Source organism: Thalia democratica, chromosome 5, assembly GCF_965202585.1.
Source record: "Thalia democratica chromosome 5, ktThaDemo2.hap1.1, whole genome shotgun sequence".
Classification (NCBI taxonomy): domain Eukaryota; kingdom Metazoa; phylum Chordata; class Thaliacea; order Salpida; family Salpidae; genus Thalia; species Thalia democratica.
The window spans coordinates 76,553,009-76,625,097 of record NC_139169.1 but is presented as its reverse complement, the minus strand read 5'-3'; the positions used below and the strand labels follow the sequence as shown (position 1 = coordinate 76,625,097).

Below are 72,089 nucleotides of genomic sequence, written 5' to 3'. Positions count from 1 at the left end.
GATAAAAGGAAAAAAAAAGTTAATAAGAATGTGAATATACAACAAATTTAATTAAATTATTTTATTTTAATTTAGTTAGTTCTCTAAAATAAAAAAAAAAACTTTAGATAGCTTTTAAGATAAGGAAAATAATTGACATTAAAGTTTTATGTTTTTTGAAAAATTAATAAATTTTCCTATAACAATAACTTTATGCTCATTAAAAATGTTGCATCAGTTTGAAGTTGGTATGTGTACTCCTTTTACAATTCACTATTCACAAACGATTTTCAACCAAGCAGAATAAAAAACTAATGAAGAACAGTCTTCCCCTAGCTAGAAAAAACCCTAGCTTTCTCAAGAAATCATGGTCTTTTTGTTTATGGCTAATTTCAAGAAAAAGTAAATTTATAAGAAAAATTTTAACAGTAGGAAACTAAATTATCTAAATAAAATTACATTAACTTAATTAGGTTAACAGTTTTAAAATAAATGTATGATAGTTTTAATTTACATATTACAAATATGTTTTTTAAGCATCTACTTTTTAATGAACTTTCATGTTCTTTATTTTCGTTTTTTATCTTTTTTAAGTATTACTTCTAAACCGTTGGTGCACTCAAATTTTAAAAATAAGTGATTAAAGTGCAAATTACACTGTTCGTTATTTTGTAAAATATTTGAAGTTTTATTGTGAGTTTTTCACAGTTTTTTTTTAGTTAGTCTTAATCTTAAGCCTTTAAGTTGTAAACTTTATAAAGTTTAATCATTAATTTCTTTATAATTCTACTGCATGTTCTTTTTTTTATGTTTTATTTCGCTTTTCATTATATTCATTAAACACGAGAAAATTTGCATAAAGAACTATTTAGTATTGTTTTGTGTTACTGAAAAATAATTTTTCAATTTTTTTTTTTAATATAAATGTGCATTTTGTATACAACTTTTTTGGGTAAAAAGTCCGTACTTAACTGGGTTTCTGTACCTAAAAAGCGCCAACTCAAGAGCTTAGTATAAATGGTCAAAAATTCTTTTGTCAAAACTATTCAAAGCAGTATAACATAAACAAAAATAACTAATGCTTAAACAATCAGTAGAGCTGGATAACATAGGGTATATGCTTTATATATATATTTTTTTAAAATCGAACTTTACAATATCAGGATAGTACCCAAACCATGGTCAAAGATTTTTCTAAATCTAGCGACTAAGAACGATACAAATTGTTACACTTACTATTTACGTCATTTACATAGTAAGGCCGGCATCTAGTTTATACCGTTTAAGTGTATAAGAAACACAAACTTTCAAACTGCTAGTTTAAGAGAAGCTTTATTTATACGGATTTAGTTTTTAAAGTTACAGCGAACTGTTGTTGTTGTACTAAATTAGTTTATTTCATTTCGTAATAAGCAGCTTTTAACGCATTTTGGCCCAAATAAAAAAAAATATATAAACTATTTCTCAAATCAGAACAATATTAGTAATGACAATACTTCAATTTATTTTTAAAAACTATAGTAAAAAAAAATTTTTAATTTGATTTGAGAAAAACCAAGTTTTTAGTAATAAAACTGATTTTTTCGTTAACTTTTTATACGTCTGGTTAAGGATAAAAGTATATATTAGAATTTTTTGGTAAGTTGGGTTACGTAAAAATTAATAGATGTTCTTGTACTGATGTTTTATCTTTTTACTTCATTTGCATAATGTTATGTATAGAAAAAAAAGTCAAAATCTTACAACTGAAGCCGTTAGTCGATACATAAAATAGTTGTCAAAAATGTCCATTGGCATTTAAAGCACCAAAATGCAGATTACAAACTTTTTAAAAATTCTAGCCTAAAATCCATAAACAATGAGATTTGCATACATGGCTTTGAAAAACGGTTTCTAAAACTTAACATAGAAAAGTATAACAAAAAATATATTTTTGCCTTATACTTGTTTATTGTTTTTAAACTGTTTATTATTGTAAGTTTATTGTCATGCGATGGACCCAGGCGTCAAAACCTAGGCCACTTATACAGAAAGACATACAACAAAAAGACAAAAATAAACCAAAATTGTACATTAAACATGAAAAACAAAAATTGAGTTTAACTAATTAAAGTTTAAAAATTAACATAAAAACACCAAAAATTATAACACAAAATTTATAATTCCGGTGCTTCCGAAAAAAGAACAACAATATCCTACTTCAACTTCACCCGAACAGATGGTTTCACTCCAAAACTGGTTTCACTTTCATTCGAACGACTGGCTTCACATTATTTGAACAACTGGTTCAGCTTTCATTTGAGTAACCGGCTTAACTTTTATCCATACAACTTGTTTCACTTTTATTCGTATAACTAGAACCGCTTTTATATAAACAACTTTTTTCTTTTTTCTTAGGAGAGCCTGCTTCATATTTACTTTCAAATCTTTAATACTCAGATAACTCAGCGTTTGTTGGACTTTCGTAGTAGCTGATAAATATTGAGAACACTGACTATAAACAAAACTGAAGAACCCAAGGCCTCTAGCACTTTAATAGCCAATAAACTATGTATTAAGGAACAGGTTTTGTTATACACAGAGGAAAGGCGCCGCCAATAAAATAAAGCTATAGGTTAAACCAAATTAGACAAATACAATCAGTGGTTAATGAAGAAATAAGAACAAAAAAAAAAAATCACTTATGAATTTTGCTAACAAAATATTTATTTAAATCAAACTTTTTTAACCTTAACCGAAAATGCTCAACTTTTTTACAAGAAACTAATTCGTTTGGAAGCTTGTTCCATAATTCAACTGAACGATAAAAAAAAGAATTATGCCAAACATTATTATTGAAACTATGTCTGCATGTAAATTTTCTGCTGTTACCTCTCAGTAAATAAGTACATTTATGAGGTTCAAAAATAGACTGTAAATTAATTGTAGTTTCACTATTAATCAGTTTGAAAAAAGTAATTAAGTCAAACTCAATCCTTCTATACTCTAAAGACTTAATACCAAGTTTTGAGAGTCTATCAAAATAAGATGTGTATGAGATGTTACAACGGTTGAAGATTATTCTTGTATATTTTCTTTGAATGGATTTAAGATGGTTAATATCTTTCTTCAGGTATGGAGACCAAATTGGTGTGTTGTATTCTAACTTAGGACGAATGTAAACGAGATAAATTTTTTTGAGAATGTTTATATCTGTAGATTTAAAACTCTTTAAAACTTGAAAAGAAATAGTTGATGCAATTTGATAAACGTAATTGATGTGGTGGTTCCATTTTAGGTTTTCAGCAATAAAAATTCCCAGATCTTTAAACACTTTAGTTGAAGGTAACCTTATGTTGTTTATTCTAAATTCAGAAGTGATACTAGATGTATTTTTTTGAATGTTTAGAACCTGACATTTACTAGGATTTAAAACTAGTTTTCTTTCTTTTAGCCAATGATAAATTTTATCCAAAGATTTTTGTAGAATTGTGTTAGAATGGCTAAAAATTTTTGTATCGTCTGCAAAGAGATTTATGTTGCTATCGACATCTACTTCTAAAGCTATATCATTGATATAAATTATAAATAAAAGTGGGCCAATAACCCCTCCTTGAGGCACTCCACTGAAAACAGGTAAAGACTCTGAAAAAGTGTTACCAATAACTACTTTTTGGGTTCTGTTTTCAAGGAACTCTTTGAACCAGCTAACTAAACTTTTATGAATTTTGTATTGAGTTAAAGTCTTTATTAGTTTAAAATGGGATACAGAGTCAAAAGCCTTTTGAATGTCTGTGTAAATAACTTTAGTTGACTTATTGCTTAGAAATGAAACCAGCCATGAGTGTAAGCAATTCAACAGTTGATAACTAGATGATCGATTGGGTAGAAAACCAAACTGTTTATGTGAAATTAGCTTATTTAAAAAAAGGTGATCAAGTATTTTTAGAGAAATTATATGTTCGAAAATTCTACAAAAACTGCTTGTTAAAGAAATGGGTCTGTAGTTTAAAGGGTTGTACTTACTACCTTTTTTGTGCACTGGTATGACATATGAGACTTTCCACTGGTTTGGTACAGAGGATGTAGCTAGTGAACAATTAAAAATTAGTGAAATTGGAAGAATTAGAGAATGAATAGTACGTTTAATAAAATATGAAGGAATGTTTTCAGGCGTTCTGATTATTTTATCTTTTAAATGATTAACAGACTTTATTATTTCATCATTGCTTATGAAGAAGTTTTTCATTTCCAGACACTTTTTACTAACAAGTGTAAAATTTTTGTCATCACAATCTTTAATAAACACCTTTTGAAAGGACCTGTTAAAAAAAGAGGCTTTATCAAGTTCTGATATTATTGGAATATTATTTTCATTAATTAATACAGGTAAAGAAGGTGTTAACTTGAGCTTTGATTTTACATAGCTGTAGAATTTTTTTGGATGTTTAATATTTTTAGATTGTTTTATTATAAGACATTTTAGAAAACTACAAGAAAATTTTTTATTACAAAATTGTTTTATCAATCCGTCAATCAAAAATGTTTACTTAAGGTTGATTTTTTTTTAATCTAGTTATCTAGATTCTAGTGAACACAAGTTATTCTCGAAAGGATTAACTACAGTTTTTTTTTTTAAAAACTAATTTCCATTTTTTCATTTAAGCTACTGTTTATTACCATCAAAAAACAAAATATTATTTAAAAAAGTCAATCAAAAAAACACTATCATTTAAAAAACATAACCAATTTGTTTATTTATTCACAACTTTTTACAGTTGTTTATAAAGTTTTTCTGTACTAGTAAAATCGTAAAATGATGTTTGATAAAATAAAATTTGAAATTTTTAATATAACACTTAAAGGAGTTTTTTTTTACAACTGTTTTAAAAACAATTTTTTTAAACCTTCATAGATTAAAACAGTCAAACTATTAAACTATTTTTCAACAAAGTAGAAAACAATAACTGTAACAGAAAACAAACGTTCATCAACAACCTAAGCTGACTTTTGTGATAACAGCTTAAGTTTCAAGACATTAACTGTCCTGGACAAGACGTTAAATGGTATCCAAGTGGTGTACGACTCGATAAACAAAAGGTTCTTCGTACACCAGGTCCCAGGACTAAATATTTTGAGTGCTTTTTTTTTGCGTTTAATAAACTATAATATAAAATTTTGTTTGTGTACTAGTCTGTCAAAAATTTCATGTAGTTTAAATTAAGTAAATGTTATCAAGAATTTTTTGTTGTTATTAAGCTAGCTTCTTTTTAATTTTAATCAAATGTTATTTTACTATTGTAATATAAACTTCAGTTCTAAAGCGTAAAAAAAGTATTAGTATAAGAACTTTAAACAAAACCATTTCTTTTTTATTTTGTTGACGGTGTAAAATAGTACAACAAAACTTTTCGTATATAGTAAGATCGAAAATTTAAGTTTCCTCAAAAATTTAAATTGTTGATATTATTAAAATCGTAATAGGCATAGAACAGTTACTAAAGTACTTTTAATTTATATAATTAAACCTTTCTAGTAAAAACTTTTGCTTATATAAAGTCAAAAATAAAATTCAACGATTTATTTTCATACAGAGGTCAAACAAACTTAAAAATAATCAATATATTTTTATTCTTTACCAAGTACTTAAGTATATTATGCTTGAAATGAAAAAGTAGTTATTAGAATATCAAAATAAGTTTCATACAAAATCTTTTGAACAACTTATGTGAAATAATTTAGAGACAAATAAAAAAAAAATATCTACAAATTTAAAGTCCTTTAGAAATAAACCATTGTAATAGTTTTTTTTGGATTGTGCAAATATGGGAAAATAAAATTTTATGGGGAAATTAAATTAAGTGAGCAAATATATAAGTACAATTTTGTTTGTAAGTATGTTGTTTTAAATATTTAAATATACAAAGAATAGAGTAATGGTTTATTTATTAAATTGAAAACGTTAATTTGATTAATTTAGAAACATATATTAAATTGAAACAAAAACATCTATCAATGCTAGTTTCATAGTTTTTCACAAATGTTTTAAACCAAGATAGGTTTATTTGGTAAAAAAATAAATTTAAAAGAATCTTTAATGCTGTGATAACAACAATTTTTAAAGCTCTATCAAATTTTATTAGCATATAGCTAAGATATATCTTCATTTTATTTATTTAACAAAACCAAGTTTCAATTTAAAATTGTTTTAAACAAACTAATTTACTCGAACTTAATAAATTATACTAACAACCCCATAGGGAAAACCATTGTATTGATATATAATTATATTTAATTGTGTTTTTAAATTTAGACTTTCGTAACGTTTTTGTGTACAGCAACTCGAAAATATAAATTTTTGATTCAAGTTTACATAATTCTACTGATACACTTTTTAACTCAATACGAAATATACTAAATGTAATAGTTGCCATAAGTTTATTTTTAAAAACAAAGAGGTTTTTAATGATTCGATTTATTACTGTTATATCGGTCTAAAACGTATAGAATTGTAAAAGAAAGATTTAAATCTCTAAACTTAAAGAAGCTTTATTGAGAACGTCTCTGCTTTTGAAAAATAACTCGAAGCTATAAAATTGTAGCCAAGTAACTTTTATAAAACATACAATGATATTGTAACTATAAAAAAAAGGTAACAAATTATTTCATGTACTTTGTTTTTTCAATGAAACATATATTTAACAGTAGATACAAAACAAGTGTCTGTTTAGTCATAACTCGAAAACAACTTGTTTTAATTAAATTTTTTAAATTTTACAAATATAACACTGCTTCTAATTGAATTACAAACAAAAAATAAAACATTTTAGTACCAGCTTACGACTAAGCTTTTTACAAACTTAGGTTTACCGAGAACAGTTTACCCTGGTAAATAATAAAGTTGAAAATATTGAATTTTATCTGGAAGTTTTGTATAGCTTTTCAAAGATGTATTGTTTATACGATAAGTAAAACGTTTATTATTTAGAATTCTAAAAAAAAATTGAACTTTTTTTTTCTTTTTTTAGAACAAAAGTTTCTTATTTCGTATCTAAAAAGGATTAAGAACTTAACTAAGAATAGTACAAATAGTTTTAAGTATTTCATATAAACTACCAAAAATTACTCAAAAAAAGTTTTTCTTTGATACTTTGGGAAAGTACAAGCTTTTGGAATAAAAATCTACAAAGCTACTTATAAACGGTTAAAAGGTTTTGAGTTAAATTAAAACTAATTTTTGTTTGCGGTAATAAGAAAACATTAAATATCTTTGATATCTAAACATCATTTCAAACAGTTATGTAAAGATGGTATTAGTGCGGTTAATAAAACATAAACATTTCCAATTTTAATTTAAATATGTTTTTTTAATGCGGTTTACTGAAAACGTCTAGTTTTTTACATATATAAACATCGTCTGAAAAGTTATGTAAAAGCGGTTTTAATAGTAAGTTTTAAAAAATTAAATTGGTTAAAATAGGTTAATTGGTTGAGGAAAAAAGTTATCAAATAAATTCTTAGCTCGCATTAAAATTTTAAGAGAAACGTAATCAAATATTAGTAGAAAATGTATTTAATTATTTTTTATTTACTAACTTATTCTTTTCTAAAAAACGTTCTGCAAATAGTAGTATTCAAGAAAATTAAAGGAAAGTTAGAATAATAGTAAAAACAACTATTTTTGATTTAGATGGGGTACATTTAAAAAAAAAACTACGTGTAAATTATAAATTTTAGTATAGGTAGAACAAATATGCATTTAACTAATACACACAGTTGAACTTAGACAACACAACATTTTGCAAAATTTTTGAAATTGAAAAAAAAAATTACCAGTTCTCAATTTTAATTTAAGTTATAATATATATATATTTTTTCTAAATAAAAAAGGACTGGGCTCAGAGGTAGCAACGTTTATTTTTAGGACGAGTAACTGTTTTGAAAATTGTATTTTAGTAAGGTTTATAATTAAATTATTCTTGCCAATGTTTGATAAAGTTTAGAGTTATTAAACACTTTTCATCGAAAATTTTGTTAAAGTTCAAAAAAAAAATCTAAAGCTTAACCTGATATTTTTGATTGTAGACAAAATAGATTATACAACATTTTTAACCAAACGTGACCTTTTTGGCACTCAAAAAGTGGTTACGACTAAATTCCTACATAAAAATTATTTCCAACAGGTTTATATTTACAAACAAACACGTGAAATTATACAACTACGTGCTTCATTAAATCTTGCATACATTCTTATATGTCAGATTGGATAAATTTATGTTAGAAAAATATCTGATTGATCAAAATTTGTCTTTTACGTTTATAGTTCACAATTATAGTGTACAAGCAAGGTATGTTTTGTGGTATAAATGTTTAGAACTTGGAGTTTTGAATTTTTTCTCATGACCAAGACATTTTTAGTTATGGTTAGAGCTGTAAAAATATACTTTATCCGTACCTTATTTCTATGCTTTGACAAACAAACACTTTATCATCTCAAAAATGTTATAAATAAAGTTTTATGTAAAAAAAATTAACTATTTGAATAAAGAAGTTCGTTTTATTAACATTTTACAGAACTTTTCCAATTGATTGTTACATTTGGATTCCATATTTATAATATAATATATAACATCTACATTTATTCATAATTTTAACATATTACACTTGTTAAAACTGATATATTTTTAAAAATCGACAAGATTATACTTAAACTGAAACAAACCTTAAATTTTCATTTAAAGTATTATTAAAACTTATTTATTTATTTATTTATTCATAATTACTAGTTATAAAACTTAAAAAGGCTACTTAAGTTTTAAGTTGCTTTTAATTCCATCAAAAAATTTATGTATTTAAATTTCAATCCGTTCTGCTCACTTATTACAAAGCTTAACTTTTACCTATCAAAAAAATAAAACACAAATAAAACAAGACTGAATGAAAACTATTCTTGAGTTTAAATTAACATGAGCCAGTTCAAATAATTTAACGGATTAGACCAGCTATTGTTAACTTGGGGTGAATTTAACCTTGGGGTCAAATTTGGTAGTCACCTTTCAAAAAGGGGTAAATTTGGTTTAAACCTTCTAAAAAGGGGTATAATATGAAAAAAAATACATTAAGTAAAAGTTGTAAAGTTTTAGTAAAGCTCTTAAACAAAAACTATTTCATTTTTGTAAAAGAACAAAAAAGATTTACAACAATACTAATTGAATTCAAATATATGTAATTTTCACATAAGTTTCATATAAAGACAATTTGTTTTTGTAATAATGAAATATTAATACCAACTATAATTAACGTTTGTTCTATTTTTCTAATTGCTTTAAATAATAATTTGAATACATTTCTATACAACAAACTAGTATTTAAATTTATGTAAAGTTTATAACTCCTAAGACATAATTTAAAAATATTTATGATGCACTTATTAGCTTTTATGTAACTTTTTAGGTTAATTATTTTTTACAAAATAATAAATTCAATTTTTATGTTTCCTTATATGATATTTTTAACAGATCATAGCGATTTTTAAAATATAATAAAAAATTGAGCTTAGCCGTAAAAAGTATTTGTGTTTATTTTTAGTCTTCTGAGGTATTAATAAATACACTTTTGACTCGAAATATTTACTTAAACAATTCTAAGTTTTCAATAGTTTTAACGGGTTTTACAAAAAACCACTGAAACAAGTAAACTTTAGATTACGTGTTTTTATGTTTTTATTAAAGAAAAATTTTTTTTAGAAGTTTTCAGTTTTGGTTTTTAATGACTGTAAAAAAGTTTCAAGGTATTCTATTTTTAGTCATTGTCTGCTTTAAAAGTTTCGAGAAACTTTACAGCATCTCAGTAAAATGTTATCAACTTCAAAGTATTTTTTCACACAGAAGTGATAAATAACACGGTGAGAAATAATCAGGCTCACAGCTATTTTTCGCAACAAATTGCTTTTAAAATGCGAACTAAAGCAGGGAGAATGAATAATTAATGAATTTAAGCTCCGTTTTCGAAAGTGAAGCTTAAAATTAGTTAGCTGAAACGAGACGCTTACAAGTTAAAACTGCAAATAAGTTGAAGTTTCTGTAAGAACGTTTCCAATGAAGAGCTTGAAATTGAGGTTTTGGAAAAACAGAGTTTTTATTATTATCATTATAACTACTACTGTTATAAAACTTACGTTTTTTAGACATCGAAAAAGTATATGCAAAGTAGTGCTTATGATTTACTAGCATTAGATGTTAAATAAATTAAAAAAAAATTTGAAGTGTTTTTCACTCATTATGACTTTGTGAATTTATTATGTAATTTATAGCATTTTGTGATCATGTGAGTTGATTTTTTTTTGTTTTGTTTTGTATTTTTTTAAACAATGAAAAGTTTTATTGTTAAATTGAACAAAGGAATACCACTCATGTATATAATAAGGTAAGGTATATATATTTTTTTTGCTTATAACTTGGTAGAACAGTTTTAAGTTTATTATATTTTTATATTACCTGTTTAGCTTATCTGTTAAAAGTTGAAGTGTCTGTTAAAAGTACGCTTAAATTATTCTTCAAAAACAGGCAATTTTTAAAAGACACATAAGAAAGTTTTAAAAATGCAGAGTGTAGCAGTTATTTAAGTTGAAAAAAATATTTTATTCAAAAAGTATACAATTATATCTAAACGACCCACTTTTATTCATTAATTAGAAAGGTTTATTTTTTCTGTTTATACGAGAAATAAAAAATGTGTATCTTTTAAAAGCATTTGTTTTCTTTTTATCAATCATTGACAAAGCTGGTAATTAATTATCTATGTTGCAAGATAACTTTAATTTGTACCAGATAGCTTGCACATGTCTTATAAATCGAAAAGTTCGACGATCTGATGATAAGAACTTGAGTTATTTAGAAGGTTTGGTAATTTTAATTAAAATTACAGTATTTTGTTTACTTAATTAGTACAGAGTTTGTAGTAGAACATTAATTTTTTGAGTACAAAACCATAAAGTGTTATTTTAAACAATACGGTTTATTGAAACAAATGTAGTAACAAATAAGCAAAAATAAATACTGTATTTAATTACTTAACTTTCTGTTTCGCAGTAATTTTAAAGACAACCGTGTGAATCTTTTTCATCTTTTAGTCATTAAAACAATACTAAAGGAGCAACATAAAATTATATCCAAATACCTGAAGCGATTGAACTAGACAGTCAAAAAAAAAAACAGTAACAAATGTTAAATTAATTACTGCTGTGCAAAATCAATATTGAAAATTTTCAACCAGTAGTTGCTCATTGATATTATTACATTCTAAGAATCAGCAGCAATAGTGTAAAACAGTTATAATAAATATTGTTTTGTTGATTCTTGTTGTGCAGTTTTGAATTGATAAGAATTATCAGAAAATGTATTTTACAAATGTAAAACTAATAATCAGGCGGTTAAATAAATACTAGACTTAATTAAATTAAACATTTAATTATGCAACACAAACAACGAAGTCTACTTTCAACCGGTCTCCCAACGAAATCTGAAAACCATTTGCTGACCGTACTACGCACGCCAATTAAGAAAACGACCATTTTTACCGTCCTCTCTCTCGCTTTTGAATTCTCTCGAAACATCCCAAGAAAATTCATTCAAATTTGAAGTCGGAACGTCGAACGCTCGCCGCAAATAAATCTGCATACAGAAAAATAAAATTACTGTTTTTCTGTTTTTAATTTTTTTTTTGCGTCGGCGTGTGATTTTCACGCCCATCGGGAGGAAAAGAGCGTTAATAATCGGCGCAATTTCGATTTCAAGTCGAGTGCGTTGCAGCGAAAGGTCAAGTTTGGTGTCGAAATTTTTATTTCAAAGTGCTCGGAGCTGAGAGATTAAAACCCATTAGCTTTTTGCGTTGAATTTTTGAGTAGATTAATAAAAGAGACTGAAAGTAGTAAAAAACTTACTACACTTTTAGATATTTAGTTTGAAGGTTTCGTTTGTTTTTAGTTTCAAATTTGTATAAACAGTAGTTTTTTTGTATACCAGAAACTCAGAGTCTAAATTGGCTTTAAATCGAAAATTAAATGATACATTTTTAATTTTTATACCAGCTTGTGACTATAGTTTGACTTGAATTTTCTTGAGTTTGCAAAAAAAAGTAATTTAAAACCTTCGTGTGTACCATGCAACTAAATGTAAATTACCTTATTATGAACTTTGACTCGCTAGCATTTCAAATTTTCAACATTAAAATTCTAAAAACCGTGTGTTGGAGACATCTGAAAAATGTAAATACGTGTTTAAATATCACGTCTGTTTAGTCTAAACATCAAAATGTTTTTGTAATTTTTGTTTAGTCTAAATATCAAACTGTTTTCGGTTCCAACCATACTGTAAGCAACTTCAAATTTAAAGCGTAACTGTTGGGAAATCTTGAGTTTCCATATAACAAATATACTTTTGAACAATATATTACAGCATTTTTAATTATACTTGTACGTTTTCGTACTCTTGGGTCTATTTTAACCTTACCACCGATTAATCGATATTTTTAACCAATATATTTACAACTATTTGTTATAATTACAAAGCGTTAATGTTGGAACTGAGCATATGAGTTCCTAGCCTAAAAAAATTCGAAAAACGTTATAAATAAAGTTTTTTCCAAAGTTGTCGAATTTTTGGTATTATTTTATGCTTTATAATTATAGTTTATTATATTAAGATAATTGTTTGAACGAAATTCCTAACCAAAATATTTATAATTTTTGTGGTTATATGTGGCGCTGCTAAATAGTTACAACAACCACCGAAACCAAAAGTTCAGAGTTGGAACGAGCAAAGTACCTCTAAAACTAATTGTCAAGTGCGACAAGAAACTCGACTATGACGTCACAACGCGGTTGGTTTGTTTTGTTATGACGTCACACGGACGCGCTGAGGCTGATGAAAAATCAATTCAGATCACGTAGGCTGTCGCGGCGATGAAGTTTTATTCGGAACAAGTTTTTTTGGCAGCAGTTTTGGGGTTTATTAGTCTTATTTCTCAGTTAAAAAGTTGTGATTTTAACTAGTTCAAAATAGCGTTCAACAGGAATAAAAAGTTGAAGATGTGTTATTTTAACAGCAGTTAAATTAGACTTATAAAAATAAACAGCTTGGTTTAGCGTTACGAGTTAGACAACAGCACAAACACTGGTGTTTAAAAGTATTTTTAGACTTGCTTTAATTTATTTTAATACTTAATCAAGTAATGAATTACTTTGCAATTCGGTTTGACAAAAACGCTTGATCACATTAATAAAAACTATTTTCATATACATTGCAAACAAATTTTGATTAACATTTCAGCAAATACGAGACATTTAAAAGTTATTAAAAGTCAAATAAAAAACTTTATCTAAAAATACAACAAATTAAACGGTTCGCTTGCTTCATTCACGAAATAAAAACAAACTCAAAGCGAGTCTGAAATTTTTTCTTGCGTTAACATCAACACAGAATGACTCATACTCTTTTTGCGGGAAACAATGTTAGCATCTTTGAACGAAGCTTGTGGTTTGCTAGCAGAATCTTAATTTTATGTATACCTGAATAAGTTTTTCAAATTTGGTTGTTTTACGTCAGTAAAGACAGTTTTTAATTTTTGTTTTGAAAATGATACAGGAAATTAATAAAACAAAACGTAAAGTACGTTGAAATAAACTTTTTTAAGAATGTAGTTCTAGTAAAATGTTTTTAAAAGTTTTCTAAGTAAAGTTTTTAAAAAACTGTTTTGAGAAAAACTTTATTTGACGTAAATAAAACTTTTACAAGCTCATCTAAAAAAGTTTCAATAAAAAACAAGTTGTTTATTCTTGTCATAAGTTACTATGATTAATTGAGCTCGAAAAAATTTTAGTGGTTGAAAAAAATGTAAACTTTTGAAATGTTAATGACGTAAAAATGTAGATTGAATTATAATTTTTTTAATAGTTGATAGAAGATTTTATTTCATTTTAAAAGTGTCACCTGGTTATTTTAAATAGGTTTATTATAAGTTTTGTGAAATTTAAACTGCAAGCAGATTTAAGCTTTTCGAACAAAATTTAAATGTTAATAAAAGGGGAACATGTTAAATTAATTTTAAAAACAAAGAGACAAACGTTAACAAAATCTTTTTGTGCTTCAAACTTCAGTGTATTAAAGTACAAAGGTTTTTTGTCTTGCAAACTTATTTTTTGTTTCGGAAACAAAGCAAAGTATTATACAAAGTAAACAAAAGTGTAACTAATTTTATGCATAACTGGTATTCATCGAGTGTATTAAAGTGTTTGCTTGAACCGAACCCATCATTAATTAGCTCGTTTTACTTGCACTGGTTTTGATAAACAGCAAAAATATGTTGCATATACATTTTCGTTCTTCGTTTAGGTTTATTAGTGTTTATTTTTCCATCAGAGGTTATGTTTACGCTTTGAGTATTTATTCTTAGTTAGCAAGTTACCACAATTTTTTTTTAGCGCTTTTGTTTGTTTTGTTATAAAATTTCGGACTTTTTGGCTATTTTTAGCAAATATAACAACAAGAAACTTTAGTTTGAATATTCTCAAAACTGTGGATGAGTATTTAAAGTTTTGAGTGTAAGAGTAAATTATATGTCGAAAAAAAATTTAAAATAGTAATTTTTTTTAAACTCTCACATGATAGTTTTAAATAACCCATCATTTAAAAAAACTACTGGTATATTTTAAATTGAATATCACAGCTTGCTAGTAAATATATTGACTTATCAAACTATGTAGTTATCCGTAAAAGAATATTACAAATGCTCCATTAAATTATTTTTAAAACATAAAATGCTGTATAATATTCTAAGCGTATTAAAAAGTAACAAAACAAATAAAAAAATAAAAAATAAGTTATTCAAGATAACACGTACATCTAGTCATTCTGTTTATTTACTAAGCATTCCAATGAATAGCCGGTTTAACGTTCGATAAATAAGTAACATAAAAAAATACAAAAACATAAAAAGAGCAATAATTTTGCAAACCTTTTGCACTCGTTTTTCGCTGAAACAAGCGTTTCGAACCTGTTCGAACTTTACCGTTTGTTTGCACTAAAGTCTGTGGCTCAATGTGGAATTCGCTGGTTACTTAAGCAGCAACCCCCAACTAGGAAGTTGTCAGTTACGAACGCGGGCGAACGGTGCGGGAAGTGGTTTTCGTTGAAGCTTTGTTCGCTCTGGAATTTAGTTGATTTAATTAACTCCAATACGTTTAACCGTCGCAGCGGTAACAGTTGATTTAATTGAGTTCATTAATATTTATTAGGCGTGTGTACTTTAATTTTATTGGGTTCAGTTGGGTTTAATAAGTTTGTATGAGTTTATCAGGTTGTGTTAATTTAGTTTGTAGGTGTTTGAAATATTAAAGTTTATTACTGAGAATAGGTAGTTTAGCTGTTTTAAGTAAAGTCAAATCGTTATTAGGAGTTATTTAAACTATAAGTTAATTACGGCTGACAAAAGTTTTGTAAAATACAGTAAATAAATTGTTTGCAATAGTTTACAAGAAAAACTGTTACTTTTACTTATAAAAAATAAATTATTTTGAGCTGTTTGTAAAGATATGTAGTTAAAAAAGGGTTTACAATAGTTAAATAGCAATTTTTATCTTATTTAGCAAAGTATTTTTTATTTATATTTATTTATTTATTTATCTATATATTGTTTAATTCGAGTATATAGAAGACTAGACATGTTTAGGTACCTTTAATTTTTTTATTGTACGGCGAACAATAAAAAAAGTTCTTTGAGCTTTTTAGTAGTCAAACATTATAATAACTACCTTTACTGAAAAAATTAACATGCTGTTTATTAGAAAAAGTAAAATTTACTTCAAAAACACATTATTATATTGCAAGTTTAGAACATAAACTGTAATATTTTAATTTTTTGATTTTTTGTTAATAACAAATTTTCAAGCAGCTGTGTATTGACCTTTATTAGGATTGCTTTTTACTGTTACGCGCCTTAAAAGTATAAAATGCATGTGTATTAATCGAAAAATTAATGTAATAGTTTGTAAAAGAACAAATATTTAACAGTATGTTAATTTTTTATTTTATAATACAAGCGATAGTTTGTTGACTTAGTTATTTTTTTTTAATAATTTATTTAGTAATATTTAACCTTACTTACCCGTATCGTCAACGAAATTGCTCAGTACAATTTTTAACATCTTCACTGGTGGTTTTCAGTAAATTGTATTTACAATTAAGTTTTAAGTGAACATTTTTGGTGGGCAGTTTCAATCGTTTACAAGTTTTTATTTAATTGTAAACTTGTGTTTTTTTGTATGTTTTACTTTTTAGAAATTCATTTTTTACAATAAGTAAAGTATTACAAAAGTATAGTTCTATTAATACCACTATATATTGTATTTAAAACTCTAGTATGTATCTTTTTTAGTAAATGTAAAATGTTTAGTACTACTCATAGTAGTAACACATTTCTACATGTTAAATTTCATAGTTAAAAGCATGAAAATGTATCTAAAAAATAAAAAATATAAAAAAACTATACTTTTATATTGTTTTCAAGTAAATAAAAAAACGAAAGCTAATAAAAGCTATGAAACTTTACTTTAAAGCATATATCTTACATTACTGAAGACGCAAAAATGTAAAAGTTTAATAACTTTGATATTTTTACTTTTTACAATAAAGTATTGTTTTATAAACTTTAAGTTATTAAAGCTATAAAAATGCAATTATTGTGATTAAGCTTTTAATAGAACAAAATGTTTTTAAAGTCAGCTTGAATTACTAATGTAAGTAATTAAACTTACATTAGTCTGCTTTTTAAGTGTTACTATTTTTTTTCAATTCAATATACTAAAGCACAGTAAATTTATTTAAATGCTAATTTTAAGTAGTATTTTAGCAGTATTGTGTTGTCTAATACTTTTTGTGATTCAAACTGCACAAAAATTTTTTAAAACAGCTTAGTTTTATTTAAACTTAGATAAGTTTTTACTTTAACACTTTTAAAGCATTTTTTAAGTATAATATTTTTAAACAGACTCACTTTTTAAATACCACTCTGTAAAATGATCGAGTTTTTTGTGGAAACCTTAAAGCAAAACTCAGCTACTTGCTGCCTTGCATTCTTATTGGTTCTTTTGCTGCGTACTTTAAAGTCAAAAGAAAGTAGTAAAAGTTCCGAGGTGTCCAAACAACCACCAGGTCCAAAAGGATACCCAATATTTGGAATATTTCCAAAAATGGTAAAGAAAGAAGCTCATCTTGTGTTTGACGGTTATTTTTTTTTAATTTTTAATTTTTTAACACAAAAAAGTTTTTCTGTAAAACGTTAAAAAAAAAAGTTTAAACAATTACTATTTTGCGACAAAACAAAAAATAAAAATGATTACATTTAGATAAATAAAAAGCTCTAAAGTTGAGTTTCAACTAGCTTTTAACCGTTTTTTATAATTTAGTTTATTTATACACGGTTTTTACTTTTTCTAAAGTAATCTATTAAGATAAGCATATTTGTTCAGTACAAAATTAAAAGAGTCTTTGTTTTAAAATTAGTAATTTGAAAAACAATTAGTGTAACTCAAATAACGCATATTACTTTGAACTCGTGTTGTTTTAAACTAGAAATATTAGATTCAGTTTAAATAAATAGCGCCTAAATAATATTAACTATAAATTTTTAAATAAACTCTTTTATCGAAAATTGTTTATACTTGTAGTTTTCAAAAACAAGCTTTAGTTGGAAAAAATCAAAGTAGAAGTTTTATATTAATATAGTATCTATTTCAAAGTTTTTATCTTGTTTTGTTACAAACATGAAAACCTGTAAGTTATAAATTTGAAAGTAAAGACATATTATATATATATGTGAAGTTTTTGATTTAAAGCTTTGGAAACATTTTTAGATTGGACCCGTGAGTTTGGCAATGTGTACAAGTTTTCGATCGGATCGAACACGTCTGTGGTACTTGGTGACCACCAAACTGTCAGGACAGCCATGACAACAAAGGACTCAGCCATCGATAGCAGGTGCCAATGGAGGGAATGTTTTATAAAAGCTTTCAAAGGTAAATCTTGATTTTATTAAATGCATTTTTTATAATTGGTAATATTAATCTGTTTTAACAAAGTCAGTGTTTTAACAAAGTTTATATTAGAAATATTTGTTGTTATGAAGATTATAAAACAGTTGCGTTTGATCTGTGATTCTAACTTTTTCACCAAAAACAATTTATTTCAAAAGTTTGTTTGATAATTTTCTTTTAATAAAATTATGGTTTAAATCACAACAAAAAGGTGTTTTAGGAACTATAATAAAGTGATTAAGCTTAAAACAGGTAAAAACTTTTTTTACCTAAAAAAGGTTATTACAACGATAAGATACACTGTAAACTATTAACACTTTTACTTGAAATTTCACGAAACAAGAATGTTTAAAATTTTACCATAATTAAAAGTTCAGAAACAAACTTTTTGAATGATTTTAAAAACAAACTTTAAATTTTCGATACAAACAAAAATCTGAAGTTTGGTAAACTTGTATTTACTTACGCATACCTTTATATGACGTTCCACTATTGTGTTATCAAATATTTCCAATCTTTCCAAAATATTATTACTTAACACCCACTCGTTTGAGTTGGGTGTCCCACGCATAAACGTCACTTGACCACAATGTCAAAGCCGAGTGTAAACTTGTTTTCGAAGCAGCGCCGTCAAAAAACAAAGAACACTCAAATTTTTCGGTTAATTTTTTTTACCACTTAACTTTTGTAAACTAGGTTTACAAAAATATAATAGCAGTAAACTTTTAATTTATAACCGTTATACTTACAAAATTTCGAATTATGTCAACTATGACCCGACCAACAGCACAATACTTATTTATAATTTGAACTTGGATTAAATTTCAAGAAGTTTAAAACGTTAGAAAAAACTTCATGTAAAATAAAAACTTATTACAACTGAAAACAAATAAATACTAGCGTGTACCAAAAAGTTTTCTTCACATCGTGTGCTCTGACCGAAATTCTTTACCGTTGGTTTTTTATCGTGTTCTACAAAGTAATAATAAATTGTAAAACTACAACTTTATTTACTTTACAGGAATATCAGTGCTTCCGTACACCAAAAAGTGGGTTAACACAAGAGCAAGGACCATGAAAGTTTTGAAAGACTCGGGGATGGGAAAGAGTTTTATAGAAGAGACTATGCATGAAGAAGGTTATTAAAATATTTAAAAACAATGATTTACCTTTTAGGTAAAATAACAGTTCAGCAAGCTAAAACTTTTTTTTCAATTTGTTCAAAAAAAGTTGTACAATTTTTGGTTTGTAAAAAGTTCAGTAACAAAGTTAAAATAAAAACATCATAAAAACCTTAAAATTTTTATCTACTTTAATCAGAGTTTTGATTTTAACAGTTGATAGGCTGATTAATGAGCTTTTGACTTTATCCGAAAATGGAAAGAAAAATTTCAGCCCCAGAAATAGTATGAGACGGACTCCAGTAAATATAATATTATTTGTTCTCTTCGGTGATAAGTTAGTTTATTTTCTTTTAAGTATATAGTAAAATTAGCTTTATCTAGCATAACTTTTTTTTAGACAAATACTTATAGTGCAGACAGCTTTAAGAGCAATCTTTGAATACCATAACTTCATTATTCATTTATTAAGTATTTAATCAACGTAAAAAAACATTTCCAAAGATTTTACATAGTCATAAGCCTTTACTGAATACTTTAGAAATATGTTTACAAGTTTTTTACTTCGCACAAATAAAAATCAAATTGTTACTTTTGTTAAGTAAACACGTTATAAAAGATTATTGCAGTTATGAAACAATAATTGTTGATTTATTTATTAGTTTAATCTATTTTAAAACTTATTTTAGACTACATAATTTTAAGACATTGAATATTTTACGATTAAACATAAGTATTTAGACGTTTAAAAATAGATAAATAGTTAAAAGCAGTATTTTAAAACATGACAGTGGTTTGGTGTTTCTGTTAACTAACGTAGACTCAAATAGTTTTTAAGTTTTGTATAATTTGTATGTCCGTAAAAGCTATATTGTGTTCATTACGGTATCTAATAGAAAAAATGTTGAAACATACGCGACTTGACCGAAAACCTTCTGAAAAGTTGTGAAAACAATTAAATACTTTTACAAGCTTTATGATAAAAATTCTGGGATGAATACTGTTGTTGTAAACAAATTTTGTACAAACATTCCACTAATTTTTCAACAAACTTCCTAAACTTTGTTTTGTACCTCAATATTTTTTTTTTACAATCTTTATAACAAAGTTTAACTGCTAAACTCAAATTTTTGTATCCAATTTTCTATATACAGTTTTGACAACAAACTATCAAACACGTTTCACTTCAAATTAAGTTTCCAACAAAAACTTTCCAGTAAATATAAATATACAGTAAATTTTAACAACTTAAATTATATATTAAAAAAGCAGATTTGACAACAAACCATCGAACCCATTGTATCTCAACGAAAATTAAGATTGAAAAATTTATAGTAATTACACAACTCTAAGTAAATTCGTTTAATTTTTTGTTTATTATTTTTCATAGATTTGACAATTATCCGTCTAATACCTTGTACCTCAACACCAACTAGTTATAATATTAAAAAAAAACAAAAAGCTTCAAAATATAAGCAAAATATTAAAAAAATACTATTTACAAAAACTCAACAGATTCGACAACAAACCGTCCAATACCAATTAGTTATAATAAAAAAAAAAAAAAGCTTCATAATATAACCAAAATGTAAAAAAATATTTTTTACAAAAACTCAACAGATTCGACAACAAGCCGTCCAACACCAACTAGTTATAATATAAAAAAAAAAACAAAAAACTTCATAATATAAGCAAAAATTAAAAAAAAATTAATTTTTACAAAAATTAAACAGGTTCGACAACAAGCCATCCAACACCTTGTACCTCAACACCAATTAGTTATAATATTAAAAAAAAAACAAAAAGCTTCATAATATAAGCAAAATATTAAAGAAATATTTTTTTACAAAAACTCAAACAGATTCGACAACAAACCGTCCAACACCTTGTACCTCAACACCAAATAGTTATAATATTAAAAAAAAAACAAAAAGCTTTATAATATAAGCAAAATATTAAAAAAATATTTTTTTACAAAAACTCAAACAGATTCGACAACAAACCGTCCAACACCAATTAGTTATAATATTAAAAAAAAAACAAAAAGCTTCATAATATAAGCAAAATGTTTAAATAATATTTTTTACAAAAACTCAAACAGATTCGACAACAAACCGTCCAACACCAATTAGTTATAATATAAAAAAAAAAAACAAAAAGCTTCAAAATATAAGCAAAATGTTAAAAAAATATTTTTACAAAAACTCAATAGGTTCGACAACAAGCCGTCCAACACCTTGTACCTCAACACCAACTAGTTATAATATTTAAAAAAAAAACAAAAAGCTTCAAAATATAAGCAAAATGTTAAAAAAATATTTTTACAAAAACTTATCAGATTCGACAACAAGCCGTCCAACACCTTGTACCTCAACACCAACTAGTTATAATATTTAAAAAAAAACAAAAAGCTTCAAAATATAAGCAAAATGTTAAAAAAATATTTTTACAAAAACTCAACAGATTCGACAACAAACCGTCCAATACCTTGTACCTCAACACTAACTAGTTATAACATTAAAAAAAACAAAAAACATTATAAAATAATTAATATTTAAAAAAATATTTTTTACAAAATCCAACAGGTTCGACAACAAACCGTCCAACACCAATTAGTTATAATATAAAAAAAAACAAAAAGCTTCATAATATAAGCAAAATGTTTAAATAATATTTTTTACAAAATATCCAACAGGTTCGACAACAAACCGTCCAATACCTTGTACCTCAACACCCTCATCGTCAACATCGTCAACTCCCTCGCCAAGTCCTCCGTCTTCGACATCCTCCCTAAAATCCTGCGGAGGATCTTCGGCTTCTCGCTCAACGCCTTCCACTCCCTGCTCGACGACATCAGGAGGTACATAGAGGGGGAGGTGGAGCTTTCCAGGAGGAGGCTGGAGGGGGCCAAGGAGGTGAAGTGCTTCGTGGGGGGATGGATAAAAGTTGGTGGCTTGAATTCGTCTGTTAAAGTAGTTGTGCTCAGTTGAAAAAAAAAGTTTACAACTTGTTAAGTTTAAACTAAAAAAAAATTATCAATTTACTTTAATAGCTTATCAAAAGTTTTAATTTGTTAGTTTTTGTGCTTCGTGGGAGAGTGGATAAAAGTTGGTGGTTAAATTTAATTTGTTAAATCTTGTATTGAAAAGAGCAGTGGCAAAACGTAAAGTAGATCTTGGAAACAAAATAAATTATTGTTTTTTTTTACTAGAGTTTGCTTGTAAAAGTTAAGTATAAAAAAAATAGCTTGTATACATGAACATTATTCTCTAATTTTTGGACTAAGCACCATTTAAAAACTACTATGTTGTTAAGTTTAAAAAAAACTGAAGAACTTATTGAAAAAATACTTTTTAAGGAAAAAGAAGAGGAAGAACAGAGGGTCCGGGAGGAGGGCTCGGTTGCCAAGGAAACGTCAACCCTCAACCACGTGTTGCAAGACGTCATAATAGCCGGGGCTCACTCCACGGGGGTCCTTCTCAACTGGATCGTCTGTTTTCTTTGCTTGTATCCGGAGCAACAAAAGCTCGTACGTTTTACTTAACGATATTATAATTTTAATTCTAATAACGTTTCTTAATTGCAAAAGTTGTCTTGAATGACAGAAAAAAAAATTGTTTTAATTTCATACAAATAAATTGTCGTAGAAATTACTGTAATATTTTAAATAAAGTATAGCTACATGAATAAGATGTCATTTGTTTGTTTTACTTGATGTGAGTTGTTCTATTATTTTGGTCATCTATCATTACACTAAAACAATAAATAGTTGCACGAAGAACTAATGGAAGTAATAGGAACAAGGAAAGCGAAAAACACAGACCGTAGCAAACTTGTCAAAATGGAGGCATTCATCCAGGAGTCACACAGAATGGGGTGCATTCTGCCTCTAGTGGCGCACGCTACACACATAGACACAAAAATCAACGGTTTTGATGTTCCGCGCAACATAGAAGGTCAGTTGTATGTTAGTAATCTAATAAACAAATTACTAGAAACTTTGATATCAGCAACACAATCATAATAAAGTGTTGTTTTTTTACCTGATGTAAGTCTTCTAGCTTGAGTACGCATCTCTTGTTAAGTACGTATTTCTTGTAAAGTGCGTACTTCTTGTAAAGTGCAAACTTTTGAGCCAAAAAAGCTGTAACTTCAAATTTAGTTTTCGCGTTTGTTGAGTACGCTCTTTTAACTGAGTTCATTTTTATTGTTTTTAAAGTGCACAGTTAAACGAATGTAAGTTGTAGTTTGAAAATACTTGTGATGTTAAACGTGAATAAGTGCATAAAAGAATATAAAACCAATCAAAGAAAAATTGAAAAGTTAATTTTAATATGACATTAAATTTGCTCAGACAGATACAAGTTATGCATATTTAACATTTTAAATAGATAGCAGAGTACTCTAGGCATGTATACATTTCTACTGTATAACTTAACCAATATAACTGAATGTAAATTTGCTAGCAACTCAAGTTTCATTTTTATACATTGATCCGTAAAATAAACTAACTAACATAAGCTTTTATTAAACTTTGATTAAATTATTGTTAAGCCACATTTAGGTGAACTTAAACTTAATGTTCTTCTTTAAATACAACACCTCGTATAAAAGATTATACGTTCCACCTATTCATTATCTGATAATTGTTTGTACTTCATCGTAAAAATACACTCTTACGTGTTGGATATCACGTAAGAGAGATTTACAGTAAAGTTTTCAACAATTTTATTTTTCGAACCTCTTTGCAATGTTTGCTTAATAAAATCAAGTCTTTTAAGTTGTTTGCATTGTAACTAGCTTCATAAAAAAGTCATTCGCTAAGCTTCGAAATTTTATTGATCTGAAAGAGAAGGAACTCAGTACTTGTTTTAATTAGAAAAAATAGTTTTGTTTAACTTTATTTACTAAAAAAAAATTTCAAACGTTTTTTAGACTGAAACAAAAAATCTAGGTCGTTAACTTATTTTTTTGATGTCATTCTTATGGTTGAATTTTATTTAGCATATATGTAAAGTGCTTATACTAAATAATTTAGTTCTAAAGATATTAAAGCGTTTTATAGTTCAAGTAAATTTAGTAAGGGATATAGTTATTTGAACAACTAAATGCTAGATTTTTTTTATCAAACACAATACAATATTAAAAAGTTATTGTTTTTATTTACTTGGTCTGAGTGAAATGAACTATATTTAAGGCGAGCGACCACAAATTAAGCTGTTGCATAAGTTTAATTAATTTAAACTAATATTCGTTTACAAACATTACTTATATCAAAGGCGGTTTGAAAACGGAATTCTAAAAAATTATATAAATAAAAACATGTTATACAACAGCGGTTAGATTAGCAAGAAATAATAACAAATAAAAAAGTGGTTAACGTTAAATAATGACTTATCATTGCTTAAATTAAACTTGTAAGACAGCATTTTGGTTTTAAACTTATCTATTAAAATCAATTATTTAGTAAAATAAATGCACTTTGTTTAAAATTTTTAATCGTTTAAGCTACTTTATTCATCTTTATTTAAACCTGCTACTTGCAGGTTTCTGTTGATAAAAATAAAATAAATTTATAATTGAATTTTTATACTGACTTTGAATACACTAAATATATAAATAAAAAAATATAAAAGTTAATCTACACGTGCTCATGGCATGTTAAGATGTCAAGAAAACATAAAAATGTTTAAATTTTTAACATAATTTAAGTTTATACATCATTTTTATACGTTTTACAAGTAAAATTCAAATGTATTAACTCTTTTAAACATTATTAAGTTTCTAACATCTAAAATACATTTACGTTATAGACTAGTTTTTATTTATTTTCTATTTAAACGTAAATCAGTTTAAAAATCACTGTGTAGAATACCATTTAAATTCTGTGAAATTATTTTTACATAAAGTTTTAGTTTGATCTTAATAAAAATAAATGTCACTATAATTTTAAAGACTAAGTTGCTTAAAGTAATAAAAAGTTTTTTAATTGACCTCTCAAAAGTTTTAATCGAATCTTAAAAGGTCTTAGGCTTAAAACATTTATTAACATGACATAACAAAACTAAAATGTATTTAGAAAAGAACTTTCACTGAAACAAATTGAAAGTCTTAATGAAATAACAACTATAGGGATTCTTAAAAATCTAATTTTTAAAATACATCTAATTGTTATCATCTTAAATAGATTTTATTATCAAAAACAAAAAGTGTTAAAACTTGTTAATTTTCTTTCTTTAAAACAAGTAAGCGTAAAAAACTCAGTAGTTTTCATTTTTAAAAAATTCACCAACTTTTAAACTCTAAGTCAAAGCAAAGGTTTTAAAGTTGTTTGTTTTCTAATTTTAACCAAAATAACTTAAAAAAAAAACTTATAAGTAACAATTAAAGCCAAAGTTTGTATAAAAACGCGTTATAAAACGATAGTAAGTTTTCACGTACATAAACATTTTACAACAAAAAGTGCTGTCAAAAGATTTTGTTTATAATTATTGATAACCTGATAAAAACTATGCGATTCATGGTATCGGGAGGTTACTTCAAAAATAAAACTTTTCTATTGTTACAGTGATCTACAACAACTACTCAATCAACCATGACGAAAGGGTATTTCCCGAACCATTTAAGTTTATACCTTCAAGATGGATAGACGAACAGGGCAAGATAAAGCAAGATCTGACACAAAAGTTTTTCCCGTTTGGAATTGGTAAGTTTTTAATAAGTATTTAAATTCTTAGGGTAGTAGAAAAAATCTACTCTTTTTTCTTTGATAAAATCTGTAAATTCTGAATAAATTATCACATAATAACAGTTTTTGGTTTTAAGTAATATCTTTGTATGAAAAAAAAACAATAAAATCTTTTTTGTTATGAAACTTTTATACTTCATAAAATACTTATTTTTTCAACCAAAACACCATATGTTTTTTTGTCATTTTTTTTTCGACATACTTAGTTTTTAACAGTATTCTTAAAAGTAGCTGGTAGTAAAATAAAAATTTTGCATAAAAAAGAGAAGTTATGAAACTTTTAATGCAATAAAATTCTAACTACGAACTAAACTTTGTTACTATTGATATTCTGTATTAAGTAAATTCCCTTTAAAACATTTACGATAGTTCTAATTCAATTAGAAAATTAATATTTTACTTTCATTTTTAGTAGATTTACCAATATATTGAAAAATTAAGCTTTTGGGTTTATATTTTTTTAAAATGATTTATTTGTAAGTTTAATTTGACTTAGGTAAGAGAGCTTGTGTGGGGAAAAACCTCGCGAAAATGGAAATATTTTTCACACTAGCTACACTCATTCAGCGTGTGGAAATTTTACACCCGGGTTTGTAGCTGTATTCTAAGTTTATAAATAGATAATTCCTGTGATCAACATTTTTGCTAAGTTTTCTTAAACTTTTCGTTTTGTATACTGCTAGTTTAAATGTATATGAATATAGTTGTTTTTAACTCTTTTAAATAGTTTATAAACATTTCACATTTTTTTATTAAAGTTGAAAATAAAATTATACTAGGAAGCATTATGAAAGTTATAGGTCAATCAAACTGTTATCGTTTTTAAATTAAAACATTTACAGACGAGTCGACTCCCCAGCATCTTCTACCGGAAATAATTCACCGCCCTGGCATGATGGCGGAAAGCAAGGACTTTCATGTAAGGGTAAAACCCCGAGATTGAAAGTAAAAAGAACTATGACAGTGGTTGGACATCTTACAAAAAAGCGTGCTTAATCAATTATGTGTTTTTAAGGCTTGATTTTGAAATTTATATTTTAAGTATTTTAGTTTTTAAAATATATCCATCATATTTTACTACAATATGTTGTATTTAATAAAAAAATTATCAGATTTTGAAGTTTACGTGTTTAAGATTTAAAAGTAAACTTACAAAAAATCTTTTTGCCAAAATACGTAAATTAATGTTTTGCTTGCCTAATACGTTCATTCAAAATATATTTCTAAAGACTATGTGTGTAAACTTTGTTTTTAATTAGCAATAGTGTTTTTGATCAATTTTTTAACAAAAATAAACAAATTAAATTAAAGCATCGTCATAAACTTTACACTTAATTTTAAACTGCTCTATAACCTGCTTCAATATTTATAAATGTTTTTTAGCTGTTTTTCATACGTAAATTAAAGTGTCTTACAAAAAATCAAGCGCTAAAAGTAAGATAGTTTGTTACTTTTTCGTTTTTTTTAATCATTGAGAAAGAGTTCTAAATGTATAAACTTTTTGATTTTTGCTCCGTATGTGTGTTGTTATATCTATAACTCGATTCGATAACTATGTATTACAATGAAAATAAAAAAAGTCGTATATTTTTATTTTTTATTACAGTTTTAAAGTATATTTATAACTTGTTTATTTTTTTAAAACCGTCAGCTGTTTTTAGTTAGTATTAGAACGGTCGATATATAAGAATAAAAACAGTTTACTTACTGAAGTTGTTTCTTAAATTAAGCTGTATTTTTTATGTGTCTTTTGTTTGAACTACTAACTAACTGCAATAAAAAATGTTAATAGTTTTTCTTCAGAAGTCTACAAAACTAAAAGTTAAAACAAGTCTACGTTACAGATATTGCTGTGGGTACTTTTCAGTTTTAGTTCAAATTCAAATTTGCATAATCTAAACTGCACTGAAAGGACATCTAAAACAGCAGATCTTAACGTTTTTCTCATGTTTCACCCTTTTAAATATGATTATTTATCTTCTTGGAAGGTAATTACCGAACTTACCCCAATATACAAACTAGTGTTTAATTTTGAGGAAAACAAACTAACTTTTTTGAACTTTAATCTAATTAAATTAAAAACATTGTAAAACTTAAACAGTTTATATAACTTCAAAAAATTATAGTTAATTACTAACTTATATTTATAAACGAAAAAGACAATTATTTTTTTTTTAGGTTACAAAATTTAGTTAAAAATTATCGACAAATCCTTTGAACTTTTATTGAAACAGAAATTTATTTGATACACGCTTTTCAACTACTATTGTGTATAACTAAGGTATAGAATATAGCAGGGACGTAGCTAGCTCAAAAAAGTTACGAATCTTAAAAATTAAAACATCTGAAATGACGCGTGATAACGTCCTAGCGGGAACACAGCAATTTAAACTGCCTCTAATGTTATTGAATTCGATATGAGAGTATTGCAGTTATGTTAATACTTCAAAAATAGAATGTTGAAGTATGGGTGATAACTGTATACAGGCAATTTATTTTGCTCCACACCCCTTATGACTCTTTATGTGTTGCCACTTGTGTATACCCATATAACTTTTATTGAAAATAAGTATAAGAAAATCAAAATTTAACTTAAAAGCATTTATATTGTTTTCAAAGTCAAACATTTAACGTAGTCAATAGAAACAACATTAAATTATGCAAATTTTTGTAACATAAAATTGTATGATTTTGATTTTTGAAGCTACAGCTTCCATTAGAATCAATTTTTCAATGCAGCTTTTTGACAAATTAAATCTTTAACGCGCTAAATGTATACAATTAAGATGTATTTAACTTGTTTAATTTTTACGACACTAAAAATGCTAGAGAGTACATATATAACAAAATTATTTTTCAGGAGTGCTACTAAGTATAAATGAATACTAAAAGCTAAGAAAGCAGAGTCTTTTCAAGCTGAAATAAAAGCATGCTTTTTCGCACATAAGTATACGTTTCTGCAGACGTGCCCGAAATATAGTATAAACAATTATGAAAGCTTGATAATGCATACGTCATAATGAGTTTAAATTAAAAAAATGAAATAAATACTGCATAGATATGAAATTGGGAAACAAAGTAAACATGACTTTTTTAAGCAAAAGTAAGTAAATAGAAACTTAAGATGGTATATGGATTTTACAATAAAGTATATACTCACAAGTTTCAAAAATATATAAACGTAAATAATAATAAAAAAGGCTATGAAAACGTTTGAAGTAAAATATAATTATTGGAACTTAGTTAATGTACTTATTTAAAAGGAATAAAGCTATAGTATTAAATAACTATATTTCAAAACGATTACATTTGAATAAACTCACGCAATTTAAAAACTGTTTTTAGACTATAAAAAGTACAATTTATACAAGTTAGTATAGTAACCAAACTTTTGTTTACGAAGCTTTGGCTTATAGGTTTTTATAAAAAGAGATTCTAAAGCACCTCAATGAAATATGTATCGTTCTTTAGTTAAAATTGTAAACTTACCCCCATGTTAAGAACCGCTGAACTACAACAACTCACGCGATTAGGTCGCAAAGTTTCGTACGGGCAGTCAGTGCTTATTGTATGATTGCAAAATGTTATTGTACTCACTGACGATAGCCGAAGTATTAATAATAGCTACTTTGCTAACTGTTAGTGCTGTCTAAAAATACAACTTGTGTTTATAGTTCCAAAAAAAAAAAATAAACTTAAAAAAACTAAGCTGAACTTTTAATTATTTATCGTAAGACATACGTTGTAAAAAGATTAAGACTTTAATTTTTATAGAATCTCAAAAAAAAACATATTTGTTTTAAAATCTATTAGTTTCATAAAAAACAAAACTTAAGTGTTGAAGTATCGCAAAATAAATTTACTTTTACAAAGTTTTAAAAGTTGAGTACACGGTCATCTATTGCTTCAGATTTTTGTTTAGGATTTTTAGAAAATTAAAAGATGTAATTTTTTCTTGTACTAGTTTATTACATTTTAAACAAAACTTAATCTTGACGTTATTTAAACTTTAAAAAATTTTAATGTTGGTTGAAGGGTTTAATTATAAGATTAGCAGAAAACATTTTAAAAAACTTTGATAACAAAAGTAGTATAAGAAAAAAAAATTTAAAGAAAAAACTTTTAAAATGATGTTTAGCTAAAATTTGATTTAAGGTCGTATAAAACTTTAAAAATGTAATGTAAATGTATTCGTTAAAATTATAATTAATAAAATCTTTGCAGTTAAGAATCTAAATTTTATTACAGTTAAGTTTCAAAAAATTCTTACTTTTGCTAAAAATTTAGACTGCTTAAGTATATTTAACTATCTAAAAGTTGTAACGTTTTATTTAAACTGTTTATGTCAATGGATTATACAAACAATTAATATTAAGTTTTATTTAATTAAAAAGCAGCTGAGTTAATTGTGGTTAGTATCGTTGCAAACCAGTTATAAACAATTAGTAATATATTTATTTAAAGTTGCAACTGTACATGCAAAATAAACTCTGTTAACCTTTAGAGGAGCGTTTCATCTTTGTTTATTTTTATGTTCTGTAGCAGGGGCGTCGCGTGGGGTGTTGCACTGCCGCAACTGCACCACCTTGAAATTTTCTAATAAAAAAAATAAGTATCTATAACGTTTTCGTTATTTTTTTGAACGAAATCTCTTTTAAAACTTCAACTTTGAAAACGACCATTTTGCCCACTTTACTGCCGCAAACTCTTAGCTGAGTGCCGCAAATGAACTCAAAAAAGCAAAATTTCTTTAAGAATTACCGCAAAATCAATATCTTGCGGTAAGTAAGCTAAGTTGAAAATTCCCTAAAACAGGACTTGCTTAAGTATCATCTACAAGCTATTGTAAACATAAAATAAAAACAAAGCAAGCTACTGCAAAGGATTAAACTTGAGTTTATGTACCCACATGATTTTTTAAATTTAACAGATCACTTCTATCAATGTCATAAATTGCATATTTTGAAAAAAAAGATAAAAACCCTAAATCACCAAAGTCTTAAAAATTTGATTTTTTATTTTAATCTGCATACATAAACTTAACTATAATTGATTATTGTTATCATAAAGTTAATAAAATAAATAATAAAATTCAAGTTCTGAAAAAAAGAATTGAGAAGTTTATTATAAACTTCTAGTTCACTCTTACAGAAAAATATTTTAGATTTATATTAAATAAAAAATAGTATTATTGAAACAATCACATATTTAAATAAAGTAAATAGCCTTAATTTAGAAACTTTGATTACTTAGAGTAGTTTAACATTTTAGGAAAATTTAGTCTACCTCTACTTTATATAACTTTTGGTTTAATTTTTTCATAAACAAAGCAAAAATTTTAGATAAAATTGTTGAAACATGGTTGCCTTGCCTCATAATCAGGATAACTTAGAAATGTTAAAAACTTAAGGTGACCCAAAATAAATTAAAACAGACCAAATTAGAAAAACATTCAGGCTGACTAAAGCAGTTTTAATTTTTACTCTGAAAATAACAAGGTTATTTAAAATTAAAAAATAAGTGTTTTACCCCCATGGCCACATGAAAATTAACTAACCAAACTTATACTTCTATAATGGTTACATATTTATAAATTATCTTTAAAATTCTTGAAAAGTTCAACAGCCTCACAACTAAACTTAAAAAAGTTGAACTCCTGAGAAAAATACTGTCATCAAAATGAAAAACAAATAAATATTAAATAAAGAAAAGATACCCTTAAAAAACTATTGAATTTTAAACCTCCAACAAAAAACATTAAAATTAGAAAAAAAGTTAATAAAAATGTTAATGTTTGTAAAAAAAAATGTGCAAATTAGTGAGGAGTAAGGGGGGAGGGTGTATAGGCACTTTTTTACATGTTATTCTTATTTTAACTTTTTCAGAAAGCTAATAGTTACTCTTTAATAAACTTGAAATTTCCAATTAAACTTTTAGTTACAACCAGTCAAAGCCAGAGAGTACAATGGTCTATTATACAAGGAGCAAACCAAAGCAGCAAAAAATACAACTTTACTGAAAACCTATATTCTCCATCATTTTTAAAACAATTTTTAATTAAACTTTTTCATCCTAATTTTTTTTAAAACTTTATACTTTTGTTGAAAAGAAGTTTTCAATTTTTAAGTATCAATATATATTTTTATATATACAAAAAAAAAAACTTTTGTTATAACTTTTTTTTTCTTGGTGTTTTAAATATCTAATTTAGCAATTTTTTTTTGTTTTAAAAAGAAACATCTAAAGATTTTTAGGCCAACTTATAAAAAAAAGATTTGATTTTAGTGATTTGATTTATTTGTTGTTTGAGTTTATATTATAAAAATAAGGATTCATTTGTACCTCTGACTGTGAATTACCATATCTCAAAAATTTTAAGAATTTTTTATATTGACAAAAGATGACTTGTAGTTAAATTAAAACTGTATAAAGTAATTTCAGTAAAATAGTTCTAAAGTAGATGTTAAGGGCATAAAGGGGGGGGGGTAAAACATTTTTTTAAACACTGTTTTAGTTTGTGCCTCTCATTATGAACCTTTTGTTGCCTTTGACCTTGACCGGCTATAGCTTAAAACATATACTGAATTTTTAAAATCTGTAAAAAGCATCTTGTAGCTTAGTAAAAACTACATAAAATAAGATCAAATTGTTTCATCCCCCCTATGCCCTTAAAAGCAAAGCTTATCTTCAGGTGTAGCAAAAGTTCAGTTGTTTTCAAACTTGACAGTAAAAACATATTTTTATTAAAATAATTGATATTTTTTTAATTCTGCATCACCTAAAAAAATACCACGCGACGCCACTGTTCTGTAGTACTTCTAACTTACAGTGGCGAAAAAAATTGAAAAAAATTGTTTGTATTCTACATTCTGTCTAATATTTGTATAGTTAAAAAAACATGACTGGTTAAATCAATTTTCAGAAGCTAGTTTTATATGTTTTAATTATTTGGAAAACTTCTATTAGTAACAATTTTTATGTTAGCTTTATGTGCATTCAAAAATTACAGTCTTATTGCTTGAAAAAAACACAACATTTTTTTAGCTTCTTCACTTACAAAACTTTCTAACTGAAGTAAACTAAATTGTGACAATATAATATAGACACAATTTACGGCAACCATAAACATAATAAGTGCCGAATCAAACAAATTAAAAACTCTTGGGTAACTTATACTTGTTTGAATTGCAAAGAGTCGACTTAAATTGGTGTGTAGCTCGATACCCGAAAGGTATTTCTATTTACCAGGTCTTTTGACCAAAATATTTTAGTGTTTATTTTTCATAATTTTAACTAACCAAACTAACAATAAAAAAACGCTTACAGCAAATAAACGCGAATGAAAGTTTAAGAAATTTTAGTAGTTGAACTTACTTTAATTTCATTATGATAGTTTTTCTTAAACATAAAAAATAATTAATGACAATCTGAATTTGCTGTAAACCTAATTTAGAAGTTTTATTGAAAACAGGTTTTATTTTTAAATATTTTTGTCTTTATTTTGTTTTATAAAAATAGAAAACGAAGTAAGTTGTTATATATTTCTAGTTTTACAACTTGCAAAATAGATTCATAAAGTAGTGAAATTTGTTTTCAAATAAAAAATTAACTTTAACCAGTAAAAACTGTAACTAATATCATTTTGTAATAAGAAACGAAAAAATTCAGTTAAAAATACCACATAAACGCCTACTAAACAACATGAAAAATTACAAAATTATACTTATACAGTTTAATCATCTTACAGACAGGTATTAAATAAAACAATATAAACAGCATAAGTTTTGGTTTAATGTATAAAAATCCATAATTTAGATAAGCTTGCAGTTTTTTGTTAAGTTCGACTTATGGGGTGTTATTTTACATTTTTCTATTCAAACATATTTTCAGTTTCGAATTGTTTAATCTATGGTAAAATAAATATAAACATCTGAAAGATCTGTTAACAAGTGATAAATAAAACAAGCTTAAACTGTTTATATAACAATAACCAAAATTATTTCTAGATTAAAAAAAAAAAAAAACAGTTAAACAGTAAAAACTTAAATTAACATTCTAATAACTTTATGTAAAAACTGTTTTATACTTATCTGCTTGTCAAAAATAAATCATAACTAAACTATTTTAAGCTACCTGATATAATGTTATACACCTTTATCGTTTACTAAAGCTATTACACTTTTGAATTATTCTCACATTTAGAAAAATGTATACACCTACTTTGTATGCTGACAAATAATACATGAAGTTATATTTACACAACTCTTCTTAACTTTACCAGACTAAAAGTAAAACAAAATTTCAGATGCATTTTTTTCTCTTAGAATCTGATAAAAAAAGTTTGTTTTATAAACAATCAAACTAATCATCTTTAATTTTACACCTATTATTAGTAACCTCAACAAAAAGATTTTTTGTAACATTATATAAACCATTAAATGTTTAGTTTTATAGAGCTAAACAGAAAAATATTCAAACAGTTATTTTTAAATTCAGAACACAAAACTAAGATCAGTATACTGTGTGTAGACTGGAGAAAATTAAAACTCTTACAAAAACAGTTTCCATGTAGAGGTTTTTAAACTATGGTTTATTTAGCAAACATGTACATAATTTAATTGTAAAATACGTTTTACCCTTTGCAATCGTTTCATTGGCGTTATAAGTAGTAAAAAATTAAAGAAAACAAGTATTTATAAGTACGAGCATTTGAATTCTTTTTTACAACTAAAAAATATAAATTTGAAAAGAGGTAAACTTTTAGTACTTTGATAGAGTATTTTATTTATTGAATAAAAAATCAAAAGCTTTACTTGCAATATTATAAAGTTTTGCTAGAAATTAACAAAACTATCTTTTAAACTACTAAAATTCCTGATAAGAATATCTATTCATACAAACTTTTATATAGATAGCTTATATTTTTCAATTACCTTCGTATTCACTTAAATGCTGGTGAAAACTGATTTAGTGATTATTTTTTGTTTCCATGTAGTTGTAATAGTTAGTTTCAATTTAGGTCATTTTCATATAAAATTCAATCAGCTAAAATCCTTCCTTAGAATCGAACATCGATTACATTAAAGTCCAAAGCAACGCTATGACTTTTGTTTAATTTGAAAATTACTACCGCTTGGTGTTGCTATTAAGTTATTTAAGGGAATTTAAACTAGTTTTGTCTGAGTTAACTTGGCAAACAACGCTTTAATTTTTTTTCGTTAATTTCAAGTAAGCTCTACTCTGTTACTCTTATAAAACATTCTACTAACCAAAGGACGTCGGAATTTCAAAATAACTGTTTTTTGTACGCAAATAATTTATTTAATTGACGACGTTTCGCTGCCAAATCGCCAGAATTAAAGTGTAGTACTCTCATCGAAGTTTATCTTTTAGAGGCAGCAAAACGTCGTTAGTTTTTTTAATTTGACTTCTAGGCGGACTTTTTAGGACTATTCGCTCGAATATACTATTTTTATATTTCATAACACGTTTTGAGAGATTTTGTTTATGTTTTGATATTTAAAGCCCATCAAAAACTTTAATCTCACAGTGTTACAATTTATTTTTACTTTTTGTCTTTTAAGTAGTGATTAAACGTTTTCTTTTTAACGCTGTCATAAAATAAAACAAAAATTATGTGATACTTATAGATTTATTTATTTTTTAAAAGTAATTTTTAAGTTAGTTCTGATTAAACTAAGCTAAAAAGGTTGAAATGTAATATATTTGATTTTTGTTTTCGAGAGTGATCTAATATAATTAATTTTATAGTTAATTTTAAGAATATTTAAATAGTTGCAGTCCATAAGTTTTTGCTTAAAACAAACATTTTTAAGTTGATAACAACGCCTAGATACCAAATATATTTTATGTGGCATGAAACTTCTAAAAGTTAATCATTAAATTTCAGCAGAAATAAATCGTCAAATTTTGTTTGCCAAGTGAATGACTATCATTTGTATGTGAGCATCTTTGTATTAATTCAGTATTTAATTATATTGTTTTAAAGCTTACAGTATTATTTCTAACTTTAATTTTTTTTTTCAAAAAAAGACATTCATATTTAGTTTAATTGTAAAACTAAACAATCTACTAGTTATTTTACTTAGAAATTTTTAAAATTTATCTTAGATTGTTATTTATGTAATTAGTTTTAAACTTTGTTTTTTGATAACTTTTTAGTTTTCGTAAACGTTTCTAGTTTTTGGCAATTTCGTGTATAAATGGCAATGTTTTTAGACATTAAAGATAAGTTTATTTTTTCAAATAAAAATACAACATGGCAGCCACTTCAGTCGCTTCAAATGACGTCACTATTGCCTGGTGAGTTTGTTTTGTTTTAAGTAGTTGTTATTCAAATAAAAATATTAAGGTTAAACATAAATAGCATTAAGTTTAAAAAAGTTTAACATATTATCCTTCTAATTGTAAATTAAAAAAAAAATCGGTAAGTCAAAATTGACGGTTATTCTACTTGGTAAGTTTTTTAAAAATACTTAAGTAGTTTTGTGCGAGTGGTTCATTTATTTCAAGCCAAATAAATTTTGGTTGTTTTAATTGGAGTCGAACTTAAACTAAAGATATCGAGCACCAAATGTTAAGTGATTAAATTTTGAGAATCAACTCCGCGGACGGGAACGGCAGTCGGAGAAAGCTCTGATACTCCAATGTGCAAAGCCTCAGGTAACCCATTTTCGAAGAGGGGTTTCCCCCCTTGCGCTCACCTGTCCTCACGGTGCTGAAACGACTGCGGTCAAAGAGAGCTTAACGATGAAACGGGCGTTGACGATCCAACGCTGAACTTCTTCGGCGAAGGTGATTTCCCCCATGTAAAACCTGAAGCGGAAACGAGTAAGCGATAGTGGTCGACGGGGAAAGTACCGGCGACGCGATCCGTTCTCACTCCGGTGGTTCTGGTACGATTCCCTACTCTTGCGTTTGCTCATCAATAATTATTTTTAGTGCATCACTTTGATTGATGGCTTTATATAAGTTTCAAAATACTTGACTTTAAGTAATCGCTTTGAATTCGGTTTAAATAAGAGTTTACTTTGATATGTTTCAGATAAATTAAACATTAATAAAAAAGTATAATGTAAAAGTTTAAAACTTTATAGTTTAAGATTAAGGACTTTCTACGAACTAAAATGGACAAAAATCGTAAGAAATCGTTAAATTAACAATTAATAGTTTGTTTTAATGTTTAAAGTAAATCCTTAAAAAACAAATTTGTGTATCTAACTTTGACTTCTGCTAGTCAAATGTGTGCTTAGTTACATAAAAAAGTTGCTAAAGTAAACTACTTACTAAAGTAAAAAGTTTTTTAAAAAACTGTAAGCTAAAATACTTGAAAATATGCTTGCATCCAGTTGTAATAAAACTTTTAGATTGTGACGTAATAAGATGTTTACCAAACACCTCGGCTCAATTTAAAACTCTTTTTTAACTATCTTTAAAATATTTAGTCTAAATGAACAACTATACCAATATGTGATATTTATTAAACTTGTATCTGATACCGATCATGATGAAATCTTTAATACCTATAATAAAATGCTTGGAAATATGGCTGTATATATCAAAGCAATTTTTCAAACGGTTTTAAAAGACCCACTTTGATACTTATCTAAGATATCTCGTCTGAAATAAAAGTTATAGCAAGATGTAAAATTTTACCTAAATATTTTTTTAACCTAATGATTAACAATAACTAAATAAAGATTTAAAATTAATATATTATTAAAATATTTTCAAAGGTCCAATGCTGACCACGATGATATATTCATTTTCAAGATCACGTCTTCGCAAGATCTCAACAACAGATTTTGCGAAGATTTTTACATTTTCGAGCACAATGTGCCAATAGGAATGCCTCAGGATGTCTATGTAAGTTTATTTGTTAATTTATTTAATTCTCACGGTTTAGTTTTCTATTATTTAGAATTTTTTTAATACCAACTTTTTTGAACATACGACCAGTAATTAAGATATTTAACAATAAATTTTTATCTTCTTCTTCAAAACAGTATTGATCTGTATGTACAAGTATTCTGATACTTAAAACAAATAACAACTTTATACAATAAAGTTGATTTAAAAGAAAATGTTATCAAGTAAATACTTAAATTTAAGCTTCATATAAAATATTATTAAACATTACTAAATTTTAAAGTTATTAAAAAATTAAATTTTATAAGAATTACTTTAAAAAATAATTTTTCTAAATGCTTCCCCTAAATGTCTGTGACGTCACATAACTGTTTTATTACGTCATAAAGGTTGAACTCTACACCAAGTACGGGGGAGAGTCGACGATGCGCGCCAATCAGGACTTTTTGTGAAAAGCAATGGCGGGAAGTTTGGACGAAGGGTGGTCCAAAATGGTTTTGGCGGCCATGGCTTCAAACAACCAGGGACACCTTCACGACATTCTCAAGCCAAGTTAGAAAATGTTTATTTTTTTGAGATGTTGTTTGAATTAGTGGCTTTTTTTTTTTTTAATAGATTGATAAAGTTTTATTTGAAAACAAAATTAAAGTTAGCAACAGCTTAATATATAATTAAAAAGTTATAAAGTCAAGTTAGATGACACTTAATTTATTGATTTGTTTTTTTGAACTGTTGACTTTCGACCTTCTCAAGCTAAGTTAGAATATGTAATTATTTTAGTTGAATTTAATTGGTAGCTTTAGAAGTATAAGAAAAAAATGTAATGTTAAGGTATTGTTCAACAAAGTGGCTTTAAAACTTAAACTTCACTAAAAATATATAATGTAGTTTATAAGATGTCTCGTTAAAAGGCGTTAAATCCTGGAGATCCTGATAAGCTAAGCTTATCGGAATATATACCACAGATGTTTTTGTGTCAAAACTTTATTCCGACTAACGGCGTTTCACTGCTTTCAAATATAATATATATAATATAATATAATTTATTGAAATGACGATTTTAAAAATGCTGGAACATATGTTTCATAAAGACAAAAAAGATTGTCTCTAATCTTCAGCCAGTTCAAATTTAAAATAAAAAGCACTTTGGTAAACAAAAATTTTGAAAAATATGTTCCAGCATTTTTAAAATCGTCATTTCAATAAATTATTTAAAAGCCCTTCAAGTGGGCTCAGTAGAAGGTGTTCAAGTTTGAATATCAACCTTATTTTGTATAATATAATATATATATAATATATAACATAGTTTTTTAAGTTGTTTTTAGGGGAGTTGCTTTTAAATTTTTTAATTAAGTTATTAAGTGATCTTCCGGATCAACAAAATCAATGTATATGATTTATTTGATATATGAATTTAAAAAAAATTAGAGTTTTATATAACATATTATTGAATTAAAAGTTATTTGAAGTTATTCAAAAAATTAAGTAGGTAAAAGTCAGAAAAAGTTACTATTTCTTAATATTAATTAATAAATTGCTTGCAAGTTATTGAAGGTGAAATAATGAAACTTTTAGGAAGTTAGTAATACAATAAAACATTAACTTTCATGTTTTATTAGTCACCTAAAGCTCATTAAAATAAATTGTAGATCAATACTAGTTTTTCCTTTGTAATTAAAAAAAATCAAGTCTATAAATTAACTATTCATAGTTATATGAAAAGTACTCGTTAAGTATTTAAAGGTTAAAATACGACATTATGACTTATTATTTTTTTAAATATGTCTTAGTATAGAAAACTAAAATTTTAGAATATAAATTTTGTCAAGCTGTGTAAAAAGATCAATTACTCTTTAATTCATGTTGTAAATTTTTAATTTCCTTTACTTAAGTTTCTTTATTATTTGATATAAAAAAGTTATATAAAAAAACTTGAAACTTAGAGTAAGTTATATAATAATATTTTTTAAACTATTATAGAATTTTTATCTAGCGCTCACTTTAGTTAATTTGTAGATTTATTATTAATTAAAACACTTTCAAACAAAAACACCTTTCCATAAATCTGTCATTATTGATATTTGAATTTATGAAAATTATTTATTTTGGTTGTAGAGGTTTTATCATGATCTTTTTACTAATCTGTTGTACAAAAAAAAAACAATTAATTTTATATTACAGTTTTTTTATTTAACCTTTTATTTCGTTATATGTATTTGGTATCATAAGTTTTATTAAGTAAGATTGCAAAATAAATTAAGTCTAAGTTTTTATCTTTAACTAATTTTAACCGCTCTTTCCGAAAAGATTGATCTAAAACACGACATTGTGATAACAAACCATATTTAAAACATGTTCTCAAAGTTTATAAGAAGACAGATTTATAAATAACACCTACTTCTGATTAAGTAATGAAGTACAAGTAAAAAAAAAGTGTTGTGTTAAGTTTATTGTACCTTAGAATTGACAAGTAGGTAATAATTTTAACATTTTTATTAAATATGTTTTTATCAGCTGAAGAAGACCGTAAGAAATTTCTGGAAAAAAGAAAGAGGCAAGATGAAGCAGAAAAACGTAGAAAAAATAAAATGACGAAGAAAAAGTTAGTAAACAAAATAACAAAATAGTTGTATGTTGTAAAAGATTATGTTAAAGTATTCTTATTAAACTAAAAGTCTACTGGTTCTAGAACAAAATTCTTTGGTAAAATTAATTAACATTGTTAGTAGTAAATACTAAAAATCTGTTAACAAAAAAGTTATTTGAAGTTTAGTTTAAAGTCCTAACACTTCAAACAAAATAAAATATTTTTGTATTTTACTATTATCATCGATTTCAAACATACCAAAGTCAATTTGTTTTGTTTGTAAATTATTTCAAGTCGCTAAAAGGTTTTAAACTTCAAATTACGAAATGATGCAATAAGTCTTGGACTATTAAAATGATAACTTTTATTGGAAACTAATTAAGTAATAATTATTTTATCTTTCTGTATCCATTAGGCAGTATACATTTTTTATTTGTATCTAAAGTTATTTAAACCTGTAGTTTTCTAATTATGTATCTAGTGATTATCATGATTATCATTGTATAAAATATTAAGAAGTTTAAAAAGAAAAAAAAAGCAATTTTAAGTCTTTTGAATTTCTATTTAGTTTGCTCAACAAATGTAAAAATTTTATAATTAGTCTTATATTATTGGAAATTATAATTCAATGAATTGGATAAAAAATAAACAATTAAAAAAGTCAAAGGAAATATAGAAAGGCCTTCCGGCAATTGAGCTAAACATTAATGTTAAGAAATTAGTGTAGAAATACTACTAAAATAATAATATATTATTTTTAAAATATTTCTGTTAACTTTACAGTTTGGCTGAAAATAAACGAGGAGAACAAGTGTCCAACATTGAAGTTTGTTGTTTTGATAATTGTTTATTTAAAATCAACTTTTTATTTTGTTATCCTTTAAGTTCAATAAACTAATTTTAAATATTTTCCTGCGTGAATTTATATAAACTTTAACGAAAACTTTAAATTGAATAGAGAGTTTATTTTAGTTACTATGTAATTAAGTTTGTAAAAAATATCTCAACTCTATAAGTTTTTTTTACTTGTTTAACTTTACTCTTTAAAAGATTTAAATTGAGTTAAAATAACTTTTGTTGGAGATTTCATTTTATGTTTATTGTTCACATTCTGAGTTACGTGTTTTGTTTCAAGGTTACATTTTGTTTAAGTAAATATTTTTTATAATCAGCTGAAAGATAATATTTGTTATCAACTGAATAAATAAAAAGTATCAAAGTACAAAATTTATTTCAAAATGAAAACTAAACTTCATGAAAGTCTAAAAAATTATATAAGTAGTATTTAAAAAAAACTTTAGAATAAGGCAACAGATGCTATTAATATAAGGAAATTAAAAAACCTAAATACAAGTACTCAAATTTCTCACTAACTTTTTTAGTTCAAAAAAATGATTAATAAATAAGTAATCACAGATGTTCTTGTGCTAAAACTTTATTCCGACTAACGGCGTTTCACTGCTCTCAAATAAATTTAAGAACAGATCTACGGAGTCTATAAAATGTTAACACACATTAGAAAAAAAGCAGAAAAAAGCATGTATAATTATGAATAGTGTTTATCTAGGTAGTAACTATAAATGGACTTTATGGTTTAAAAAACAAAGTTTGGGATAAAAGCGTAAAATTATAAAATTGTCTACAAAAAAAACAAATTTAATAAAAGTAGGCACCAACCTCAAAAAGCTATAAGAATAGGCAAATTTTAAAAATGAAAATTAAATTGAGTTGTGCAGAAATGTTACGTCATAATAATTTTAACAAATTATTCAATAATTTATACAGCTTGAAAACATGAAGTATTAAACTTGCAAGAATATATAAGTTTTGTGAAATAAATTAGTACATAAATAGACAGAGTTATTTAAAGTAGAATCGTCGGTTTCTACTTTAAATAACTCTGTCTATTTATGTACTAATTTATTTCACAAAACTTATATATTCTTGCAAGTTTAATACTTCATGTTTTCAAGCTGTATAAATTATTGAATAATTTGTTAAAATTATTATGACGTAACATTTCTGCACAACTCAATTTAATTTTCATTTTTAAAATTTGCCTATTCTTATAGCTTTTTGAGGTTGGTGCCTACTTTTATTAAATTTGTTTTTTTTGTAGACAATTTTATAATTTTACGCTTTTATCCCAAACTTTGTTTTTTAAACCATAAAGTCCATTTATAGTTACTACCTAGATAAACACTATTCATAATTATACATGCTTTTTTCTGCTTTTTTTCTAATGTGTGTTAACATTTTATAGACTCCGTAGATCTGTTCTTAAATTTATTTGAGAGCAGTGAAACGCCGTTAGTCGGAATAAAGTTTTAGCACAAGAACATCTGTGATATACATTCCGATAAGCTTAGCTTATCAGGATCTCCAGGATTTAACGCCTTATAACGTTACATCTTATAAATAAGTAATCTGTAGCTTTACTTAGCTGACAACAAAACTTTATTAAGTGAATAATTTAGCACATAAAAGCTTCTTAGGCTAAATAAATATTTATGATAACGTGTATCCTACATTGTAGAGGCTTTTCAAACAGATGTTACTAATTAAAACGTCAAAAACAATTTTAGCTTGAATTTAGAAATTATTTGCTTACATATCCTTCTATACAAATTTGATAAGATTTTTTTTAAAATCTTACAAAAAATCTTGAACTGTTTTAAATAAGAATGAAGAAAAATATTTTGTGTAAAACATTCGAAGTTTTTTTTATCATTGAAAGACTTTTATATTGTTGATGTTAATTATAAGAAAACAGCTACAAATGTTTTATATAACTTTATTATTCTTGTTTTTATTGCTAATTTGTTATATTTTTTATATTTTGAACTGTTAATATAGTAACAGTAATGTGTTTGAATTAGTCAAACATATTTATTTAGCTATAATAACGTAACAAAAACTTAAGGAAAAACTGAAAATTGCCATTTTTTTGTAACGTTAGGCTTGTAAATGTGACAGTTTGTGGTCTGATGTATTACGTTTAGAAAAAAAAATTCAGAAAGTTAAAGGAAACGTTGTCCAGAATTTTATTAAAGTACAAGAAGGTGCAACTGTTAATTTCGGAGGACAAAGTTCCAGTGAAGTTTCAAGAAGCTCAAGTAGAAATGATGAAACTGTCGAAACTGGAAGTGAAGTTAGTTTTGTATTAGTTCTAAAAAATTTCAAGAAGATTAAATGAACTTTTTGTAGAAAATATAATAGTGCTTTTTTGTTAACAAAAAATAGTTTATAAGTACTTTAGAACTGAACTACACCAGTATTAAAGTTATAAAATTTTAACAGTTTAGGTTTTGAACAGATTCAAAAGTATTTGTAATTATTTTCGGCTAAAATACTAGAAAAACTAATAACGAAGGGTAAATTTTTTTGTGCTTTGAATCAGCTCTAGTAATACTTTTTTTTAAAGTGATGTTATATCATTTATAAGATTCGTGTATTAGTCTTAAAATACTCTTAGATTAGTAGTTTTTAGAAAGTAATTACAAGTGTTGTAATATGTAATCTGAGTAAACTAATATCAGTTCGTTTGAAAAATAAATTTAATTCATAAGAATTTGTAACGTTTCTTATTTGTATATTTCAACTAGTAGCTTCAATATGGTTATGTACTGAATTTATATTTAAATAAAAAATTGCTTAAGTTTCAAGTATTTGAAGTAAGCAAGGATTTTATAGGTGTAATTTTGGAAGGTGTTAGCTATCGTAACTATTTAAAATTTAAACTGAAAAAAAAAATCAACATTGTAAGTTTGCTATACAAATTAAAAAAGTCTACGAAAATAAAATTATTTAAAGTAAAGGCACAAATAGTTATTAAAATAATTTATTTGCAAGTTTATATACTTATAACTTAATATTTTATAAAATAACATAAATACACGTTTTTTAGAGCTACTCATTTTTAGAACAAAATATAGTTTTAATGAAACACAAGTTTGAAATCATCTGTTTCAAACCGTTTTATTTTTAATTTAATAAAGTATTCTTATCAGATAGTTATATAAGAAGATCTTAGAGAGGTCTATAACATTTTAGCTTGAAGTATTAAAAATCTGAATTAAATGTATTTAACTTTTCATAGAATATAGTATCTGCTATACAAAACCTGTTACGAAATTATGAAAATAAGCAAAGAAGACCATCTAGTTCCGCTGAAGAACTTGCATATACACTTAAAAACCTAGTTCTAGAAAGTTAGTTAAAAAGTAATTTGTTTGTTTTTAGTATAAGTGTACACTTTTAAAATGTTGCTATGTGAATAAATAACTTTTAATATTTCTAATCTAGTTTTTAAAAAATGTTTATTTGTATATTGCTTTTGAATTAATTAAAAAATAAACATACTTTTCTGTAATACAGATAGTAATAACTACTAATTATTTATGTTTTTAAAACCATGTTTACTTAATTTTGAAAAGATTAAATAATGTATCTTTATTTTTCAAAAGAAGGTTTTTTTTCATTTGTATATTTTTAGTTAAACGTCAATAAGTGTTTGATTATTATAATTTACTTAACAATATTTCTGCTTAAATTTATAAATGTTTTCAAATTAAATAAACAAAGAACTAATAAGCGTCTTTTAAATTCTAACGTTACAGCTAAAATTAAATTATACCTTAAGTTTCGAAACAATCATATCTTACTCTATCTACAAAATTATTACTGGGTAGGAGTCTAATGTGCACGAAGACACTTTTGAACAAATTGAAAATTTTTAAATTCTTTAGTTTTATTATGTTTAATTTTAATTTTTTTTTTATTATCCTTATTACCCCTAGTCCTTAATTTCGGTCGGTATTTTTTTAGATAATTATTATTACTCTTTTTTTTAGTAATAATTTTTATTAGGTAAACAAATACATCAAATTTCAATCACTCTTACATACTTTTTTTGTTATTTATTATTTTGTGTTTGTAATTTTTACTAACACTGTTACCTCTAACCCTTACTCTCGGTCGGTAACTTTTTATAAATTAAGTAACCTTTAATTTTTCATGTTTTTCTTTTACAGTTTTATTTTTATCTTTTTTTCTTATCCAAAACTGACCCTTCGTGCAAAAGTTTCTTCGCGTAAAAGTGCAAAATGTCTTCGTTTCAAAGTATCCCTTTGTGAAAATTTTAATCTTCGTGCAAAAACGTCTTCGTGAATATTTGACCCGTTCTCATTATTATTATACTATTAAAATGTAGTTTTAAATAATTTAAGCGCTCAAAAAATCATTATTTATAAAATGAATTTAGGTTCAACAAGAAGCCATCAAGAGAGCAATACAGTTATGCAATTGCTGAAAAACAACAACAATCTAGTTACTGAAAACACGAACTTGAAATTGCAGTTAAACATACTTCAAGAAATGTTTAATAAAGGTTATAATATAAAAAATGTTATTGTTTTTATAAAGAATAATGTATAAGTTTATAACTACATAAGTGAACAATTTTACAATTTTTAATCTTTTAAAAATGCAGTCTATTCAAAAGATTTGTTTTAAATTATAGTTTGGGTTTTAGTATAATTATAGCATATAAAATCTTTACTACAAATTTTTGTAGAGGTTTTTTACATTTAAAATTGTTCAAGATTAATTTATTGCAGTATTTATGATTAATAAGAACTATTTTTTATACAAAATTAGTTTTTACTTGTGATTAGTTGAGTAATGTTAGAATATTTGTATTTGATAAAAACTTAAACACAAGTGTATTTTAAATAAACATTATTTTTTAACTAGTTAACGGAAAGTTTGTATACTAATTTAGAAAGATATATGAGTTCAGAAGCAATACTTTATAAAAAAGTATTGAAAATTATCTATTTTTCATACACTATAGTTCTTCATGCAAAATAAAAATGTTAATTTCTTAAAGCAACACATCAATAAAAATAAAAGTTCCTACAAACTATAATAAACTGAAATACTTACCAAGTTATAATTTTGAGTAAAGTATTAAAACAGATTAAATTGTTTTTACAAGAACAAATCAAACGTTAAATAACTTAAATTTTGTTGCAATGTTTTTAATTCTGAAAGTAAACTTATTTTTCAAGCAAACTTTAAGTTATAAGTTCATAACAACTTTCTTTTTGATTTTGTATACTAAATTATAAACTTTTGATTTATCAAAAAACTTGAATTTAATAATATAACTTCAAAAAAACTTTATTCTAGTTTACTTGATATATTTTCATATGAATTAGAGCAAGAAAAAAATATTTTAGTTTAAAAACTTAAAACTGATAAAGAATTTAGTCTAAGTAGCAGTTTTATTAACTTGATCAGATTAAAATTTAGTCTATTGAAACAACTGCTGTTTATTAAAAATAAAATCGCACCTACTTTGTTTAAAATTAAATTTGAATTAAAAAATATTCAACATATTTTAGATGCTGTGAAGAATCTAGAAATAATAGAATCATTAAAAAAACAAAATGTTGAACTTTCTCAGAAAACAAAACTTTTGACTTCAAAATTAAATGAATGTAAACTGGACTACAGTAGAGGTTAGGGAAACTCGTTTTTATTAAGTTACATTTTTTTAGCTGGATTTTAATTAAAGCAAAATCTTCAGCAAGCTTGACTTTAATGTAATTACGACGATGCTTAAAACTTTTATAAGAATTGATGCGTTAGTAAACAAAAATTAAAATAAATTTAGAGTACATCTCAAACTTAAATATACTAACTAATATAAAGAAACAAAACCAGTGATTATAATATTTATTTTGTTTCTAGATGCTGAGAAAAACAAAGAAATGGTAGGATCATTACAAAAGAAAATATCTGAGTTCTGTGAAAAAAATAAACTTTTAACTTCAAAACTAAATGAAAGTAAATCGGTTTGCAGTAAAGGTTAGAGAAACTCATTTCACAAAATTTGTTATAGCTAGTTTGTTATTGTTAAAAAAACATTTAATTGGAATTGATTTTATGGCATTCAACAAAACAACATATACAAATTGTTTTAACAATTTAAAAACATTTAAAAAATATACAAACTGCTCATAGGTATTTATATAAGATTTTATTACTTAAAAAATATTTAAAATAACACCTTTACATGTTTTAAGAGTTTCTTACTTCTTAAATGATAAAAAACGTTACGTTTTTTCAAAAATCATTATAAAGCCTATCAAGTTATGAAACACTTTGTGACACTGTTTATTAAATGTAAAAACGTTAAACTATTTATGTAAAGTAAGTACTTTGGTTTTTAACACAAATACTAAATTTTGAAAGTTTTAAACCAGGGGTCGGCAAACTGCGGCCCGCGGGCCAATTGCGGCCCTCGAAGGGTAAATCTGCGGCCCGCGAGCACGTTATTTTTTTGAATGGAATGCGGCCCGCGAAAGAAAATTTTGTGGCCCGCGAGCATGTAAATGTGGCCCGTTGAGCAAAAATATATTTCAAGTAAAATTTTATCCGGTAATTCGATTTAATTTGATTAGTTTGGTTTTAAATCTCTGTATAACATTTAAAAAAAATTAGAAGAAATTTCTGCTTTAGTTTAAAAATGTAAAAACAACAGACTAACATTGTAAGAGGATATTTTTCTCAGTTCATGATAACTTCTTTTTTACAACAACCAGTAATTATCTTAAAAAAGAGTGTAAAGAGTGCTTGGATTTAATAAGTTAGTTATATAATACCTATTTATTAAAAAAACTAAATGCAAATGTTTTCCTTTTTGTGCAAAAGTATTGCACAGTAATTAACTTAAGTATCATATCTTTATAGCTTAGATATTCTTTTTTAATATTTCTTATACCTAAGTTTCTTTTACAGATTTTCATTTGTAAAGTTTATATTTTTGTGTAAAAATATTTAAAATAACATAGTAATAAGCAATAAGGTTTATTTGATTTTTGTTTTGACATATTTTAGTTTTTTAGAAGTATTCTTTGCACTTTAAATTAATTTCTTTGCACACCAACTTAAAAAGATGCTCAAACCACTTTTTATTTTATGCTTTAGTTAGTTTAAGTTTAGTTTATGCATAATTTTCTAACATTGTTGTTTTTACATGTAATACCTAAATTTGTACAGATACATTTAAAACAATATATATATGACATAACTTAATATAGTTTTTGTTAGGTATACATTTTCATTTTTCAAACATTGTTTTTGACAAACTAAGTTAATTTTTATGCCTTGCATATCAATGCACTAAATTGCTGTTTTTTTGAGCTACCTGTTTAATATAAATTAGATTTAGGGATGGTAAAATTATTAAGTTTGTATATTGTTAATCGAAATGGTTCAAATTCAAGCAAATAAACAACTAAACATTACCACACACTCAGACTATTACTATTTAAAGACTTCAAATCTCAAGCCGATTAAGTCATTTTCTAAGTTTTTTGCTAGAATTCCTTTTTGTAAACAAAAATATCAGGAATGTTATTTTGACTCAGACTGGCTTTTTTGCTTGAAAGAGTGGCAAATTAAACTTATGATGTATATTTTGCTCAATCCACAGTGTTAGTTTGAGTTATAATATATGTTGAATTTTAAGTCTTGCAGCTGATATAATTCAAAATGTACCCGGAAAAGCTTTAAATTTGAAAATTTTTGCTTAAAAAATCTGTAAAAAAACTTAAATTTGAGAATTTTTGATAAACCTGGAATTTCAAACAATTTTTCTATGTAAAGTAATGAAGCTTCGATTTGACACAAAAAATTTACCAAATAATTTTTTTTTTATTAAAAAATATATTAAAGTAGCATAACAATATTTTTTAATATTGATACATTTTTATTACATTTTTTTAACTTTATTTAAACTTTATACTAAAAATAAAATAAGGAATTGTACTTTTAAAAACTTTATATTGATGCATTGCACCTTAACTTGTAAAATTTCACCGATTGTTGTGAACAACGTTGGAACTAAACCAAAAAATTCTGCTAAAATGTCAAAGTTAGTAAAAACATCTCTAATAAAAATTCTCAGATGAGTAATAGTTTTTCTTTCAATGCTCTCATGTTAACAGGATGATTAAAGTCTTAAATTGATTTATTCGACTTTATAACCTTAATGCATTTCCTAAACACGACTTCTTGTTGTCATTGAAGAAATAAACAAAAGTCTTTCATTACCGCCAACATAAATTCTTTAAAAAAGTTTTTATTTATAAACGGTATCTCATTTTAAGTAACAAATTACACTACTTTATAACTTGCCTTAACAATTTTTTCTGATCATTCTGTAATTACTGAAGATAATCATATGCTTTGTTGGAATTGACTTTGGTGATTTGTTTCATTATCGTTTGTCCCAATAACTCCTAACTAACGTTTTTTTATTCTTGTAGCTCGTCTTATATTTTACATTTACTTTTTTTTAAATGCAATATTCTTATTGCAGATAAAGAATTGCTATAATGCTTAATAAAAAATAAGTTTTTCTATTTCGCTGATGACCCAATAAAATTTTATACTTTTGTTAAAAATTTTTAAGAAACTAAATTGTCCATTCAGCTGACTTATATTTTTTGGCATATATTTTATTTGCATTTAATAATTTTCGTTATTTCTTTTTGCTGTGAACTTTATTTTAACTGGGTTACTACACAAACAGGCTATTTTTAAAATTGAATACTCATGTGTGTGTGAAATTTTAATTTCAAACACACATGATTTTTTATTTATCCAGTTTATTTATCCAATTTAAAGAAATTTATCCAGTTCTCAGAATAGATTTTATGACTGTAGTGTAGTTTACTAATTTTTTTTTTTACTTTTTGATAATGATGATATTTTAACTAGGTATTTAAGCTTGATTAAAAACTTTTTATTAGCTTTTTCAACTTTTAATAAACTTAGGCTGGTTTGATACAATTCAGACATTTTTGCTTTTTATGTGGCAACCATGTAAAAGACTAATTACTAATAAGATATTTTATTAAGTTTTCGAGAATTAATTATGTAAAATAACTTTTTTTAGCTTTCTGGAATACAAAACGGTATTAATTTTATTAAGTTAACTAATTACTAAATTTTTTAATGAGTAAATATATTTAACACGCAAAAACTTTTTTTGAAGTAAATATTCTTAGAAATATGAAAAAAAGGTTGATAGTATAACGAATGTATAAAAATAAACCATAAATTGTCTTTCAAATTAGGTTTTTATAGAGAGTTAGGTTGTAAGTAAAATTACATAAGTATTAAGTTTAACTTATTAAGTGCTTATGAACGTTTATTAACACTTAAGTATATTAGTCAACATAAATTCTATTCTAATAAATATTAAATAGACATTCTATTTATAGCTAAAAGTCATTTAAAACAATAAGGTGAATAAAAGTAAAACTTTTCTCTAGTGTGACTAAAACTAAAACTGCGGCCCGCGAAGACTTTGGAAACTTCAAATTTTGCCCGCGACCACCAACTGCCTGCCGACCCCTGATTTAAACGATTAAGTAGCAAGAAAATAAAAAAGTTTTAAGTGCTTTTAGTAAACTGACTTTAAATATAAACTTCTACTTTATGATTTGAAAAAAAATTCTGCTGAATAATATTTTTGACTCATTTCTAAATATAATTTTTGTAAAATAAAATCAAAACAAACGGATTTTCGAGTGAAGACATTTACTAGAAATAAAATCATATACCAATTTAATTGCTTATATAAATATATGTTAAATAAATCTTTTTAAATGTGAGTGTTTACTTAATTTTAAATTTTTAATTAGCCAGTATTTATTTTTTGAACTTGCTGCAATAAAATAAAAAAAAGAAACGTCACAAATAGATAATGTAAATATTTAACGCAAATATAAGGTTAATATTGATTTAACTTAAGAACTTAAGTTCATAATAAAATATCACCGCAAAAATTAAACGTCATGAAAATCAAAATGTTTGAAATTTATTTTAGAAGCTTTCATATTTCTAAACTATAAAATATGCTACTTAATAACTTATGTAGGCTGATCAATTTTAACAAAAAAAAAAAAATATTAAGTACATTTTTAAAACTTAAATTAATTTAAAAATGTATTTTCTATTTAGACGAATGTAGCTTAGTTTTGCTAATAACTCTAAATTTTAAATTCGTTTGAAGTTGTTGTCGTGTTTTTTAGTTATAAACCTTAATTTTTAATTAGGTCAAGGAATTTTTTAAAACTATTATTTAAACTTATATATTAGAGTTGGTTAAAACACTAAACTAATTCACTTTACCAATTGCTTTTGTTTTAAACATGTAAACCCTTTTTTAAAAGTATTATTTAGTTACAGACTATTAAACAATTTGTGGATTTTAATTATATTTTACTGCAATATATAACTAGAATCTAAGTTAATTTAAAATATTTTGTATCTAGTTTTAAACATTCATAAATAAATCTATCACAGAATTGACAACTTACAAAAGAAAAATTATTTACAGAATTGTTGTTGTTCGGAGGTTATTGTAACGCAACATCGTGCTACTCATTCAACCTTACAAGTCAGCAGTGGACAAAACTGCCAGATCTTCCGAGCAACAGGTGTTATCATGGGTCGATAGTCGTCAATGGCTCTATTTTTATAGTTGGAGGTATACATAACGACACAATAGATAAATTTAATAACTCTACAAAGTCCTTCAAAACAGTCGCCACTATGAAGGAAGCTCGATATTGTTTTGGATCTTGTTTACACAACAGTGATTCGTTGTTAGTTGCAGGTGGCTGTGATGAGAAACATCAGGTTACTAACAATTGCTTTCTGTTTAACACAAGTACTAAAACTTTCAAGGAGTTTGCAAGTTTGAATGTTAAGAGATGCGAGCACGTTCTAGTGAATTTCAACGGGGCGGTGTACTCGATCGGTGGCGCAAACGAAAAATATGAAGATTTAGCTTCCATCGAGACGTATGACGAAGTAAGTAAGCGGTGGAAGATGTGTGACTTTAAACTCAAAATTGCGAGGGCTAACCATCAAGCTGTAGTTCACAAAAACCACATTTATATTGTAGGTGGTGAGTGTAGCGATCTCAAATACATCAACACGATTGAAAGAATTGATGTAAATAATGGAAAAGTTGATTTGCTTGAACTTAAAATTTGTGTGGGGAGAAAATTGTTTGCTTTATGTAAAATTAAATCGAAAGTTTACATCTTTGGAGGTGATACTGAGAGTGGCCGTACGAAATCTACTGAAATCTTAAATCTTGATACGATGAAAGTACAAGAAGGTGTAAATGTGCCTATCTTAGATCATAGTTTCTCTGCTTGTGTTGTGTGAAAACTAAATACCACGTGATGAAAATAGTACTAGCGGCCAATATATGTTTTAGGTAGAGTTACCACAATATCAATTAGTTGTAAAAACAAAATGACATAACAAAGTTTGTGTAAAGTAAAAGCAAAAGTAAGAAAATTTACAATTTATATATTTTTTTGTATTTTTATAAAACTCTTTTTCTTACTGATGAGAAATCTGCACTCGACATTTAATCTCTTTAAGTCATGCTTCAAAACGCTTCTATGACGTAATACTGGTCGATATTTTAACGTAATATTTCATGACTTTTATAATGTGATTTTGGAAAACCATCCGCCAACAATAAACCAAATGCAAAGCAGAAAGTTTGAAAATTCTGGTCGGATCTGCTTTGATAGCATCCATAGGAGTCTGAAGTATATAACGCAGTGAAGCCACCACGTGTCATCTTTTGTTTCCGAAAATATAAAACACGACGGAGTTGCCGCCGTTGGAAGGTTACAATCATTTATTGCGTGTTTCACAGGATACTACCGAACAGCGGTTTCTGAGAACACAACAAGCAGCCGATTGGGATTTTGCTGCGGTTATAGTTTTATTAAATTAGTTGAGATATCCAAGCTAAAGCGCCTGAAGTTTTAATGGTGCGACAGTTGGTGGTGAGCTGATCATTGTTGTGTTTGATATCAAATGTATAAATTTACTTTTTGCTTTTCACTCAAGCATTGAGGGTTGTACTTACTTCAGTCAAGCCTTGCAGATAAGATTATAAAGTTGACTTTGCTTCTTCATAGTCTTAACAGACATTCTTAATTTCACATAAGCTAAAGAGGATTGTAGAACAGAATATATCAAACATTGTCTCAATTTTTTCTTTACTTACTAGATTGAAATTTTTTTAAATAAAGTTGAAAGCGATGTACAAAGAAACGTTACTTGCAATAATGTTGCATCTGTCGCACAGTGAGAAGCATTTCGTTGGTGAAACGTACAATGGATTTGAAACACTACTTCGGCTGCTTTAATGAGATTTGAATCAGAATTGTGAATCTTCTGACCAATTTTTGAAGGGTGGGAATGATTGTGTTTGCAAAAGATTCATTGGGAGTCCAAGTAGGGAAATTTCCTATGTTGTTAATATGATACGGTCTTTCAATCTTGGTATCACAAAAGATGATATTCTTATATTCACGCATATCTAACATCGCCTTAACTTTTATTCAACATTTGACCGAAGTTTTATTAACTAGACAAGAACTACATTTTGATTTTCACAGTTGTAAAGTTTTTGTGTAAAAAACTTATCGCAATAGTCGTTTGTTGCAATAAATGATATTTTCCATTTTCAAAATGATTTAATATTTATTTGATTTTAAGCAATTAAGTTTCTTTTATTTTCTTTTATACTTTATTTAAACTCCAGATGCATTTTTTAAACTTTTTAACATTGTTATGTATGTATTTTTTTATAAAACCTAACTGTCATAGAATTAAATATTATTTGCAGAAACAGCGAAGTTTGTTTGTTAGTTATTTACAAATTAAATTTTAATTCTTTTTAAAGATATTTTTCTTCTTAACAGCAATTAAACACTTTACTAAATTTAATTTCAATGTATTTCATTTAAAATTTTGTAAACGTTGATACCAAAAAAAAAGTTTATATACTTGACTTCTGTTTAAATGCAAAATATTTTCTAAAGCTCTTTGTCTATATGTAAAAAATTTTTAAAACAAAATTTGGAATATCTTGATTTCAAAAATAAGTACATTAACCTTAAAATTTAAAAAGTAAACTTAAAAATATTTTTGAAGAAAAACTATCAATTAACATTAAGTTTAATATAAAATTTTAAATTTTTTAACCAAAACAATGTTTCACTCGCTTGAACCTAGTCAAACGAGATCATCAGTTAAATAAAATCTGTAAAAGTTTCTACAATAAAATGAATTAAAATAGGAAAATAATATTGTTATTACAGATTTTATTCAACTGATGATCTCGTTTGACTAGGTTCAAGCGAGTGAAACATAGTTTTGGTAATCAAATTTTATATTTTGAATTTATCATTCTCCTTGTAATAAAGTTGAGAACTTTGATTCTTTTCTTTAAAGTTAAAAGTAAACGTTAAGTTTATTTAGTTTTAACAATTTCATCCTCATCAGTCCTTATAAGGACGAAACCGGTCTCAGTCTACCGAAACTTGTGGTATGATGATCGAATTGGCATGATCAACCCTTTGTTAAACTTGAGCTTGTCTCATGGCAAACGAAAGTTCAGGCTTCTGCTCTGAAGACTTTTGCCGATGTTTTTGTTGAACACACATAACAGATTCAAAATAAAACTAATACCGATCAGAGATAAAAAAAAATACTGTTGGGTAACCCTAGCGGACATTTTTTTAAATATAAATATCAACGTTTTCACGAGCTGACTTAATTTTACTTCAAAGTCATTCTAAATAACATACTAGCAATTTATTTTATTTAGGTTGGTTATAAGTGTGTGGATTGTACAACTAACTTTTATGATTTTTTTGTGACAAAAGGTAAATTTAAAGGAGACTTTAAATTTAGAAAGAAAAAACAGATGAAACACTATACTTTGCTAAAGCACTAATAATAAAAGTTTCTTAGTACATACTTGAATTTCTTTTATTACTTAAAGTTTGTTAGTTTACTACATGTTTACTTATATAAGCTAAGTAGCTAGGAAACAGGACAAATATGCACAAAGATATTTTTACACGCAAAAACTTTTGCACGAAGGGTCACTTTTACATGGGGGGCCTTTTTTACGAGACTAAAAAAAAGTTACCTAAATTAAAACAAATAAAATATAAAAAAAATAGCGAAAAAAAAAACAACAAAGAAGAAAAAACAAGTTACCGACCGAGGGTAAGGGTTAGGGTTATTAGGGTAAACAGTGATAGTAAAAATAAAAATAAAAATAAACAAACAACTAATAAAAACTACAAATAAAAAAAACAAAAAAAGTAAGTAAATAATAAGAAAATAAATATACAAAAGTAAAAAACAAACAAGAAAAATAAATAGTAAGAAAGTAAGTATAGAAAAAAAAATGTTACCGACCGAGGGTAAGGGTTAAGGGTAAAAGTGATAGTAAAAAGAAAAAAGAAAAATAAACTATTAACAAAATAAAAAAAGTAAACCTTTTTTCATTCCGTGCAAAAGTGTCTTCGTGCGAAAGTGACCCATCGTGCAAAATTGACGCCGTGCAAAAGTGTCTTCGTGCAAAAAGGTCCCTTCGTCCATACTCGACACCTATCCAAGTAACTAAGTGTAGCCACCTTCCTTTTTACGTTTTACCAAAAAAAATTGTTTTGTTTCATATGCAAATTAGTATTTTTAACCTTGACTAAATAAGTCTAGTAAAAAAAATACCAATGGTTTTTACTAAAGTTTTCCGTGACTAATAAACTTGAAACATTACAATAAATATATACTCCAGCCTTAAAGGGTTAGTCGGCCATCAAAGGTAGTTAGTCTTCTTATTTGACCACGCAGTTTTTATAATACTGGTGGGTATAAAAAAAAATTGCCATAAAACCATGTTTTTTAATTTTTATAAAAACTTAACTAAAGTTAGTTTCAAAAATAAAATTGCAATTATTCTTGTGCTTGGAATTATTGTTCTAGTTAAGATATTATTTCTTTTATAAACAATCAATCAATTACTAGAGTTAAATTTCGGAGATATAGAGTTTATTTAAAACTTTTACTCAGTAAATTTGATAATTACACATAGTTTATAGTTTCAATAGATTAGAGTTTATAATGAGTACTTATACTATATTATATGGAGTTTTAGACTTTTTCTTTATGTTAGTGACTTTTCACATTAGCAATTAAAATGTATATACCAGGTTTTACAAGTACCTACTTTCCGTTAAATGCGCACTTTTGAGTTTTTTTTTTAAATTGAAATTAAAACTGTTTTACTTTTTTGCGTTACTGGTTTTACGATTTTCGTAAAATACTAATGTTTTTAAACTTAAAAGATGCACAGCTATAAATTCAAGCTAAAACTTATTTACTGACTAATCTCTTTAACAAACATTTAATGTAAATGGTTTATTAATTAATATAAACTTGATTACTAGAAGTTACTACGTCAAATTTGATAAAAAGTAAAACCACATAATAAATATACGTTGTTTATATTTTATCCAAACTTTATTTTTATTTACGATTGTATGCTTTAAAAGCTTTATTGTTAACATTAGACAGGCGAAAAGAAAAAAAAAATCGCATTTAAACTATCAAATTTGCGCTAAAAGTAATCAAAATTGTACTCAAGTGTTACTTGGCGCGAAGAAAAATTGCCAATTGATCGTGAAACGCCCGTATAAAGATTTTCGAGAGATTTTTACGGAAAAAAAGTAAACTCTCTCGGAAATCACTGAAGCGGAAAGATTGCAGCAGGCATTTATTGACTAACGTGCGTTGTGTTATATTGGGAAAGTCTTTAATATTAAATTTAAAATAAATCATTTCTTGTTTTGATTTTATCAAATTGGATTTTTGTTAATTTGTTTGAATTTTTAGAACAACTGGTAGTAGTAAAGTTTTTTTTATTAATTTAAAGTAAATCATATTTTTTATATTTTATAAAGTAGAGTTTTTGTTAAATTAACTTTAACTTAATTTGCTAGAACAACTTTTAGCAGCATATTTATTGTTCATAAATCTTTAAAACTAATTTTGAAATATATAAGAATACTTACTTTTATAGTTTTAAAATGATTTTTTTTTAATTCTCGATAGAAAAAATGTTTTATATTTCAATTCGTCTTTTTGAGCTTATTAGCTCAGATTTTAAAATTTTAGCCACCGATAGAAAAAAGTAGCTTGTACTTTTTAAGCATGTTATGTTAGTGAGTTCTTTTAGTTTATTCTGTGTGTCCAATAGTAAGGAATATATACCTATATATAAATAGTACAAAACATGTAAATAAATGTAGGCTTAAATTGTTCATACTCAGTTGTTTAACTCTCGGGTGTGCCTTAAACAAAAATAGGTAAATTGTTGATTTTGCGTGAATAAAGTAATTAGGATTCGCATGATACTTTTAAACTATACAAAAGTTAAAGTTATTACACATTTTACCTAACAAAGTGTGTAATTTTAGAACTTATAAAAAAATATTAAACAACACTTCTAATAAATATTAAATAAACTTTATTCTAGTACTTCTTTTAAGTTCCTCAAATTTTACTAGCTTAAAGTATAGAACATATAAAAGTATTTATTTTACAATGAATAGTTTTCATACAACGGCTATAACTTTAAATCTTCTATAGGTAATCATAAGTAGACATTATTGTTCATTTTATATTGTTTATTTTACTACTTCGAAAAATGTTTAGACAATTTTATAGACAAAATTCAAAACAAGTTAAAGTATGTACAGTTTGATTAAAATATTTTAAGTAAAATAAAAGCTATAAAGATTAACAAGTGGATTTTTTAATAAATCATAAATATTATGCGGTAGGAAATACTTCTATTGCCACAAGTTTGAATTATTCAATTTGTTTTTCTCCCTCGTATATTTATACGCATGTCTGAAATATTTCCATTTAAAAAGGTCAATTCGTTTCATAGAAAACAGTTTAATAGAAAATATTTTTTTAAAGGGTTTAAAAAATTTAAATACTGCATTCAAAAATTTAAGCTTAATAGTTTTTTAGTTTTAATGCAATTTTTTCTATTCAATTTTCAATATGTAAATATAACATTAAAAAAAAATTTCAGACACTTTTATTAGTTTAAAGTTTAAAATTTAAAAGTATACCAACAGTTAGACTACTCAATTGTAGTTTATAGCTGTCAAACAATTCAATTAAGTTTATAAAATAATAACCGATTTAAAATAATACATTTTTTTTGGTCAGTAAAACTGTTGAAATGAAGACACGAAAAAAAACAAACACCAAAAGTTTAAAGCTATTTATTTTATAAAAATTGTAATTGTAAATTGCATAAAAATGAAATTGTTTTGATGATTATTTATTATGTTGATAAAGTGTTTTTTGGAAATTGTTTTTAGGAATTTTTTTTTACGAAATGTTTAAGTTAATTTGAAAGCTTTAAAAATTTACCTGTAAAAAGTTGGTTGTATCATTCAAACAAAAGTTTCACATCCTAAACATTTATGATATATAAAGTCGTGAATCAAACTATAAAACTACACAATGTTTTTTGTAAGTAATTTTATGTTGGTATAACAAACTTTCAATTATTTTGTAAAATAAATTTAAAGTTTAGTCTAAAATTTTATTTTTTGAAGTAGAACTTTTTAAAACTATTAGGACTTTTCATAATGACTGTTTAAACGTAATGTAAAATAAACATTTACTGAACAATTATAACACTACAAACTTAAGGGGTATAAAACATTACAAAATATAGTTTTTTACTTTAATACTTCAGTTATGCTGTATAATAAATTTGTTTCTTAATTATATTACAAAGTTTTACTGACTTTATAATAAAAGCAATTGAGTGATTTCAACTCTCTGCAATCAATTTGTTTTTGATTAATTGTTTTTTTTTTTCTTATTTGTTTAAAAGTATATCTATACTAAATCTCTGAACATAAGTCTTGTTGTCACAGAAAATTTTGAATATAACAAAACTTTGTTTTTAACTTGTTTCCATAATTTTAAAACGTTTTTTAAGCTTCTGAAAAACATAGTTTAAATTTTTTAAATTCATATACCTATAAAAAAGTTTGTTAAAAATAAAAACTTAAATCTTTAATAAGAAGAGGTTATTTAAAAAAGTTTCTAACAGGTTATTTGAAAGTTATTATTAAACTAAATGAAAGTTTTATTTAAATTTTTAGCATACACTCTTAATTTCTTTCTCTTATGTTAAAAAACATTTAAATAATTCTCTGCTCTTCTTCTGTTAATCGTTATTTTTAAAAATTTTAAGTTTTAATTTTCTTTGTCCTTCTAATAACCATCAATATCATTTTTACAGTACTAACTTCATATTACTACTAACTTTATTAAGTACTTACGCATATATGGTAATATATTTCGTAAATCTTAAAACACGTTAAAAAACAATACTTACAAGTTTTTTACGTAGTTTAGGACAATCTAAAAGGTTTTGTTTTACAAATTACTTGTATTAGCTATCAATACAAATTTTTAAAAAAACTTTAACAATCACGCCTTATTTTGCACGGTTGAGTAATTCGCATACTTCCAATCGTGGAACGCTATTCAAGCAAAGACTATCTTGAATAAATACTATTAAATTAAATGAAGTGAAAAAAATGTAATTGTAACTTGCGTTTTTGAGTTTTACAATAAATTTCAAAGCATTTAAATCGTTGCTTGTAAAGTAGATAAATACTTAAAAACGTGATATTTTTTTAATGCAGCTGGTATGAAAATTAGTAACTTGTTTTTTTTGTTAGAGAGAAGATTTTAAATAAAACTTTTTTTTTAAATACCCCGGTAGTTTTTACTTCTTTATTAACTTAAGATCCAGTACGAATAGATTAAATTAAGAACTCTTTTAATCTCTTAGCTAGTTATTGGGTCACAAAACAATACTTGTTCTTTACTTTGGACATTATCTATTCTGGACTTTTAAAATCATAGATACTTTGATTTGGTGCAAAACTTAAAGTTATACTTTTTGAAAAATTTTAATAATAAAAACAAGCGTTGTCTGTTAATTGTTGTTTCATACAATTACAGCTCATATAACTCAGTATGCTTTATTTTTTAAGAAATTACAAAAGTTGTTTTCATACAAAGTATGTGTTCATAAACAATCTTTTACTAACACAAAAACCAACTTATCCCACTTTAAATTAATATTAAGTAGTTTTAAATAATCAATTGAAGCATTTTTGTAGTAATAGCTTTAGTTGTACAATATTTTTACGTTATAATGATTCCAACAAAAGTTTTTTGTATCTTGTGATACCTTTTAGCATACAAAGGTTTGAAATTAAGTAATGGTTTTTATTTAAAAAACTTAATGCAGATTTTTTGAAATATTTTTTGAATTACAGTTGCAAACGTGACAGTCTAATACAAATCAACTTCCTTTAAAGGAAAATTTTTTTTTGAATAGAAAACTTTCAGGTTCATGTTTAGTTGTCAATGAACTTGAATGAAATAACTTTCAGATATAATTTTTTTTTTGAGTTTTTTATAACTTTTTAGTCGTTGAAAAATATTTTTAATAATAAGACACTTAAAGCATCAGTTTTTTTAAAAAAGTGATTAATCTTATGAAGTTTTAGAAGTCTTATTTTTAGCTATTCTATAAAGACTTATTTTTATATCTAATACAGTTTTAAAACAAATTGATTGAGCTTTATTTAATTTTTAGAGGTTGTTTGCGTATAATTTGAAGTAGCATTTCCAACCAAAACAAGTTGTTTTTGAATTTACGGAAGCACCAATTGAAAAGCTATACGCTTGAAATTGAATTGCTCTAATTTAAGAAACTTGTTTAAAACTGAAAATCACTGTTTTGACAAACATTTTATGCAATTTGTTAACATAAACGGAAAAACAGCAACTTAAACAAAACCCTTTTCACTTATTTTACAATAAACAAATAACAAAAAAAATCAATTTTATTTATAAATATATAAAGTTAGAATAAGTCTTGAAAACTATACTTCTAGCTACTTCCAATGATATGAGTATTCATTATCCACGGTTTTGCCAGTAAAGTAAATCAACGTAAAGTTAATTGAACTAATACTTCAGGTTTTTATAAGCAAAATATAAAAAATAACGCAAAACTTATAAAGTAATTTTTGTATATGGATAACGGATATTTTATTTTGCTATGGACATTAGTAACTGCTTGTTTGAATTCATCTCCAGTATTGAGTTCACCTAGTGAGAATGATAACGGTAAGTTTGTTCTAAAAGTAAATAAGTTCATTACTTGTAGAGTATTTAAATTTTTAAACTAAACAATATATTGGAAGTATGTTCAAATTTTTAATAAAGAAAAAAAAAAACAGTTTTAGATGGATTTTTAAATGATGAATACTATGTTGTGTTTCCAATTCAAATGGATGGTAAATATGACAAAAAAATTGAAACATTAGTAAAAAAGGTTACTAAAGTTGTATATACTCTTCTAATAAAAATTTTTTGTAAATATTACATATTTGCTTATATCTTTTTTAAAAAGTATGTATAGCAAAATTACTTGATTTTAAGTTTACATTTATATTTTCACTAGTTTAAGTTAAAAAGGTTTTACGTATTTTTATTACTTATTAAAAAAAATTAACTATTTTGACTTATTGAAAATAAAAAACACATAAACATTAAACATTTTGTATTAAAAGATTTATTACGTCTAACATATTTAACAACAGGAAACAAACTCTCACATGGAATCCGTCTCATTCAGCCTGGGAAACGTAGGAAGACACGGTGAAGTGATACTCGACTTGGAACTGAACGACTTATTGGTACCCTCAACTTTCAGTCAGACTGTGTACACTCATAAAACAGGGGAGGTTAAACTACCCGTGGAAATAAAGGTGGGTTTTGGGTTTGATTTTTATATTTAGTTATCAGATTTATTATTTAACAGATAATTGTTTGAAAGAATTAAAGTGCACAACTCTAAAAAAAGAAAGAAAATATTTGATAAGATTCTTTAACTAAAACTTTAAAGTTTCATTCTAAAAACAGTTTTTCAGGGTGTAAACAAAAATGTATTTCGTTAGAAAATATACTGGTTGAAAACTTGTCGAATCATGAATTTTTAAACTCGTTTCTCCAAGTATGCTAAGATTTGTTTTTTTTTTTAAATATAATAACAAGCATGTAAAAATAAGCCTATAAGCCTATACAGTTAGTCAAAAACCTTCTTTTAATCTATAAGAATTTCGATTTATTTTATGTAGTATTTTTTAGTTTGTTTTCAGTCTTTTTTATTTCAATCAATTTTAGGTAAGTTTAATAAATATGATTGGTATATTCTAATTCTTTGAATGTTAAATTTATTTATAGAACTTAAACTTTTTTAATTGAATTGAGCAGTTATTGATTGCAAATAATCTAAAACAATCTAATATTTGTTAACAACATACTGTTGACTACTTCAAATAACTAATTATTTTTATACAATTGTAGGATTTGAATCATTGCAACTATCACGGAAAAGTTAGAAACCATGACAACAGCAATGCAGCTATTAACACGTGCAATGGAATAAGGTTTGTTTGTTTTAACTAATTTAAAAGAGAATTTATTTATTATTTGCGTGATATAAACACGAGTTTATTAAGAAATAGCAAACACGTGTGATGACATAAGATTAACATGATGTTTAAAATTAAGTAAACTTTTGAATTAAATTTATACTATAAGCTTTATATAGCTATATTAGATGCCTTTTTTTTCATACTTTTCATTACCTCAAAAAAAAAAAAATAAAAGTGCATCTGTTGGTGAAAGAAGGCTTTAAGGTTTTCAATTTATTTGAAAATAGGAGTTTGAAAGAAAGTAATTAGTTTTTTTTAATGCCTACACATTAAAGCATTAAGTTTGTTAAAAAACGTGAGTTTAGCTGTAAACACGAAGAATATTTTATATATTAATCTTGAGAATTTTAATATCATTAACTTCTAAAAGAAATAGTATCACTATATTTTAACTTAGAATAAAGTTTAAACAAGTTTGTTTAGTAAAATGTTTTAATTAACCAGATCATATTTTCTAAAATCTTTTAAAAGTTTGGAATTTAAATATAGGCGTTTAAACAAAAATAAAAACTTAATAAATTTTTTACAGCTTTAGTTAGCATGTTAAAATATTCTAAATAACTATTTTGTTTTTTAATTAGTTCTGTTTTTGTAGACTTGTCACTTTCTCGCAAGAAGTCGACCGTAGTTAAACTAGTTCTGATTTATTACTGATTTCTAAATTTCTAAAACATATCCTCCCTTAACTATTTCATATTTTACAAAGATAATTTTAAAACAACAACTAGTATATATTTTTTATAATGATATTTGATAATAAAATTTTAACTTCAGAGGCTACATCGAAATTGACGATCTCCACTACGTGATCGAACCAATCAGCGAACAGTATTCCACCCGTGGTCACGTGGTGTACCACCCGTCCAATCACGAGTCGTTTCAGCGTCAATTATTACCGCGTGGTGGCGCAACTTGCGGCCAAAACGAACCGGGGAGCTTCAAGATGGAATATTTGTTCGGATCAGCCGTAATCAGTTAGTTGTTTTTATTATTATAGTTATGTAATTGTGTATATAATTTTAACTTTTTCAAAATTCTATTATAAGGGCTAGACAAATTCCGTTATTATTTATAATCATAAATTTAATTTGAATAAGTAAACAAACTTTAAAACATTTGTCGTAGACTAGGAACTAGTAAGTGCGATTTGATGATACTTACAGTCATAAGTGCTATATTTTGTTTTTACAAGTTTTTCAGCTACTCTCAGTTATTTGTAGTCGTAACTTTAAAACCTCAGTTAAAATAAAATTGAAAAAAACTACAAATTGCAAACCAAAACAACTATTGAGTGTATTTTAGCTTCGCTTTAAGAAGTATTACAATTGTTAAATTTACAAAAAATATGTTGCTTATTTTGCAAAAACTTTGCAATTTTTTACTTATGCCTAAATTGTTAAAACCTTTCACTATAAAAACCTAGTTTATAACCAATTATTTCTGATTGGTTTTATAATAATTTTTAATAAAATCTAGCTTGTTACTTTTTATTTCCACTTTACTTGGTGTATAACATTTATTAATAAAATGTTTAGAGAACGTAAGCAATCATCGTAGCAAGAGAGCACTGGGAAGAAATCAGAAATATTTTATTGAATTACTAATGGTCATGGACAAAGAAAATGTAAGTTTTATAACATATATTTTACTAAAGAGTAAAAACTATTAGAACAAGAAATAGTCTTTTTTTTTAATTATAGTTCTTAAATTAAAACATAATACGTTTTATATTACTGATGTTTAAATTATTCTTCATAAATATATGAATACTTTATTTTATACTACTCCAATAAACCTTTAAGAAATCAACAACAAATCTCAACAGTTAAACGTATATTTCAATGGATGAGCACACTTAAAAAATAACTTAATCCGCAAAAAATCACTACTTTACCTGGTTTATAAAAGTTTAACATAACAAAAAAATATTTGTCGGCAGATGGATTAAAAATTTCTTAGTTATTGTTTTTAGCAACGATATTAAGTTGAGAATAAATCATTTAAAGCAACTGATGAACAAAATATTATGTCTAAAATGATTAAGTTGTTTCACTTAAAAAACGTTTTTATCGTTGCCAGTTTGTCTAACTTTGTTGATACAGTTCTAAGTATTCAATATTGTCCACAGTACAGAGTGCGTGATTATTTGTACCCAAGTGTTTTGAAATTAAACTTATAATTCTAAATATTCAATATTATCCACAGTACAAAAGATTCTCAACACCGGAGGCGAGGAACGAACACGTGATAGAAGTGGTGAATCTGGTCGATTTCTATTACAAGAAACTCGGGTTCAGGGTCGTTCTCTCGCACATCGAGTTTTGGCGGGAAAACAAAGTAACATTTACAACAAACGCCAGAAAAGTTTGTAAATTTGAGTTTTTATATAGTGATGTTTTTAACCATGATTTTATAGCAATGCTTGTTCTTCATATCAAAATTTTTTTTTTCTTTTAAGATTTTGAACTTTTTTTGTGTTATCATGGCAAATACAAATAAATAAAAGAATAAAAATAAATAAAAACTCTTACAAATTTTTTTCTCACACCAGATTATAACTTTTTTTTGAGTTATTAGGATACATGAGTTAATACTTGGTTAAAACGTCGCTAAAAAATCACTTTTTAAATTAAATCCTTCCCACGCAGTACTCAGAATTCTTTGTGGACTACCGCTAAATATAATTTTCTAAAGATTTTTTATTTGCACAGGATTTTAACTTTTTCTTAATAAAACTCAAATCTCAAACCTTAAATACAATCTCTACAAACAGAACTTTACATAAAACAATTTTAAAATCAGTCTCAATCACACAGGACTTGGACTTGTTCGTGAACTACCGCGTAAAAAGGCTCAGAGAGTCTGTGGAAACAGAGTGGCACCGGGCAGACGCTTCCCACTTGTTATTTGGCAGGTTTATAAAACATGATAGAGTATAAATAGTTGTTTTATGTAAAGTTTAATGCTTTAAAAGTTTAAGAAAAAAGTGTCATTTGTACAATTAAAAAAAACCAAAAACAATAAATAAAAGTATAGTGGTAATTATTGAACGCTTCTCATTTATTGTTTGGCAGGTTGGAAAAAAACTAAAGACATGGTAGAGTATAATCATGAAAGTATTTGTTTTATGTAAAGCTTAAAGTTTTGAAAACATTTAAAAGCTTAAGAAAGAAGTGTCACTTGTACAAATAAAAATATATTTGAGAAAAATAAAAAAATCTAATGGTAGACTATCAACTTAAAAGATAATTTCTGCTTAGCAAGTTTAATGTTTTAAAAAAATTTAGAAGCGTTGTCTGTAAAAAATAAAGAAACAAAGAATTATTGTTTTTAAAGTTTAAGACGTGTTATCTTTCAAGCATATAATATAACAACACTTATTATTTTTCAGGGACTTTCAGGGCACCACAATCGGAATGGCCCATATAGCTGTCATGTGCGGAACAAAATCTGCATCAGTTAATCAGGTATGTAATATTTATATATTAAAAAAAAACAATAATTACATCAAATAAAAAAAATCTGCAAGCATTAAACAAATTTGTAATATTTACACACATAAACAAATAAATATATGAACCATTTCTGCAAAATAACAGTTTAGTTGAGTAAGATATATTAAGAACTCTTTATTAGTTTTTATTATATTCTAATTAAGGTCCTGAGAAGTTAAAATGTTCTTAAACTACTTTGGCTACATATTTCTCAAAAATTTTATATTGAAAATGAAATAAACAAGACAAATTTGAAATGGTAAATAAAATGAAAAATTTGGAATAATTTTAACACATGTGTGCTAGCTGTTTTCATTTAGATATTTAGATGACTTGACGAAAACCATTCAATGTGGCACAAAATGTTTAATACTATATATTTTTAGATAATTATCTAACTTTACTACTTATTATATTTAAACGAATTATCAAAACCATTCAATTTGGCATTATCAGTAATTTTGAACGAAAATTTGGTATCGTTTTCCTTATCTAGTTTGTTTTATTGATTATCAAAATGTATATTACATTTAAAAGATTTGACGAAACCAATAAACATTTCATCTACTGTAGTACATAAAACGTTTAATATTATAATCTAATTATTAACTATTTAATATATCAGTCTAATTATTGATTATTTGTTAATTACTAGCAATTTAAAAGGACCTGGGCAAACCATTCAACGTTACATCCACTGTAGCTCACGATATTGATATTGTTTTTTTGATTATATTTATATAATTATTTACATTAATTTAAAAGGACTCGGGCAAACCAATTAACATAGCATTAACTGTAACTTACGAAATATTTTATAATGTTTAACTTTTTCAAAAAGGTATGTATTATAAATAAACATTTATTATACTTAGGATCTGGGCAAACCATTCAACGTAGCGTCCACCGTAGCTCACGAAATGGGACACAATTTCGGGATGCACCACGACACTGATGATTGCAGTTGCGACAAAAATACAGATTGCATCATGGCGAGTAGCGCAGGGTAAGTTAATAAAAAGTTTTTGGTTTTATAATTAAAGTTATATAACTTAATAATAAAGATTGACATAACTACTGACTGTAAGTGGCAAGTAGCGCAGGGTTTGTTAATGATATACTTTTTATAGAAATAAATAAATTATAAAAATTTATTAATTTAATAATTAATATTGTAGATGTGACATAAATACTGAACTGCATGATGGCTAATAGCGCAGAGTTGTTAAAGATAAGAACGAATAAGTGCTTATTAATAAACAAAGAAAAATTCTTAAACAAAGTTTTTTTTTTCTACAGATTCAGGCAGAAGAAGGACTGGTCCGAGTGTTCCAAGGAGTACCTCCGCCAGGGATTGCGGATAGGGCTGGGCAGTTGCCTGATGAACGTCCCTGAATCTTCTTCCCTGTGGGGCGGCCCCAAATGCGGGAACGAGATCATTGAGAAGGGGGAGGAGTGCGATTGTGGGAGCGTGTCGGATTGTATAAGGTTCGTGTCTCACAATTTTATTTTTTATAGTTTGTTTTTATAAGTTTTTTTTTAATATTATTATAATGCATATATATTTTATCAGGTGTACAACCTGAAATTGAATGATTAGTAATTAGTGTTAATTATTCTAAATTTGTTGTGGTTGCCTTAGCTTTTACAAATTAGCACAGAAAAAAAATAAAAAGCTTGTAACTCTTTGTAAGAGTCTATAACTTCTTATTAAATTTCCTACTAAGTTTTTTTTTTCAATCTGGTAATATACTATGCACAAATCATGAAATACGGCCATTGATACGTTTGCCATAGACTAAATTACGACAAAAAGTCTGATCGTTTAATAAAGTGTATTTTCGATTGTGTTTCCGTAATTTATAATTTTTTAGTTTAAGGCTTATAACTGTAATTCAGCTTTTACAATTGATGTCAGACAGTTTAATGTTAGTTTTCAAATGAGTTACTAAACTCTAACCTTTCAACTATCTAGTTTGTTATTTTTTTAGTAGATATTGCAACGCAACCTCCTGCCAATTGATCCCATACCCGGAATAAGTTAATAAAAATAATAATAATAAGTAATGATAAAACAGTAGTGATTACGAACGATAAATAATAATTATTAAATTTTTTTCAGCAAATGCTGCAACGCCACCTCGTGTCAACTGCTCCCCCATGCGGAATGCGATCAGGGCGAGTGTTGCGACAATTGCGAGTTCAGGAACAGCGGCACCATGTGTCGAAGCACCGATGGCAACGAGTGCGACCTGCCGGAGTTCTGCAGTGGGGGCAGCGCTTTTGTTAGTTTTTTTAATTTAAAGAACTAATACTAATTGAAAGCTGTTCACTATAATTAATTAAGTAGTAATTAAATATAAGTAGTAAAACATGTTTCATCTTTTTAGTATAATCTTTTAAAAGTTATGTTTTACTCTGTTGTGAACAAAACATATTTGCTATAGTTTTTAATTCAAACTCAAGATTTCATAGTTATTTAGTTATAAAAATTTTGTATTTAAGTAACTACATAAGTTTTAAATATTTATTCTCGTGATTAGTCAAACGTTTAAAGAAAATCTTAACTTCTTAAACCAACTAGAGGATTAGATAAATTTACCTGTGACTGATCTATGCTTTACGAGGTGTACTTTTGTATTTCTACACATTTTAATTATTACTTACAAAAACATTTCGAATTTTTTCTTTACAGTTAGTTGTTTAGCAATAGTGTCCATGACTAGAATAACAACATGTACAATAGTTATATGTTTTAAAAAATATTGCGATAAATGTAGCTATTATTCATGTCAGAGTCGATGTTTCTAAAATTGTAGACAATTTATCAATTTAAATTTCAAACAAAAGTGCCCGGGAAACGTACACATGGAAAACGGGTCGCCATGCCAACAAGACACCCAGTCCTGTAACGAGGGAATCTGCCTCACGCACGACCTCCAGTGTCAAATATTGTGGGGCGAAGGTAAATTTTAAATTAATATTTGTCATTAGAAATAAATTTTATTTGTATTATATATAGCTTAGCCTTCAAAACAACAAGTTTCAGAAAAGCCTCCAATGTTAGATACTGTAAGGGGAAGGTAAACATTTTAATAATAATAAATTAGCTGTGAGCGGCAACACGTATTTGGTGAAATCTAAAATTTACTTTAGTCATTATAAACCTAACACTCGTGTCAGTAAAACTACTGTCCTGGTCAAGACGTTAAAAAGTTACTTGGTGTGCGACCCGATAACCGAAAGTTTCTTCGTGCACCAGGTCCAAGTGTTTTGAGCGTCTTTTTTTATTGCCAATTAACTATAGTAAGACTTTAAAAAAATTGAAAAAGTTAAAAAGGTGCTTAAAATTTACAGACAAAAAACACTAGGAAATTATTTTAAGTTGATACTGCGATCTTTTTCTTCGAACAACAAAAAAATTTGCATGGGTTTTTGCTTTTTTTATTTACTAGATGTAAAAAAACATTTTAAATGTTATAAAAATAAACAAAGGTTTTTTTTTGTAACAAAAGTCTAATAATAAATTAAAACGTTTTATAACAAAACAAAGAAATTTAAGAATTTTACAAAAAGTTATACTATTTGTTGGATCATTTATTTTAGAAACAGAACTTTTTCACGCTACTAGTTTTTTTTTACCAATCAACCTTATAGTTTAGTAACTATTTTTTAGAAAATCGGTCTTAAATTAAAAAACCACAAAACTTTTAAAACCTACTTTAAAATTGATCACACATAATCTTGTATTCCAATAATGACTCAAATTCGTAGACAAATGGTCTTAGACAAAAAAAAAATTGTAAAGTTTACTAACATACATTATATCTTTTTGTTTACAGGTATAAGTTAAGGTAATCAAGCTTTTTAATTACTTAATTATGCTTATTTTGTTTCTTTAATAAAGTTGACAGATGCACCTTAATGACATTACAATCTCGTTTAATTTATAGTTACAATAACCGGCCTTAAACAAAAAATTAATTATAAAATTTAATTAAATTTTTATTTATTTATACAGATGCACGATCAGGGGCACCTTCATGTTACTCTGCAGTCAACAAACAGGGAAACAAGAATGGAAACTGTGGCAGGGACGAGACTGGGGAGTTTATCAAGTGCAGTAGAACGTAAGTGAAGTTAATATACAATACATATGTACTACATGTCTGTAAATATTAGTTGCTGGTATTGTAAACATTTAGTAAGTTAGTTGCTTACAATTGCTATGAACTACTTGTGTATATTGTGAGAGGGGTGGGAGTAGGGATTTAACTAAGTGTACTAGAAATAATTTGATTTTAAATACAATACATACTTGTATATTATATATATATGTATATAAATATATATATATATATGTATCTGTTTGTATTAGTTGTCGGATAGAGTTGGTACTTGTGTGCTAGAAAAAGTAAATAAAGTTTAAAAACGTAGCTTTTTGTAACGTAACTTAAGTTGAAAACTAACAAATTTTACTATATGCTACATTTTGTAATCAAAAAAAAGTAAACAAATTCAAATTAACTAAAGATTAAGCAGCAAAGCATTATGTAGTAAACTGATACAAAATATGGCCCGTTTTAACGGGTTTTAAAACAATATAAATAAATATAAAAGTAAATAGTATAGAATGTTAACTAATATCAATAAATAATATGTTATAATTAAAAACACAAACAAAGCAGCAACACATTATGCGGCAAGTTAAACTGTCACCCAGGCAAAATTTTGGCCTGTTTTGAATGATATTTACTGTATTAAATAAATATACAGTACTAATTCAAATAAAATAAACAAACAAAACAGCAACGCGTTATGCGGAAAACTGAACTGCCACTCGGACAGGACATGGCCGGTACTGAAGGGTCTTTCGCACAGGTTGAACTACAGAAACAGGGTTCTTGGTATCAAGGAATCCTGTAAGACCGTGGAGTCTCTGGAACAGGTGAAAAGTTGAAATATTTAAACAAAAACACCTTTCTAAAATAAACAGAATTAAAAATATACAGCAACTCGTTATGCGGCAAGCTGAGTTCTTATCAATATTTTTTTTTAATAAAAAAACTTGAATAATCTGTAGTGAAGAAAGCTGATTAATATAAAAATATTATAAATGAAAACATTTTTTTATTTAGGATTCTAACGTGAAAGATATGGACGACGTTGGTTTAGTACAGGAAGGAACCAGTTGCGGGAAAAATATGGTTTGTTTGTTGCTCAAAAAAGATAATGACTATTTATTAAACTTAAAAAAATTTTTTTTTGATATAAATTCTTTAATTTACTTTTGCAATTGCTGAAAAAATGTATATAATTTTTTATTTCCTTTTTTTAATCTGCATTCATTGTTTTAAGACTACTGTTTAATTTTATATACAGTATTATGCTTTAGTTTATACGTGATTAATGCAATAAACTACCCGCTTATGGTTTATTTTTGTCATTTTTATAAACAAATGATTAATTGCAGTTAAATATTTAACCTGTGTATAGATCGAAAATGTTAATGTTTTCGAATTAGTAAATTACGATAAACAAATAATTCTTAAAACTTACTTGCACTCCTACCCAGAAAGGTGATACTGTAGTTAGTTTGCTTTTTTTATTAAACAATTTTTATTTTAGTTTAGATTTTATTGTATCAACCTGTGGTGACAAACTGTTAGTTA

At 25.8% G+C, this 72,089-nt stretch overlaps 2 protein-coding genes across 3 annotated transcripts in view; both read left to right on the top strand.

Moving 5' to 3' along the window:
- The first annotated feature begins 17,029 nt into the window (after positions 1–17,029).
- LOC145836920 (cytochrome P450 1A1-like) lies at positions 17,030–26,875 on the top strand. Its single transcript, XM_082944693.1, has 10 exons — positions 17,030–17,237; positions 17,867–18,028; positions 19,068–19,184; positions 19,384–19,504; positions 21,863–22,112; positions 22,526–22,696; positions 22,937–23,123; positions 25,736–25,873; positions 26,412–26,504; positions 26,758–26,875. Exons 1-10 carry the CDS (start codon positions 17,030–17,032, stop codon positions 26,856–26,858), a joined length of 1,548 nt encoding a protein of 515 aa, XP_082800819.1. The 3' UTR covers positions 26,859–26,875.
- Positions 26,876–61,405: 34,530 nt separating this feature from the next.
- Positions 61,406–72,089, top strand: part of LOC145835450 (zinc metalloproteinase-disintegrin-like berythractivase) — an 18,242-nt gene continuing 7,558 nt past the window's right edge. For both annotated transcript variants that reach the window (XM_082943044.1, XM_082943043.1), the window contains exons 1-16: positions 61,406–61,550; positions 61,664–61,758; positions 62,027–62,194; positions 62,793–62,875; positions 63,698–63,897; positions 64,459–64,547; positions 65,129–65,287; positions 65,740–65,837; positions 66,315–66,390; positions 67,293–67,423; positions 67,717–67,905; positions 68,540–68,702; positions 69,268–69,382; positions 70,439–70,547; positions 71,227–71,365; positions 71,556–71,624. In XM_082943044.1, coding sequence (XP_082799170.1) covers positions 61,457–61,550; positions 61,664–61,758; positions 62,027–62,194; positions 62,793–62,875; positions 63,698–63,897; positions 64,459–64,547; positions 65,129–65,287; positions 65,740–65,837; positions 66,315–66,390; positions 67,293–67,423; positions 67,717–67,905; positions 68,540–68,702; positions 69,268–69,382; positions 70,439–70,547; positions 71,227–71,365; positions 71,556–71,624 — 1,977 coding nt within the window. In that variant the 5' untranslated portion in view covers positions 61,406–61,456. The remainder of the gene's footprint in view (positions 61,551–61,663; positions 61,759–62,026; positions 62,195–62,792; positions 62,876–63,697; positions 63,898–64,458; positions 64,548–65,128; positions 65,288–65,739; positions 65,838–66,314; positions 66,391–67,292; positions 67,424–67,716; positions 67,906–68,539; positions 68,703–69,267; positions 69,383–70,438; positions 70,548–71,226; positions 71,366–71,555; positions 71,625–72,089) is intronic.

Excerpts from the sequence above, each read along its gene's own strand:
- LOC145836920 (XM_082944693.1), top strand. The coding sequence starts at position 17,030 with ATGATCGAGTTTTTTGTGGAAACCTTAAAGCAAAACTCAGCTACTTGC. Across the intron at positions 25,874-26,411 it reads GTTTTTCCCGTTTGGAATTG|GTAAGAGAGCTTGTGTGGGG; the intron begins GTAAGTTTTTAA and ends AATTTGACTTAG. Across the intron at positions 26,505-26,757 it reads TGTGGAAATTTTACACCCGG|ACGAGTCGACTCCCCAGCAT; the intron begins GTTTGTAGCTGT and ends AAACATTTACAG.